This window comes from Artemia sp. Qi Xiang Cuo, chromosome 17 (assembly GCF_049724085.1).
Source record: "Artemia sp. Qi Xiang Cuo chromosome 17, ASM4972408v1, whole genome shotgun sequence".
NCBI classification, from domain to species: domain Eukaryota; kingdom Metazoa; phylum Arthropoda; class Branchiopoda; order Anostraca; family Artemiidae; genus Artemia; species Artemia sp. Qi Xiang Cuo.
Window position 1 is genome coordinate 45,121,968 of NC_142810.1, and position 72,089 is coordinate 45,194,056.

Genomic DNA, 72,089 nt, shown 5'->3' on the forward strand with positions numbered 1-72,089 from the left:
TAACTACGACATCATTTGCATGTTCATTTCCTGTGTACATTCAACGATTTTCCAGGTGAGACTTAAACGAATGTAGGACTTGGCTACGAACTCCAATATGATCCAGCTTTCCTAGTAATATTTTATGGTGCATGCTGTCAAACGCTTTCTTAAGATCTAGAAGCACAGGTGCAGGAAAAGCATCCGAATCTAGGATTCTGTTTACGAATAAACTAAGTGAAGTAAGGGCGTCTTTGGTTGAATGGCCATCCCTAAATCCAAATTGGTGACTGTTAAAAAAGCCTCTGGCCTCTAAATATTGGTAAAGCTGATTTTTCATTGGCGTTTCAAAGACTTTTGAGAAAACAGATAAGATTGAGATTGGTCTATAATTTTCTGTATCTTTATGATTTCTACCTTTGTGAAGAGGTATTATCTTTGCCTTTTTTAACATTTCAGGAAAGACCCCTTTATCTAATGAAATATTTACAAGGTAAGTTAGCGACTCAGCAATGGTCATCACTACCGCTTTCAGTGCCTTTGTGTGGACCAGGTCAAAACCTGAAGCAGAAGAGCCCTTCAAAGTTTTTGAAAGTAATTCGAGCTCACCTGGTGTTACAGGACTCACTGCCATTGATTTCATACACTTCGGGCCTAGGTATTCTTTATATTTGTGAAAAATGTACTCAGCGATGCGGCAACCTGTGTAGGTTCTGTAATTTCTTCATCATTCATGACCAATTTCGCTGGTAATGTGGAAGACTTAGTGGTTGGCCGTAGAACCGAGTTGATAATTTGCCAAACTTTTCGCCCATCCTTCCCACTTTCCGTCAGCTTTTGCTGCAGGTAGCCACACTTTGCTCTTCGTAATACAGTCCGAAGGACTTTCCTGTATTGCTCATACTCCTCTAGCCGCACTAAGCTCGGAGAGCGTCTATACTCTCCCCAAAGGTGGTTTTTCTTATTCACACAGGCAAGAAGACCATCCGTCATCCAGGGGCAATTCTTCCTGTTATATCCAAAGTGCTCGAGAGAATCATCTTCAGACGTCTGTCTCCCTTTCTGTTTGACAGTCAGCACTCCGTATCCTTGATTTCTCCTCACCAATATGGCTTTAGGCCGCAATTCTCAACTTCTCATGCTCTAATTGATGCCACACAGTTCATACGCTCAAAACTCGACCTTAAAAAAACTGTATTGGGCTTATTTTTGGATTTTTCTAAGGCCTTTGACATGGTCGATCATAGTATTTTAATAAGTAAATTAAATAGTTATGGTATTCGTGGTGTTCCCCTCTCTTGGTTTGATTCTTATCTACCGTGGAAGGGTACAGAGTGTGAGCCTGGGTGGAGTATACTCTCAACCTTTACCTGTTCGGAGGGGTGTCCCGCAAGGCTCCGTTCTAGGCCTTATTTTATTTCTCCTATATATCAATGATCTTGTTATAGACCTGGGCCCTTCAGTGTATCCTGTATTATTTGCTGATGACAGCAACTTCTTCATCACTGGCACCAATCTACCATTGGCAATAACGTCTGCTCAAGTAAATCTGAACAGAGTCCAGGCGTGGTGCCTTGTGAATAACATGACCATTAATAGCAAAAAAAGTCAAATAGTATTATTCAGAACCCCCTACAACAAAAATGTTATTCAACCTGCTCTTGGTCTCAGGTACTCCTCTGACATCCTCCCACAAGTGGAGGTTGCCAAGTTTCTTGGTGTATTTATTGACTCATGCTTGTCATTCTCTAAATATATTTCTTACATAACAGCAATAATTTTGAGACAAGTTGCTATGATTAGCCATGTGAATTTTTTTCTTCCTCCTGACATCCTAGTTACCCTCTATTATTCCTTTATTTTTCCTTGCCTTTCTTATTGCGGATCTGTTTGGGGAAATACAAAACGGTCCTTCACTAAAAAACTCAAATTTGCCCAAAACCGTGCCATTAAAGCAGTTTTTCGGCTTCCCCGTCTATATCCAACTCGTGATTTGTATTCAGATTTTGGAATAGCTCCACTTGGTCAAATCATACAAAAACTAAACTTATCGCTTGCTTACTCTGCTTTCCACAATAATCTTCCACCTCAACTACTAACCTATTATAATATTAATAATTCGGAAGCCCACTGTCAAAATGGTTATCTCAAAATTTTATTGGATACATTTAAAGAAAAAGGGGCATAGGGGAGGCAGGCTAATTTCCCTCCAATCACTTTTGACTCTTTAAAGGAAACTATAACTCCCAATTTCTAGTCAAATGAGCCTCCTATGTATATAAAACCATCCATTCCGTAAAAACCTTAAATATCACCGGAGTGTAACTTACAACTCTTCTCCCTGGGCTCTGGGGGATTGTGTCAATGTCAGAAGCCATGTTATATGATCTTGGAACTATGTGGAACAAAATGGCTATCTCCAAATTTTCGATCCGATGCACTTGGGGAAAACGGGGCATGGGAGGAGGGTGAGTTGCCCTCTGATCACTTTTGACTTAAAAGACAGCTAGAACTTATAATTTCAAATCAAATGAGCCCCTTCCAAATTTTATACTATCACCTCTTCCATAAGAACCTTGTATGCCCCCGGGCTTAACTTACAACCCTTGCCCCTAGGCTTCTTACAACTTCCTTTACAACTTCCTTGTAAATGATCTTAGAACTATTTTGAGCAAAATAGTTATTTCACAATTTCGATTAGAAGTTATGGGAAAATAGGGCGTGGGTTTTTACTCGCCGCACTTATTCATAATTTCTATTGGATGCATTTGGGGAAAAGAGGGCATGGGGGCCTAGTTACCCTCTGAACACTTTTGAATTAAATAAACTTTCAGTTTCCAATCAAGTGAGCTTCTTCCAAAGTTTATGCAACGACCCCTTCCATAAAAACCTGATATGTAAAAAACCGACGAGTGGTATAACCTATAGCCCTCGCCCTGAGGGCTCGATGCATGGGTATTGGCATCCCCAAAGACATACTTACTGGACTTTTCAACTGTGCTTAACCAAATAGCTATCTTAAAATTTTTATAGGATGTGTTTAGGGAAATGGTGGGGGGGGGGGGTGGTTGCCCTTCAATCACTTTTGACTCGTTAAACGGGAATTGGGGCTTTCAATTACCGATTGATTGGGCCCTAGTCGAAGTTTTTAAAACAACTTTATCCGCACAAAGTGGATAAAAAAGGTCATTAAAAAGAAATAGTAATCAATCATATATTGTACCGACTTTGTTCTTTACCTTTACTGCTTTATTGCGCTGCTTATGATTAGGCTCAATTTCTATGTGTGTGTGTCTTAGATTAGAGTCTGCTATTGCCTATCAGTACTCTCAAAATATTTAGCAATACTTATGGCTAATAAACTTAGATTAATTCTATGCTTATGGCTAAAACTTAGATTAATTCAATGCTTAAGAAATTCAATTTCTATGTAGCACATTAGAAATTTTACAGTAATTTAATTGTTTAGTTAGTTTTTAGCTGTCCAAGTAAACACTGTGTAAGGAGGCCTTATTTTGTTTAAATTTCGTAACTCAATTTTATTAAAGCTTGGAATTCCCTTTCGCTTCATAGATCAGAAATATAGCGACAATTTCAAATTAGCTTGAATTTGAAAATAACTTCTCTTTGCATAAATAGTCATAAATCTTGTAGTGACACTCTTTGTCCAAGAATCAAACGAACTTTGAACCCGTGATAGGTTAAGACCTAATTTAGACCAGTTTTGCAAGTCCTTGAAAGACTGGAAAGAAACTACTTTTGACAAAAGGTGGTTGATTGGCTAGGAGGGAGGGAAGGTCGCTAAACGGATCAAGTAGCAAAAAGAATATAACTTACGGATGAGAGACAAATCGGGGTAGTTTTGCCTCGGAACTAAGGAATATGAGTAAGTGCTTTCTTTATGAATTAGGATGAAGAGCTACTACTAGCCTGCATGAATTTCCTTTGAGAATAACACTCAAATAAAGTAACAAACTTCAGAAAAGTTTCTGTCGCTGGGATTAAATTAAGATCCTACTTTGAATTAATTTAATACTTTCATGTATGCCACTTAAATTTAAATTAGGGCTAAAAGTTCCCTTTGAGGGTTGCCAATATATTTATAAAGGATCTTGATTCTTACTAATAGTGAGGTAACCGTGAGGCCCTTTGTGATTAATTAAAGAATGTGTAATCTAATTAAAATTGATTAGAGGCAGAAACATCTTAAGACTCTAATTAGGTTTTATTCATTTGGTGGTTGGTATTTCAGTTAATATATTTCACTTAGCAAAGGCTTGAGCCATTTGGACAAAACAGCATTTTAAGGTTAGAATAAGCCAAATTAAATTTCTTCCCAGAAATGTAAGCTTTGAATAACTGAGGGTATAAAGAGGAAAGGAAACCTTAACCAACAAGAGAAGGCTAGGAGAGCCATTTGTGCTTCCCCTTGTCAGCCTAGAGTCTCTTGAGGTTTAGCTTGACTTTATAAAGACCTTATGTCCAAAAATTGGAATTATTGGACAATAACATTAATTAACACCCCCCCCGCTTTGTGCAATCTTCAGACGTTTATACGAAGAGGTAAACCGTTCCCTTTTTTAATCATTCTTTCATTTCGTTAGCCCCGTACTACATGTTTATACAAAGGTGACCTTAATGTTTATACAGGTAGGTTTAGGGGAAAAGGGAACAATATTATCAACGTAAGAATTTCCAAACCTTTATGTCCAGATATTTTCAATTAAGCTTTCCCTGCTAAAGTTAAAGCTTAGTAAAGGTCCAAACAATACACAGCCCTTTCAAGAAATAATAAGAGAATCTCTTTGTTTGGGTTAATGAAAATTTGAATTAAAAGCAAGTATGGTTATTCTTAGCTTAGCTCAAAAATAGCTTGAACTAAAGTATTTTAATAACCCAGAACTCAAGCCTTGACTAGCTGTTCAAGTGTAACATTTTTAAGTAGAAACATTCGTTAGCTTAAGATTAACTTAATCTTTTTCTTTTCTGTAAACATTGGTGGATTTGAACAAGTAGATCATTAGACCTTAGACCTAGAAGAGGTGTGGAAGTATTCAACATAAACAGAATTAGAATATTTTTCTTTTTATCTTCTTTTATACATAAAATCAGTTGTCACTGAATTCTGAGTACCGATTTCTTACCCAACGCCTCAGTTTGTATCACGCTACCAAATTTATTAGCCCTTTAAGTAGGGGCAACCTTACAACTGGTTTCAGCGGTACTCAGGTTCGGTACAACTGGTCGCAGCGGTACTCAAGTTCGGTACAACTTTCGTTTAGGTGGGGGAGGATTAATTAAATTTATAAAATTTGGTAAAATTTAGTCCTTTTCCTCACAATAAGGTGTTTGTTCGGTTTTACAAACCTATCCAAGACAGAAAAGTTTGAAAAAGTGTTCATTAAAGACATTTTTAACCTTAAAGTGAAGTTCAGACAGCCTTTTATCTTCCTAAGATTCTTTCTTTCTTCTCCTTTTCTTTCTCTTTGCTACAAGTTCTAGTGTCCGTATCATCTGTAGCTTCCTTAAATCCTTTTTAACACTAGTGTCATAGTCAAATCATCTTCAAAGGAGTAAGCATACTATTAGCCTTTAGGGTTAATTTAAATCGAGACATTGAGCTAATTCTTATGCAAATTATAAACTAACTCATTTTAGTAGTTAGAAACAATTTAAAAGTTCAAAACGTTTCCCACATTAAGGGTTTATAAGGATAGAACAATCATGAGTTTAAATGAAAACAAAATCAAAGATTTAGAAATTGCACTACAAGACGCGCAGTCTAGAATAAACGCTCTAGAGGAGCAATATAGAGATGCCACAGTCACAAGTAGGCTTCAAAGCCTATTTGTGGAGCAAGCGCCTCCCATCCCATTACTGACATACCCAAATGAAATCCATTCATGGATTTCCACCCTTAAACAAATACAAAGGAGTTTAGAAAAAATGGCATTGCTATGATAAATCAAGCTCTTTGTTATACTCGAGGAGAAATACAAAGATTCGCAACGAGCTTAGATATTCCTAAAATAAAAGATTTATACCATTTAGAAAAACTTTTAAAAGAAATCTTTTTACATGAAAAACCAGCCGCACAAAAACTACTAGAACTGCTTTCTAAAAAACAAAGACCATCTGAGTTGGTACATCAATTTCACTCCCAAATTAGTAGAAAGGCTCTAGAGTATGCAAAAACTTCTCCTGGTATAAGGGCAGATGACATAACTATTAGTATTTTCAAAAATGGTATGCTCCCTTCAATTGGAAGGAAAGTTCATGAACAAACTAAAACAACAGACGACAAAGATGAATTATTAGCGCTGGCAAAGAGATTTGAATCGATTGATTTAATGTATAGGGACTTCTCAGACATGTCTTTGGGAGCAACAGTGGTTGACTTAGGAGACAAAACCTCCCCTGGAGAACAAAGAGATAACTCCAGAGTAGAATTCAAAACATAGAAAATTATAAAAATAACCCAAAGAAATGTTTGAACTGTGGAAAGAAAGATATGTCAGGATCAAGTACGGATAATTATTTCAGGAATAAATTTACTGAAAGAAAAATTTCTCGCATAAAATGCTGGACTTGCGGGGGTCCACATAGACAATCAGAATGTAAAAAACCTCCAACCTGTATCCGCTGTGGTGAAACAGGACACAAAACAAAATATTGTTTAGCTCCAGCACCTATAAACCAACCCCAAGAAAATTTTTAGGGCAATTTTTGCCGGAAACATGGCGGCCACCAAGCAATGGTTAGGGAACCACTGGAAGGCACAGGCACAGATTTCGTAGTTTTGTAGATATATGTTAACCGTTAGGAGTAGACCTAGAGTGACTAGAAGTCACGGACATGTCATGACAGGGAGTCATGTACTTCAGAGGGAGGTTGAGAGGACACCTCTCAAGGATACAAAAATAGGTTGCTGCCACCTCTTAAGGATGCAAGAAAGGGTTGCGTCTACCTCTTAAGGAAGCAAAAAGGTTTGCATCCATAGGGATATGAAAAAGGGTTGTATCCCAACGCATAAAGGCTGCATGTGTATATACTCACAGAGCATTCATGATTATGAACCTGGATTAGAGTCTCCCAGGCTAAAAATTGAGACAAAGAAAGCTAGCAAAGTGCTGAAAAGGCTTCTAAAGTAAACAGGATACCGAAATATTTCTAAGATTTGACATTTCGGGTAGAGCTCAGAACCAAAAATTTCGAATTTAAGAAAGAAAGGAAATCCCATTTTTTAGGAAAAGGTTAGGAAATCTCCGTTTGGCTCCCGTGAATGGCTTATTGTATACACTGGATGATTCTGAAAAAAAAACATCAATTTAAGATCATTTTATCAAAAAAACTAGTTAATGGAGTCATCCGTTTCCTGCGTTCAAGTCCTTTTTTGGGGGGGGGCCAAGATGGGAGCTGTCAAAACTATAAATAAATTATGACAATATGGTGTCTTTGTATATATGTACTGCCAGGTTGAAGAGACAGTAAAGAATTAAGAACTCTGTTTGAGAAGAGTTAAAGTTAGCGTTAGTTACCCCACTCTTTAGGAATAATATTTTCCCTTATGACCTCTTTCACATTCGGTCATGTGATACCACAGGAAAATCGCGACTTAGCGCGAATGGTGACCAATGCACATTGGTAAAAATATAGTAGTAGGACCATCTAGGGAACAATGATAAAACTAAATCGCATTGCCCATAGGATTCAGAATACTGCTGAATATAAAAGGCACTGCCGATAGGATTAAAAAATCCGTCAAATAAAGGATAAGAATTATAGAAATTATATAAGAGACTTCTTATAATACACTCATACAATAACTTAAGATAGTAATAATTTGTGATTTCTGTCTCCAACAAAGGAAATGAATTCAGAATATTCGAAAGGTTCGAAATTTTCATAACTCGTAATTTTAAAAAAATTGAGAACGGGCACAGATTTTTTTTTCATTTCAGTGTAGAATTTTTTCCTCAGTGTTACTTTATTTTTTTTTTTCCTTTTTTGGTCCTTAACAAGTTATCTTCTAGAATCTTTATTGTTATTGATGTTTGTGTTATGTTTTTATTCAAATAAAATTGAATTGAAAATTGAATTGAATGTATTTGCCTTTGATTTCTCATGCTTTCCATTGTTACTAGACCTTTTGGCACCTTCAAATACTCCTTCGAGTATTCACTTATAATTTGGAAAAAAAAATTGTGAATAAAGTTTGAAAAGGCCCAAATAAGAAAATAGCATTCAGCTATTCGTAGAGGTCAATTAATATATCTTCTTTTAATTAAAGCTCTGCTCAATTTTAAACCTAAGTAATAAAATGGTCAATTTATCTGTGCTTAGCAACACAAGAGCAGAGGTTTGATTTCGGATGCCGCGAAACAACAAACAAAAACAACCCGTAGATTAAAAATATCTGCATGAGCTCATAAGGATTCTGGCTGAGAACTTTGCATAAGTTCTATTACATTAGGAAGACGAAACTGAGTATTTAACTTTTATTTGCTTTTAGAATAGGTTTAGTTCAACCATTGGCCTAGATGAAGTGAGGCAAATGCGAGTTTCCTTACAAGAAGAAAAGGAAAGATGTAACAACATATTGGACATCAACGTATAACATTTTTACACTCTTTATATATATAATAGGATTTCTTTCAGTAGGACTGATATTCAGAAAATTAAGAAATTTATACACAGTTTATAGAGACCAAAAGTCTCAGGGATTAAATTTAGAAGTAGTATAAGGAGAAATTGAGTTACAATAGATCTTAGTAAATTTGTGTTTCCTTTTCTTTATTCCTTTTAAAACAATAATTATAATAAGATTTTAAGTAGGGGGAATTGTAAGGAGGCCTTATTTTGTGTAAATTTCGTAACTCAACTTTATTAAAGCTTGGAATTCCCTTTCGATTCATAGATCAGAAATATAGTGACAATTTCAAATTAGCTTGAATTTGAAAATAACTTCTCTTTGCATAACTAGTCATAAATCTTTTAGTGACACTCTTTGTCCAAGAATCAAACAAACTTTGAACCCGTGATATGTTAAGACCTAATTTAGACTAGTTTCGCATGTCCTTGAAAGACTAGAAAGAAACTACTTTTGACAAAAAATGGGTGATTGGCAAAGAGGGAGGGAAGGTCGCTAAACGGATGAAGTAGCAAAGTGAATATAACTTACGGATGAGAGACAAATCGGGGTAGTTTTGCCTCGGAACCAAGGAATATGAGTAAGTGCTTTCTTTATGAATTAGGATAAAGAGCTACTACTAGCCTGCATGAATTTCCTTTGAGAATAACACTAAAATAAAGAAACAAACTTCAGAGAGATTTCTGTCACTGGGATTAAATCAAGATCCTACTTTGAATTAATTTAGTACTTTCATTTAAGCCACATAGACTGTAATTAGGGCGAAAATTCCACTTTGAGGGTTGCCAATAGATTTATAGAGGGTTTTGAATCTTACTAATAGTGATGTAATCCTGAGGTCCTTCGTGATTAATAAAAGGATGTGTGATCTAATTAAAATTGATTTGAGGCGGAAATATCTTAAGACTCTTATTAGGTTTTATTCATTTGGTGGTTGGTATTTCAGTTAATATATTTCACTTAGCAAAGGCTTGAGCCATTTGGACAAAACAGCATTTTAAGGTTAGAATAAGCCAAATTAAATTTCTTCTCAGAAATTTAACCTTTGAATAACTGAGGTTTTAAAGAGGAAAGGAAACCTTAGCCAAGAAGAGAAGACTAGGAGAGCCATTTGTGCTTCCCCTTGTCAGCCTAGAGTCTCTTGAGGCTTAGCTTGACTTTATAAAGACCTTATGTCCAACAATTGGAATTATCGGACAACAACATTAATTAACACCACCCCCCCCCCGCTTTGTGCAATCTTCAGACGTTTATACGAAGAGGAAAACCGTTCCCTTTTTAATCATTCTTTCATTTCGTTAACCCTGTACTGTATGTTTATACAAAGGTGGCCTTAATGTTCATACAGGTAGGTTTAGGGGAAAAGGGAACAATATTATCAACGTAAGAATTTCCAAACCCTTATGTCCAGATATTTTCAATTAAGCTCTCCCTGCTAAAGTTAAAGCTTAATAAAGGTCCAAACAATACGCAGCCCTTTCAAGAAATAATAAGAGAATCTCTTGGTTTGGCTTAATGAAAATTTGAATTAAAAGCAAGTACGGTTATTCTTAGCTTAGCTCAAAAATAGCTTGAACTAAAAGATTTTAATAACCTAGAACTCAAGCCTTGACTAGCTGTTCAAGTGTAACCTTTTTAAGTAGAAACATTCGTTAGCTTAGGATTAATTTAATCTTTTCTTTTCGGTAAACATTGGTGGACTTGAAGAAGTAGATCATTAGATCTTAGACCTAGAAGAGGTGTGGAAGTATTCAACATAAGCAGAATTAGAATATTTTTCTTTTTATCTTCTTTTATAAATAAAATCAGTTGTCACTGAATTCTGAGTACCGATTTCTTACCCAACGCCTCAGTTTGTATCACGCTACCAAATTTATTAGCCCTGTAAGTAAGGGAAAACCTTACAACTGTATACCTTTAGGGCTCTTCTAGATGCTTCATGGTTTTTTATTTTGCCATGTATGTTGTAAATTAATATTATCCCTTTCTTTTTCTATTCTTGTTAAGTTTTCATATCATAATATAATTCGATTTATTCCTTATAATTTATAGTCAAATTTTCACAATTTATGAGCAATACTGTACAGCTAAGGCTCTCATCTCATTTTAGTCTCTGATAGTGATTTTATTTTTAGGAGTTTGCATATTTTGGAACCTTATCAAAGACATAGACTCAAAAGAGAATAACCATGAAAATCTGACTAATAGAAGCATTCTACAGAGTATGCGGAAATTTTTACTTTTTCTTTAGTTGTTTCTTTTACACTAGCAGAATATCAACCTCGCTGTGGCTTTTTAATTCTTTTCAACATTTATTTTCCTACATTTTTGTCAAATCGACTTCAAGGACAGTAAAAACAGAATCCCATTATGGAAACTGGTTCAGTGGAAGCTTCATTACAACATTTATCTCTAAAAAATTGGAGAAAATAAAAAATTCAATTTTTAATAAGAGAGACTTCATGAATATTTACAGTTTTTGGTGATAGGTTTATCATATAAAAAATAAATAGAAAAACATGGGGCGCGGAAAACCTTAGAACCAAATATATTGTTATGAGCAGCATAGGAAAGAGAAGTTTTCTTTTGAAGCTTTAGTTGTCTTTAGGACTCTACAGATTCTTAATGCTCAAAGTTTTCTCGACAAATGGCACTTTCAAATTTAACTTGTTTGTTTTGCTTAATTTTTTGTACTCTCCAGCGTGGCGACATTGACAAAACTGTGGTACTAGCCTACAAACTTTATATTTTTTAAACAGTTAAAAAATGTCTTTGAAAATCCCTGTTTTCAGGTGAAACCTAGCCTAAGATGGATTCAAGGTATAATTTCTTTCATTTTCTTGCTCTGGGTACATTAAATAATAAAAGCTAAAAGCTAAATTAAACAATTTAAAATTAAATAGTAAAAAAAAAATTGGAAACTTGCTGTACTTAACTTCAAAACAATGTAAAAAATATTTTAACTTGAATACACTAAAAAATATAAATTTTTTTATTTCAATAACTTACGTCTACACAAAAATTAAACTACTATTAAAAAATAGGATTTATATTACATGAAAACATTTATATAAAGTATTATATTAGAGGCTACTGCAACTTTTATTGATTGCAGTGCTAGGATTCAGGATATTCTTTATAGTGCTGTGAACGTAGTCAGTTGAAAAACTCATGACTGGCAGTCTGATTTTGATTCCGCTTGACCTTCCCATCTGGATATTTTTTTACGTTTTGTTACCTCTTTTTACGTTTTGTTACCTCTAACATGGTAATTCTTGTTAAAACATAGTCATGGTCATTTTAATGAATTTTTGCTAGCCTTTTCCGTTTTCACCTGTCATTTTCTATATAACTCCATATCTCAGGTCTTCTGCACAAATTTCTTTCCAGATTAAAAAAAAGGGTGAGGGCCAACCTAATAGTTTGTAAACTTTGGTAATATGTTATTCCTTTTCCGTTAGATCTTATTCCTAATTCCTTCGTTAGATTAGATCTAATTCATTTTCCTTAGAGATCCAATTAGATAGAGAGTGGAATTTAGTCTAAAAAAGTTTCCTACCTAAAATTATATGTTAGAATAATATTAAATCAAACAATGAATAAAAATTTCGATTACATAAATAAATGTCATAGAAATTCGCATTTGAAATCCCTTAAGCTCGGGAAAAAGAAACATAACCTACTGGCCACTTTTGGCTATTCAAAATCAGCAACATGTCAAAGTTTATCCCTAAGAATTGAATCTACCTTTTAGTGATAAAAAAAAGATATAAAATAAAAGTTTTATCAACTGACAGTAAGGATCAGCATTAAAGCTAAAACGAACAGAATCTATTCCGTATGTGAGGGGGTTACCCCTCGTATACATTTATAAGTCTTTTAAAAAACTTGTTATTCTAATTAAATCACCCATATGTTTTAGGAGTTGTTCTTAAAGAATTGGGTTAAAAATTCAAACCTTGGTGCAAGAAGCGATGTAATGAGAATAGGGTAAATCCCCTCATATGAGACAAAATTCCTTTTCATTTTGAGTTTTAATATTGATCGCCTGTTTCAGCTGAAAAAACTAGTTTTCTTATCTAATTTACGATCTTTTTCAAATAATGCAGGGAAATCCACCTCTCTCCTCCGTGAAAAATTGCCCCAACGAGACTTACTCCATTGAAATTTCCTCCTGCGTAAAATCATCCTCCCCAAGGAAAAATCCATTGCTGCTTAAATTTCCTTCCAGAAATATTCTTGTGGATATTTTTGCCTAGAAAAATCTCTTTTGCCTACTTTCATTTGAAAAAACACTTTTCATTTAATTTCTAATCCTTTTTTAAATCATGCCGGAAAAACCCCTCCTTGAGAAATTTTTCTTGGAACTTCCGTCTTCCCAATGGAAAGTTTCTCCAGCGGACGATTCCCCTATGGAAAATTTTTCTTTTTCAGAAAATTGCTCCCAAAGAAAACTCATCCATGGAGAACATCTCCCCCGAGAGATACCCAACCCACCAAGAAAAAATCCTCAAGGCTATTTTAATACCTCTGAAAATTTCCAAAGGAAAAATCCCCTGGAAAATCTACAGGTAAAATTGAGTTGGAAAAGAGAAACTAAGTTAAATTTCTATAAGAGTTCTGGAAAATTTCTCCTTTTAAAAATTGTTGCTTGAAAGTTCATCTCCGGAAACTTCTCCTGCCCATGGAAAATTCTCACATTTGAACATTTCCCCTTCCCGAAAAATGTCTTTAGTTCCAAATGACAAATACTATATGTAAACAAAAGACAAAATTCATAACCTATTCCCCCCCCCAGGTACAGCGGGGGTCCTGATAACTTCCACCGAACATCTCTAAATGTAAAATGGTATCAGCAAAGATAAATTAGGACAAATTTTGAAGCATGTATGAGTGAATGGATCAAACGTACCATTGCTCTTCTTTTTGGCTATTTTTGAAACAATTTTCTATGTTGGATCTTTTCTGCTGGATGTTCACTGGTAGATAAAAAAAAATTAAATTTCCAACATTGGTAATGAGTACGAGAGATCAATACAGACCTAAAGTTTTGCTCCAAAGTGAAAATATTTACCTTTATAGTGTATTTCCTTTAGAATCATTAGCCTATATTGCCCTGAACTCAAAGATAATATTCATTCGCATTACTAATGTGCTTTACCCATTTTTCCCCCTCCTTTAATGACAAATATATAAGCTAACCTGAATTATATGTAGGCTAAGCAAGGAATTTTTAATTTCTATTATGAAGTGAGGCGGACTATGTACATGATGCAGTATGTTTGTCACTTTCTATTTCTGTAAGATATTGAGCAAAAAGATTAACTTCCTCTTTTTTGATTGAAGTTTCTAGACTCTAGGTCTATCCCCTTGGAATATATAGTGCACCAGTGACACCCCTAATGCATCATGTACATCATGAATGTTTTCAAGGATGTTGAAGTCCCTCATATCTTACTTCTTTGGATAGGATAGCACTCCTCAACAAAATTTAGTATTTTTCATGTAGCCTATGATCGACGTTTTGAACAAAGGGGGTTTTCCATCGACTACTGAATTGTAAATCGAATAGTACTCAATATTCACTAAAAATACCCTAGAGGCAAGAATTTGAGTAGTCCATGGAAAAGCAGTTTTCGACTACTCCTCTGTGTTGCCACAGTCACAGGTTTCCTGTAAAACCTCACAGGTTTTTTTGATGGCCACAGGTTCACAGGTTTTTGCCGCTGAATGGTAGAAAGTCACAGGTTTTTGTGCTAAAGGCTTCTAATATGACCTAATATTCTGCTAAATGTTGAATTTTGTAGAGCTCACATTTTCAAATTATTTTTAGTGATTTTGAGACGAAATCTATGTATCATAAATCTAAAGGTTCATCACATTAATCACAAATGACAGATATGGCCATTTTGAAACAACCATTTTTAATTGAATTGAAAAAGACGATAGGTGGGAGTGAAAAGGCTTTAATATTATTGAATTTTTTCCCTGTATAAACCAATTTGCAGAAATTATCTGTCTGTTATTAGATTGTAAAAAGTGTTTTTTAAGCTTATTTTATAAGTCTTTTAAGCTGCTGCTTCAGCAGCATCTAAAACCTTTCCAGACTGGTTAGAGTCTTTTGTGCATGATATAATACACTACATTACCCATAGTCCAAAGAGGATTGGAGAATTTCATGACCACCAGAAGTTCGCTAAAATTGAAGTGAAACAGTTGATATCGGTGGTTTCTACGAGATGGCTCAGTTTTGAGGCACCCATCAGACGGCTATTAGAAACCTGGAATGCCTTGTTATTGTTTTACGGTGGTCACGCGTTAGGTGAAGGCACTGCAGACAAGGCGAGCAAGGAGAAGGCACTCAAAATATACAAAGCTTTAAACAATCCTGTCACGAAGGCCTCTCTCTATTTTCTTGCCCACGTTCTTGTGATTTCCAACTCCCTAAACACTAACTTTCAGACCAGTGACACAAGAATCCGTAGGCTGGTGAGCAACTTCATTACGACGTACGCAATATTACTCCAAATGTTCATAATAAAAAGCCTGATACTGGTAGTGAAATCACCTTTCTCCATAGATCTGGTTCCCGCGAACTATTTTGAACTGGATTACATGAAATTAGGCACCAATACCGAATGTTATCTGGAGGAACGCGGATCAAGGTTTGCTGAGGACTCACTCAAATCCTTTATGGTCAACTGTCTGAGGTTCTGCAAGCAGATGAGACAAAGAATAAGCTGGGAAGATCCAATTTTGTCCGATCTTAAGATTTTGGATCCCTACGTTGCTCTCGGATCTGAAGAGGTGTTCATTATTCGCATTCTTGTGCACTTTTCTACGCTTCTGGGAAGCGATACAACAATTGTAGAACGCAAGAGAGAAACCATTGACCGTCAGCTGCAAGAGCTCAGGTTGAGCCAAGCTGATCTTAGTCAAGATCTGGTCGACCAACCATCTGGTTTCTCGAAGAGTATTTTGCATCTAAAGAACAGTATTGGCGAAAAAAGTTTGCTCATCTGTCGACCTTTATATTGCACCTATGTTGTATTCCCCATACAAGCACTGCTGCAAAGCGACTGTTCTCTTTCCTGTCGCCTATATGAAAACGAGACTGCGTAGCAAGCTGAACACCGGGACAGTTAGTGCATTGATGATGACCAAACAGTTAGTTGGTAAAGCCGCTTCCTGGACTATTCCAAGTGATCTACTGGATAAAGCTATCAAATGGAGAGAAGCAGTTTGTAATAAAGAAGATCCTTGTTGTGCTGAACCGGAGAGCTCACACTCCGACACTGAATAGACAACTGACTTTGATGGGGTGAGTATTTCGTTGCTTCTATGCATTCCAGCTCCAATGAAAAGGTTCAGCTCGTAATTTTTCCTCGTACCAACGATAATTCATCCTTTTTTTCCTTTCGAAGAGAACAATTGTCTTTTCTCATTAAATCTTAAGGATATGAGAAGGAATTGCTACTGATTGATAAAAATAAATCAATTACTTATCTTACGGTAGATATTAGGCCAAAACGTTGGAATGAGCTTCAAGAACAGATTAAATAAAGATAATTTTGATCAGAAGTGAGGTTTGAAGATGTACTTTAAGGAGTTAAAGGATTCCAAGAAGCTTTTCTTTAAAGCGCGAGAAGATTTTGAGTTGTTCTTTTTTTCAACTCGATCTTTTAAGGTTGATAGAATTTTCAATATTACGAAGGGAAAAACTTAATGTTTCTTCAAGAAGAATCAGATTGTAAAGAAATTATAAAAAAATTATTATATTATTAAGATTTCAGAAAGTTTTCCGTTTATTTTCTAAAATTGGTCTTTTTCTTAATGTTGAGAATTGTGAGTTTTTAGTTTTTAATGGTTCAACTTCCTCTAATGTTCCCTTAGTTCATCGTGGTTTTTCTTTACCGTCTGTACCTGTTTTTCGATGGTTGGGTATCACTGTTACAAAATCAATTTCTAGCCTGCACCAGTACACTGTTCGTGATGTTAAAAAGGAAATTCAAATTTGTTTTTCTAAGATTGCTGCCGATCGAGGGAAATATCACCGACGAGAACTGGGTAGGCTACATTCTACCTTTTGTAATAATACTGTCCTTTACCTTTCTTGTCTTTCCCCTTCTAAAGAAGAAAGACGTTAAAAATATCCGGTCTTTTTATTTCAGATTTTGCAAATTCTACTTTATCTTCCCCCCCCCCCCCTTGGTATAGTAATGGTAAAATAATTTGTAAGTTTGAAGTTCTCGATATAACAGCAAAGTTGGCTGTGCTGCAAGGAAGGCTTTCGGATTCATCTTTTTGTCGTTTTTCGCCTCATCATCCTTTGATCGGTCTGTTCGGTTAATTTCATTGTAGTGTATTTTACTTCATTTTTTTCTCTTTTTTTTTCTTGTCTTACTCACAACTTTGTGTATGACATGGGTTATAAGTACATTATTATTGTTATTAGGGAAATAACTGTGAAAAACCAGGCAACTAGAACAGACCTAAAAAATGCAGATAATAAGTGGATTTAATCGTTTTGGTCCAGAATCAGCATTGCCTGAGGACATGTTTTAGTTTTTCAAAATTCTTGCTTTAGGATTCGCAATAGGAATTAGAGACAAATATCTCTTTACATTCGAACAGATTTCCCTTCAGCCTCTAAAGCTTTCCTTTCAACCTTCAAGGAAAATTTTATACATCTGAACCTAGCATTAGGTAAATGTTGATAGTATCTGTCTATTTTGCAGGGTTTAAGCTACAGGTGGAATTCATAATACCATGACTCGGATCAGTTGTGACTTATCAACCAATATCATTATATCAACCAATCAAATCAACCAATTATGGCTCGGATCAGATGTGATTTATCAATCAATATCATTATATCAACCAATCAAAATGTTGTGTTTTTATGCCAATCTTGTTTTCCAAGACCTGAAGAACCTTAGTAGTGATAATGGTTTTTTTCTTCATTCGAAAACGTCGCAGCATTTACTTGAGAATCATATGCAAGCGGTACAGTTTAAACCTTGTGTGCAAGACGAACGTGGCTGGCTAATGTTCGGTACCTATTGCTTTAGAATAGAAGTTGCCAGAAATTGTACTCGGAACATCAAAATTTAGCGTGGTTTATAAGAAAACAGGTGGAGTGCTTTGAAAATATGATTTGTGAGAACTTGAAACTCATTCCCCTGTTGCCCTTTTGAAAACTGTAATATCATAACCTAAGTTGTATAGAGCTGTATGTGGGTGACCAAGTTTGATGTCTAGTGATTGCTTTAGACCTCGGCAAAATTAAAGTGCGAATACCCCTGTTCTTTTTGTATGATTTACCAACTTATTTTACTTCTGCAAGAAGTTTTGATTTGTGTTAGTTAAATACAATTCTTTAAAGCAGATTTCTGGTCCGTCAAGTTTGGAAATGCTCAAAATTTAGGAATACTGCATGATTTTAACTTAAATTAAACAAAAATGCAGGGAAAACTTTTTCGATAGATAATTCAGCCCTACAATTTACTTAAGTAGCTCAGGGCTACTTCTAAATGTTCAGAAAACGGCAAGATAGAGGAGTCGTTAAACAATTTTAACCACTTGACTAACCAGTTGGCTGAGTGGTTAATGTGATCGACGTCTTTTGTTCTAGATCCCAGAATCTGGTGGAGGAATCTGTTAATGAAGACTGAACTTAACTAAGCTGTTTTGCAACAAACTAAATCTTTTTTATTTTACCTTCCATTATCTTGCGAACTTCTATCTAAGCAACGTAATTTGCCATTCTATCTCCTTACATCATAAGTTGCGCTATGGGGCGAAACTTACAAAATTTGATAGAAAATGTACGAACCAAAAAATTTATAGTTCCTGCCTTGTATTGTGAATACATTTTTAGTCTGGGAATTGGGATTTCTGTCAGGTTTCCACATGGTCTTTAAGGAAAATCCTATTTGTCTGAACTTAAGATGCAATTACACGATGCGGAAAACCGTGCAGAGGTGATCATACGTTTTTCCATGCAGATTGAACAATTTTATTTTCAAGTTTAAAGACCATGTAGGTCATAGTAGGTTAAAATAGACATTTCGTTACTGCAGCCGTTCGGACCTAGTCACACCCAAAGATCCTTAATAGCTACCGAATATCAACGACTCGCATCTTTTTCGCATAACTAACGCAATTATCGAAGTGAAAATGAGTCTCGATGATTGGTCCTTTACTTTCCAACTAAAATAGGTAGCGGTATTTATATAAAATTTCGCTCTGTTGACATTCTCATGACAATATCTTTCTGTCATCTATTGAAATTGAAAAGCACTACATGCAATTTATATGTAGCGTTAATTTCAAAGCTGGAAATACCTGCAGAACTCATGCAGGGAACAGACCCCTAGGTAGCATGCCTCTCGATTTTCCATGACGTGTTTTCGGGCCAGAGGCAGATTTCCCCAGGTTTAAGTATCTTGGCTAGTAGCATTCTAGTGCTGCTACTTGAGAGTAACAAATTTAAACTGTAGTAAAAATGTAAGAATACCTGAACACGCTTTAAAAGTGGTCACAGGTTTTATGACGAATTTAACAGGTTTTTTGGCATTTTTTCATTTTGAAAATTTGTAATGGCAGCACTGCTAGGCCTTTGTCAAAACGGCAATATTTTCAAACTAAGCCCGCGTTTAATATTTAGTTGTTTCATGCCTACTCTAATGACAATTCTACCTTCATTTCAAAGTAAAAGTTTATGCATCTGTTGTCTAGTATTTTTCATATCAACTCTCTGCTTTCATCATAAACATGACATTCTGTAAATAAACCAGAAAGTTAAATCAACTTGAAGAAATCACAGGCATAGGTATGAGTGGTGCACCCCAATATAGATCTACTTTTGGGAGGTATTGCTGAAGAAAAATATTTTAGCCCTTCCTTATTTCGTTAAACTTAGTAATGTGATATTTTGAGAAACCATTGAATGAGGACCTAGGCTAAGTGACATCTACAGTCAAGAAAGGTCTGAAATCCTGCTGCTGCTTGCATGGGCATAGGGAAGGGGGGCAGCTGCCCCCCCTAGAACTTCAAATTTACAATATATATTAGTGAGAACTTTTCATATGTTGGAATTTTTTGTTGGATGTTACCTGGTAGATTGTTAAAAAAGCTGGAAATAAACCAAAATTTCCAAATATTGTTTGCAATTTAAACATTTACATTTTGATCTTCAATATTGATTTTTGGTCTGATATAGCCTATAGATAGGAGACTGGCCCACAATCGGCTGTTTTTGACTTGTTTAATTCTCCATGAATTGATTCAAGCAATAAGAAGTTGCTGAGCATGTCAAAGCAAAAGTAACTCATTAAATACCTTCCTTGAAAAAGACTATTAGAAATATTCTGCCATTTTTCAACCTGGATGCCTCTATCCAAGTGGTCAAGAGTGCCAAACCTGGGCCATCCCGGCACTGGTTCAGTTGTCTCTGCCTTATGTTTGGGCACCAGACAAAAGGAAAAGAAAAGTAACCAGGGGAACATTAAAGCTTGTTTTTTGGCTATAAAATTAAGAAAGAATATGGTCAGCAGAAAAAACTATAAAATGAATTTCATTAAGGTTTAAAAAAAAAATAAAGAGTATTAATTTCAAATTATATGTTGACCAAAAGTAAGCTGCTCTGCTAATCTTGGTGTTCTACCTTTCAGTGGTGGCAGTTTTATTTCAACTTCTGTCTTTAAGACACTATTTATCTCATCAGTTAGCACAAAGTCTCTTGCTCCAGTCTTCTTCCAAAAGAGGACCTTAAGTTCTTCAGTTGCTACTTTTGATAATGATAACATCTTGAACAGAATTCCCTTTCTTACTCTTCAGCTCAATCAGAATGTAATCACCAGCCTTGACTTTCTCAGTGTCAAATTAGAAGTTGCTGGTAGGGGGCTTGTCTTCAATGTCTATGCTGGGGTCTGAAGAGTTGTTGTATAAAGGATCATCTACATCAGAATTGTCACTCTAACTGTAACTCTTGTTGCCAGAGACACGCCTTTTGCTTTTTGGTCTTTTCACCTGTCTGACTTTCTTCTGTTCCAGGACTAGGGCTTTTTGGCAGATACAGCTTTTATCCTAGCAGTAATGCATTCTTTCATAGGGGTGTCAGTGATCACTTCTGAGTTTTTCATATTTTTTTCCTGATGATTTTTTGGGTTTCAGTTGATTGATAAAATGCTGCAAGTGCAGCAAAGAATGAGAGGCAATCATCTAGCCAGAAGTATTTTCTGAGCTGATCATGATAGTTCCTGGTAAAGATCCCCTGAGTAAAATTTCCAGACACTGTTTTTGTGGGGAAATAAGTAGAGGAGGGACTGTGTTCCCAACACATTAACACTAGCACAAATCATGGTCAACTGACCTCTTTCTGCTGACGTGACCTTCCCTACCTACTTCTGGCCTTGCTCTGCAATGATTTTACCAGGCTAGTGGATTTTTTCAGACCTGATTTGTCAAAACTTCCAATGTCTTGTGGAATGAAAGATCTTAAGCCAAACTGGCCAGCCATGAGATTTTTCTCTTTGTTGGTTTAATGTCTTGTGGTCTGAACATGTGTTTATATAGGCCTCAATCCAGGTTGTTAAAAAAAGCTCCTACACTGTGACAGTTGAAAGCAGTTGTCTGTCATAGGCTTGTACTTATTGGCATTCTTACTGATAGAGTTTTAAGTCAATCCATAAAACCATGGTACCAATCTTTACCTGTAATTCCTCCACTGTTTCCACTACCTTTGCAGTTCCATTATCTGGTACTTTTATTCTCTTAATAATGGCATAAGTGTATGCAAATTTACATGCTTCTAGGGGAATACAGTCGAAAGCATATCAGTTATCATTTTCAAGTAAGTTTTTTAGTCTTTTTGCTTGTTCCTCTGTAAATATTGATCATGGGGTGTAACAGGGTGTAAGGAAATTCAGGTCCAGACTTTTTAGAGGGATATTCAGCTTCTCAACTTTTTTTTATGTTGTATTGCAGCATTCCTCTAGGGACACCCATGGTACACCTCTAGGGACATTCCAGAGAATTCAACTGATTTCTTGTAGAATAAGACAGAAAAACCGGCTATTTTATTTTCTTCTGGATCACAGCCACCTTTCTTTCTTTTCTCTTCTGTTTTCTTTTATTCATTTTATCTTGAATGAAATTTAACAGAAAAAAAAGAACTTCAGTTCACCTACTGTTCTGACAGGATTAAACAATGCCAGAAATAACACAGTTGGGTATTAAGCTTGCCTTCAACCTTTAAATATGCTGTTTACACAGCTTTTCAAGCATAGCCCACTTTTGGACACCTTGGTATGGCATGCCAAATTTACCCTGGGTATTGTGGCCAAACATGGGTGTTCATTATCCCACAGGATGGAAAAATACTAACAGCAAACTGGTGAAGATGGCATGTCTTGGAAGCTGCCAAAAACAGGCAAATAATAGGAGAATACAATGTGAGTTTACAATGCAAGTTTTCTAGTATTTGTAATTAGGTGTAGGATTTCAGACAAAATTGAACAAAATTCCAGAGTTAATCACCATAAAAACTGATCCAATCTGAAATTTTTTGTAAAAGTATTAATTAAGGTCAGACTTTTTAAAAAAATACACTGCAATCTGTCAGAGCATTTATAATCCACCAGAAGCCCCATAGGATTTTGTATTGAAACTGTTTGCTTTGGCTAGACGTGGGCTGGTCTCCCCTATACCAATTTTAATATTTAATTTTGCCCAACTGTAAACTTTTGAGTTGAATTCTTAGAAGAAGCTGTTATCAAACCATAATGTGATTTGTGTCAAATTCCTTTTGTGGTGTTTATGTTTTCTGAAAATTGGAAGTAGGATAGTGAGTCTCTTATGTTATACTGTTGCAGGAAAAGTAGAACATGGAAAATGTTAAAGGCCGAGTTTTAGTGAAATATAGAATGACTAGTTTCTAAAGACCTATATTCAAAGGACCTTGGGAAGTATTAGTAAGATCCCTCCCCCCTCCATCACAGACGCGGCTGCCCCCCCCCTACACAAGATGCTGCCTACGCCCATGGCTGCTTGCCTTATATGAGTGGTTGATTTGTTCAATTGCCTGCCTTATATGAGTGGTTGATTTGTTCAATTGTCAACAACTTAATGAAAACTAGAAGTATTTCTGAAAATAATTTGTGACAGAAATGAATATCATATTTTGATTCAGGATGAGATTCTGATAGTAATGGTGAGTTTTTTTAGCTATTAAATTGTCTGTTAATATAATGGTAATCAGTTCTATGAAAAGAGTAAAGTATTAGGGTTGAAGTCATTGCTGGGCCATGGGGTTCAGGTGACTCAAAGCACTTTATTAGAGCATCTTCAAACTTCCCACATAAACAAATTTTTATTCCTGAATTCAATTAGAGACAAAACTGTAAAATTATTAATTTCAAAATGTGTTTTTGTTCTAGCAGGCTTTTGGTAAATTTTTACCAAATCATATTATTGACTTATGAATAAAGTGAATATACCACTTGATGCCTTTTTTATGCTCTTTATGAATATAATAATCAATTTTATTGGAAATGAATTTTAGCCCCCACCCCCATATATACCAATTCAGGGTATTTATTTGCATATTAGAGGGGTGGGAGGAAAGTTTAATCTTACCTCTCATTTACATCAGAAATAAAATTTACCCCCGCCCCCTAGTGTGCAAATATATAGCCTGAATTGCTGTAAATAGGGGTGGGGGTAAAAGTCATTTCCAATAAAAATCATTATTATATTTGGAAAGAGCATAAAAAAAGACATTGAGTGGTATGTTTACTTTATTCATAAGTCAATAATATTATTTGGTAAAAATTTACTAGGCTTTCTTCTGAAAAGATCCAGTTGTAACTTTACTTGGTATAAATTTAAGACCAGTCCTTGTCATAAGGAGGAGACATGTTAAGAAAAAAAATTCTTACTTCATAATATGCATATTAATCCTATCTAACATATTTTCCAGGGGGAGAACTTTTATCCTCAATTCTTTCCTTCTTTTTCCAACTTTGCAAAAAAAAATTATAAAAAAAGCCATAGGGTGAATCAGGGAAAGTCTGACAGTGGGGTAAGTCTGACACCAATCTTCAATTTGTCCATGGTCCATTTTATCTGTGGGAGGCTTTCATACTTTCTTCCATATTAGTAGCAGTAGGCAACAGTGCCATCAACTTCCAGCAGAGTTAGCATGCCTTCTGTTCAGAAAGTTTTGAAGTTTTTTGGATGGCGTTTTTTTAGGAACACAGGTAACTAACTTTACTTTAACTTATGCAGGTTATAAAGTAAGAGAGATAAAGAATTTTTTTCATTTCTTAGAAACTAGAAGACCAGGAGCATCTTCCTGATTTTTTAAAACAAGCTAATGTTATTAGTTGAATAGATAAGAAGGGTGTTGGTCTCACCCCTGAAAAAGCCCATATGGGAAAAGTCCAACATGTTGGACTTTCCCCAAAAGTTTGGCTGGGGTGTCAGACTAACCTCATGTTACCAAAGATTGCTATTTTAAACGGTATAATAGATTCTAAGCTTTAGGTAATAAGGGTTGACTGTAACTGTCCTTAGATGGCTCTACTAACTTAGTGGAATGTAGTGTTGTGTTGATCATTCATCTATTGCAGTTCTGTGCCTACTTTTGTTTATCTTTCTCCCTTGTCATAGTTTTTCCATCTTAACCTTTACTTGTGACCTGCCGTGGAAAAAGTGGGGTAGCAAAGTAGAACTACAATTTGACAGTTATCAAATTTGTTGGCAGATTTTGTCTGAAAAAACCCTTCTCACATATAAAAATAATTTTTACTCAAAGAAAAGCTGTCAAAACATAAGTTGTGTTCCGCCGTGCAAAAAGTGGGGTAGCATAGAAGCAATGCTACTTGACAGTTTTTATGGCCTAGTAAAATTTTTTGGCAGATTTTTTCAAAAAAATACCAGTGCTTCCACTACCTCTGAATTTTTGGAGATTTCCCCCAAAGTCTGTCTTCTCAAAACTGGTTCCCCAAAAATCCCATTTCATTCAAGGTTGATGTCCCTAGTGATTGATTTATCACTGATGACAATCCACCCCTTGTAACTATAACTTTCACTCGACATGGCATAACTTTTTCACTACTTTCAAAAGTTTATGTCTCAATTATTTACTACACATCAAAACCAGACATAGATCATTAAATTACTGATCTTTCTTCCTATTCTAGTAAAAGTATACTCACCTTTTTATAGTTGTAGTATTGTGATCAGTGAGTATTAAGCATGCAGTTGGGTATGCGTTATTTTTATAATACCAATATCATTGGAGTGTACAACTCAATCCATGAACTATCAGCAGTAAGCTATGTACAGAATACTTAAGACTTTGAATACTGTACACCACTAGCAGTATTAGAGTAAATATGATACATTAATTTAATATGATTAAATATGATTCAGAAAACTATTGATATTTCTAACTGCAAGCTATACTAAGTTACATTTGTTATATTTCTGCAAATTTTACCTATAGAAATACTTTTTCCTCAAAGAAAAACTGTAAACACAGATTGTGCTGCTAAAGTGTTGGCAGCTTTTGGAATTCTGCTACTGGCAGTTTTGGAACTTTTGCACACCTGCTTGTGAAAGGTTTTCAAATAAATTCATCAATTCATTCATAATTTCCCTTCAAATAAATTCATTCATAATTCCTTTGTCTTTTCTAGATGCCTAGAAATTATGTTTAGAAAACACAACGTGGGGTTAGAGGAACATAAGATGCAACTCAGCTACAAAACGTGCTAGCAGATATATCTTCAAAGAGAATGTCTATGCTACAGGCTTCCAAAGTGTTTCAGATACTGCACACTACCTTGCTTGATCATCTTATGAAGAAGACACAAGTCAAAAAACCAGTTTGTTGTGAAGGGATGAGCCAAGAAATTCCTGCTGAAATAGAAAAGGATATGGCTCAGGGTCTCTGAATACTTGAAAAATGGGACATAGGTCTCAGCAAGCAGGAATTTCTTGACCAAGTCCAAGACTATCTCATCAAGAACAAAGTTCAAACAAGACTTAAGGAAAACCAACCTGGTCATGACTGGTGGGTGGGGTTCAAGTGCCAAACAAAATTTCACTAAAGAAACCAGAAAGGTTAGAAAACAAAAGACTTTTGCAGCAATCTGACCCCTTCCTAATGTATGGTTTTTATGAGCTGTTGCATGAAACTGCCAGGGCGATGGATATTCTTGACTAGCCCCAGTGCTGGTTCAATTTGGACAAGACATCTTTCTGCAGGGATCTTGGCAACACAAAAGTTGCTGGAGCCAAAGGCTCATCAGCCACTTGTAGAACAGGTGGTAATGAACGTGAAAATACAACTGTCTTGGCTTGTATCAGTGCAAATGGAGAAAAACTCCCACCTCTAATAGTTTTCTCTGCAAAGAATACCTGGACCTCATGGATACCTGTAGACGGAGCATACCCTCGTACATCTTACTCATCTACTAAGAAAGGGTGGATGATGTCTGATCTCTTTACAAACTGGTTTGAATTCTAATTTCTTCCTCGTGTAAAGGGAAAGGCACTCCTCATCTTAGATGAACATGGCTCACATCTTTCTCTTGCTCTTGTCAAACTTGCAAACAAAAATAACCTGACAATTCTGAAGCTACCTCTACGTGCAACCCACATGCTTCAACCTCTCTGTAAAGTGGTTTTCAAGGGAATGAAAGTGTCTTATGATCAGAATCTTGTGAAATGGCAGAGGGAGCACCCTGGCAACATTTTGTCAAAGAAGGATTTTGTATGTCTCTTATCAAAGGTATTGGATACCTATCTCACTCCTAGTCTGATCGAAAAGTCATTCAAAGCAATTGGAATCTTTGATCTGAGTGTTCAAATGAGAGTAAACCCATCTGTAATTGACCAGATCAAGTTTGAACCTACCAAGTTGAGATGCTATGCACAAATGAAAAAGGAACAAGAGGAATAGGCAGGCATATCTAAAGTCACAACTACCATCAACACTGAACTAGAAAAAATTACCTTTTCTGTTACCTTTAGTCCAAGGAAGTTGTTTGGCAACCAATCAAAAACTTTTGAAGAGATTCTTCTTGACTCAATCAAGTGGCCTGACCCACAATCAGTTTCAGGAATAGAAAACCAGAAGAAAATTGCAAGAGAGGCAGAAGTGATAACATCAAAAGAACATCTAGAGGTGCTTCAGAGGGAAGAGAATCTGAAAGCAAAAGGCAAAGGGAAGAAGAAAAGTTCAGATGGGAAGGGTGTGAATGAAAAAAAACAACAAATTCTTCCTAAGAGGGATACAAATTGAGATTTGAGTGATATCAAATCAGACATCAGTCTTGAACTTGGCTCTGATGAGGATGATCAGAGTATTCAAGATACTACTCAAGAAAGTGACAGTTATGTCAAGGAGACACCCAATAAGCAAAAGATTGTTCCCAAGCTAAATGAGTACAATGCCAGGAATGACAAACAAGGTTGGTACATAGGAAGAGTTCTAGACTTTCCTGACAAGGGAAAAGTTAAGCCCAAGTTTCTTCACTGCTTGAGCCTTGCCACCTAATTTTTCAATAGGCCAAAGAAAGACAATATTGATACTGTGGATGACAAATACATTTTTGCAGGACCAGTAAACTTAGTGGGAACCGCCAGGTTATTGTACTGTACAAGGCAGTTACTGGCAAGAATCAGTAAATCTTTGTTTTATGCCCATACATGTGAGCTACAACATATACGAGTCCCTTTTTGTATCTGAAGTCAAACCATTATTTGTGTGATATGTTTTTCTTTTTTAAAATACAAGGAATCATTTACATCAGTGATTTGTGCACCTCAGCTAAGATACTTGTAATGTTTATCTGTTGGGTAAGTCCAACACTGTCAGAGTTACCCCACAGCAGCAGAAAAAAGTATGGTCTGGTGCAAGTCAGTTTGACATAAAAATTGTTTGCTTATGGACTTATAGTGATTCCTCAATGCCCTTAAAGATGGTGATGTCATATTATTTTTGACATATTGTTGAAAAAGGCTATTAGGGTATGTTGCACATCCCCCAAAGCTGGGGTAAGTCCAACATAGCAGACTGCACCAACTTTGAGACCTGGTGATGGGTTACAAGTACAGTATATGGGAAAATTAGAAAGTGAATTATGTGGGAAACTGATGTAAAAAAAAGGTTGATAGAAGATGATATGAGATACTCCTAAAAAAAAATCTTGAGAGTCAATTTAACAGGAAAAAACATGTTAAGGTGTCGGACTTTCCCTGATTCATCCTACTTCTGATAAATGTTTTCTCTGCTTTCAAATTTGTGCTCAATGATATGCCATGTTATAAATGTTATTTATAGATGGCGTTCATCTGGCCATTTTTAATTTTGTAGATTGCATTCCATTACTTATCAGATTACTTGTCCACTTATCCCAGGTGTAATAGAATCCAGTCTACAAAATTACAATCAGCCAGGAAGAGCAACATATATAAAAAACATTTATAGGATGGCATATTATGCATCACATATTTGAAAACAGAGAAAACATTTATCCAAAGCATCATTTTTTTCATAATTTTTTCTTTCAAAGTTGGAAAAAAAGGAAAGAAGTAAGGATAAATGTTCTCCCCCTGCAAAATATGTTAACTAGAATTGTGATTTATATTATGAAATAAGAATTATTTTCTTAACATGTCTCCTTAAGATCAGGACTGGTCCTAAATTTATACCTTTACTTTCACTTGCCCTGGCTTTGTTAGTTAACTCATTGTAAAATAAGGAATTTAGTGGTACTTTTTTACTTTCATTAGGTAAATTTAGAGATATTTCAATTACTGAGCTACAAATTAGGTAAACAAATCTCTTGATGTTTTTTTTTTGTTCTTTTAAATATATTAATGGCTTTTCTTAGAAATTCAGTTTGTAGCCCTGATTGGTCCTTTAAGATGAGACATGTTGGTACTCCTGTAATACATATGCTCTTTTATATACTGCAATGGAAACCAGTCACAAAAAACGCGTTTTTAATGGGATAATTCAAGACACCGCTATTGAGTAATACAATGTATAGCATGGTTTTCATTGCATATACAATATTTAAACTGTTGTTTTTTTGGGGTATAGGGGGAGGGGGAAGATACCTAGGTTAGGTTACATAATAATTTATGCTATGCTTTACCCCCCCCCCCCTCCCTCCCCCCTAATGTGCAAATATATAGCCCAAATTTGTTTCTCAACTATTATATTTTCATCCTTTTTTTATTTTATTCCATTAGCATTAACCAAACTAGCAGTATATAAAACAGTACGTTTGGTACAGGAGTACCAACATTTTTATCTATAGACATTATTTTTGGGTACAAGAAAGAATTAGAAATAAAATTCTTACTTTGTACCATGCAAAATAACTGTAGTTAACACATTTTGAATACACCACCACAATATTTTATCACTCCTTTCCCTAATAGGCAAATATATGGCCCAAATTAAATATTTGCCACGTGCTGTCTGGTTTTTGATTTTGTCACAGTCAATGGAATTTACTGGTAGATGGGTTATAAAAAAACTACACTTATGGCTTTGAGTAAACAGGAGATTTAAAAATTTTGGTACTAGCCTAGATAGCTACCTCCACATAAAGAAAACAATCGTACTTCATGAGAAGCAGAATAATCATAGTAAACACATTTGTTGCATGCAGCTAACCATTATCTTCACTTCCTTCTGTGTTTTACACTTTTTCTACCAAATTTTGGAAAAAAAAAGCATGGATTCAATGAGCATTTTTATGTTTTCAAACTTATTTGGAACAAATGGGATCTATAGAATTTGTTTATAGATACCACTGTATACAAAACCGAGTGTCATCAGTACAAATTGCACACCATCAATGTCATTTTAATTGTTTTACATAGCAAATATTAAAAGAAAACTTGTGAGAAGTTAGGTCAGATTATGAAGATGGTATTTGGGTGTTTGTTTGAGAACATTTTTCTAAACAGAACAAAAACTTAGTGAAATGACACAAAAAATTCAAATATTTGGTAGAAAAAGTGTAAAACAATTAAAGAAGGGAAGATAAAGGTTAGCTCAATACAAAGTGTGTTAAAAATGATCATTCTGCATATTATGAAGTAAGAACTGTTTTCTGAACATCCTTCCTTATGAGGAGCTAGTTATTTAGGCAATCACCTATATTTCAAATAACAAAATTTTATTTATTAACCCTTTAATATGTTAATATGTTTCTTTAGAAGAAATCCTGTCTCATTTTATTACCCAGTAAACTTTACCTTTGCCCCTTCACCTTGGCCCCCCCCCCCCCCTTATTAGACAAATGTATCTATGTTCAATAAATTTTTCATATGCTGTCTTCATTCTTCCCACTGGTTGTTGCTGTTGTTTTGTGTGTTTTTTTCTGTTAAATCAATATTAAAGAAATGAGAATAGGAACAGGTGAAAGTCTCAAAAACAAAACTATTAACACCATCTAATATTTGGCAACACTTGGCTTTCTTTCTGTGTAGTAATAAGAATAATTAATGTAATTAGCTTAATTGCTTAAATTAGGGTAGTAATAACTTCTGATCTCAGTTCCTTACAGAAAGACAATTACACTGCTTGAAAAAATACAAAGTTTCACCAAATACTAGATTGTGTTTGTAAAAGTTGCTTCCAATCTTTTATTATGACCCAAACACCTATAATGTAAAACACACAGTAAGCAAGCAAAGTAAAGCGCATGGGGTAGCATTAACACTTGAAAGGGGTAGAGCACATGCAGGCTAGTTGGGTAATACTATATCTTCCTTCTTCTCAATTAAACAGTCTATAGGGGGGGGGGCAAAACATGGTCTAAATCACTCATAAATTCATCTTTCTAACAGGTTTCACTGTTCTGCTGTAGCCTGTTTGATGAGCTCTTGTGGTAGGAGTTTCAGACTGGTATTTTGGGCTAGGCTGGAGAATGATGGTTGAGGAAATTGGCTTTGTCACTGTATTATAACATGGGGACGTTTGTTTTGGAGCGCATGGCTCAGATGGGTGGGAGGAGTGACGTGTTGGTGTTATGGCAGGAGACAAAGGACTTGATTTGGGGGTAGAGGTGACCCTATCCAGGGCAATTTGTACCTCCTTTTCCACTGTTCCTTTTTCCACTGATTCATTGGAACCTGGATTACTACTCCTTGGGCACTGTGCTGCTGATGTCACTAGGTATTGAGAGATAGGGCCAGGATATATGAATCTGGTTTCTTCTTAGCAAGGACCCAGTCACTGTTCTTATGAAGTATGACATTGGGTTTTCACTGCATAACACAACTTCTGCTTTGGTCCATTCACCACTTTCTTATAAAAACCTTATCCCCTGTGGAGAGTTTTGGCAGTTCTTTTTTTTCTTGTCATAATAGGACTTTTGTTGCACCTGGTGTTTTATTTGGTTTTCTGTGAATATCTTTTGGGGAACAGTTTTTTTTTCAGATGTTGGTAAGAGCAAGGCAGCACTGATCAAGGTTGACGGCTCATTAACAGCTTTGCAGGGGAAGCCTACCCATCTACCAGTATGTTCCAGTACTCAAGAATACCAATGTAAGGATTGATTCCACTCTCAAGGAATTTCGAAAGGATTCTCTTACATGTTTGGACTGTTTCCCTATAAGCCTTTTCGACCTTCGGTACATGGGACTTGGCGTCTTATGCTCTGTTCCCTATGATTCTGTGAAAACTTTCATTTCACATGATGATAGCCGGAGCCCATTGTCTGATGTCATCAACTGCATCAAATGCCATGATAGGCAAATTGGGCCTTTACCTTCTGAATGATTTTCCCTGAAGTTGTGCATGGTAGCTTATCTATTTTAAAATAGCAGCTGTGATAGTTGGCAGTTATCAGGTATTGTTGCTTGTTCCACTTAAACAAGTCAATTGCTATATGCTGCCATGGTAGGATAGAAATGCTGGCATTGGCCAGGGGTTCTTTTATGTGGTTTGGGGCAAACTTTGCACAGATTTTCCATATTTTGAATATAATTTCCAATATCAAGATTCATGCCAGGTCAATACACAAGCATGCAAGCTCTCTGTTTTGTTTTCTCCATACCTAAATGGGCTGTATGGGGCTGTGCCAAAATGTTCTTTTTGAGACATGATGGAATGATGATTCAGGGCCCCTTGAACACCAGTCCATCAACAGCTGCTAGTTTGTATTGAATATTCCAGAACAATTGATGTCAACAAGACAGAGATTTCAAGAACTTGCCCAGCCTTCTGTGAGTATAGCTCCTAGTTGGAAAAGCTGGGGGTCTGATTTTGTCTTTTCCTTGATTTCTCAGATTTTAGTGGTGCGGACAAACAGACAGTTTTTTATGATGTGTACAAAGACTTTAATTTCGGCATGCAACTCCTCATTGATGTTGGGCAGGTGGAGACAAGACAAAGCATCAGCTACAGGGAATTCAGGACTGGGTGAGTAGCAAACTTAGAGATTACATGGCTGAATTTGAATCATGAGTCTTTGTATCCTGGCAGGTACATTTTGGAGTGGCTTCAAGAGTATTGTTTCTATTTAATGATGGTCTGTTGTCACATTACCTTTTTTGCCATGGATAAAATGGTGAAAATGTTTACATCCATAAATGATTGCATATAGTTCTTTTTCAAGCTGTGAGTATTTTTGCCCTGTTTTGTTCAGTGCTCTGGATCCATAAATAAATATGTTGTCATTTGCTGATATCTTGATATCTCTGCTCCAATGCCATGTTTTGAGGCATCCACTTTTGATTTGATGGTCCTGCAGCTGTGATAAAAAAAAATGCTAATCTGGACACAATTGAATGCTTTACGTCCATGATGCATTCACATTGCAGTTCTTGTAGAGCAAAAGACTTTTGTTTTAGCAGGTCTCTGAGGGGTTGTTGTTTGATGATAGGTCAGGAATGTACCGGGAAAGAAAATTCAACATTCCAACCTGTGTTTGCAGCTGCTCCTTAGTTTCAATTTTGGGCATATCATTAATGGCTTGGAGCTTCTCAGGGTCTGGCTTGATGCCATCTTTGCTGATCACATGACCAAAATAGCAAACCTTTTCCAGACCAAACTGACACTTGCTTTTGTTGAATTTTATACCAGACTTCCTGGCTTGCTTCAGGACTTCTTCAAGCCTGTCATCGTGTTCTTTTTTAATTCTTCCATCGATTAGGAGATCATCAACTAGAATGCACAGCTCTTGAAGGCCCTCAAATGTATGTTCCATTCTTTACTGGAACTCATCTTGTGCTGATATCAACCCCAAAAGGAAACCTTTTCCAGGGATTATCTGCCATAGACTACGCTAAATGTTGTCAGGTATGAAGCCTTTTCAGACAGTTGAAGTATCCAGTAGCCTGAACGTGCGTCTAGCTTAGTGAAGTAAACAGCTCCATCCTGGTTACTAAGAGCATCATCAAAGGTTGGGATTGGATAATAGGGTTGTTTAATTGCTTCGTTTAGGTCAACTGGGTCAATGCACAACCATACACTTTCATTTTTCGAAAGGATTCTCTTGCATGTTTGGACTGTTTCTCTATAAGCCTGTTCGACCTTGGGTTCATGGGACTTGGCGTCTTATGCTCTGTTCCCTATGATTCTGTGAAAACTTTCATTTCACATGATGATAGCCGGAGCCCATTGTCTGATGTCATCAACTGCATATGCCATGATGGGCAAATCGGGCCTTGAGCTTCAGAATGATTTTCCCTGAAGTCCTGCATGGTAGCTTATCTATTTTAAATAACAGCTGTGATAGTTGTCAGTTATCAGGTATTGTTGCTCGTTCCACTTAAACAAGTCAATTGCTATATGCTGCCATGGTAGGATAGAAATGCTGGCGTTGGTTAGGGTTTTTTTATGTGGTTTGGGGCAAACTTTGCACAGATTTTCCATATTTTGAATATAATTTCCAATATCAAGATTCATGCCAGGTCAATACACAAGCATGCAAGCTCTCTGTTTTGTTTTCTCCATACCTAAATGGGCTGTATGGAGCTGTGCCAAATGTTCTTTCGGCGAAGTAATGGAATGATGATTCAGGGCCCCTTGAACACCAGTCCATCAACAGCTGCTAGTTTGTATTGAATATTCCAGAACAATTGATGTCAACAAGACAGAGATTTCAAGAGGTTGCCCAGCCTTCCTTGAGTATAGCTCCTAGTTGGACAAGCTGGGGGTCTGATTTTGTCTTTTCCTTGATTTCTCAGATTTTAGTGGTGCGGACGAACAGACAGTTTTTTATAGTGTGTACAAAGACTTCAATATTGGCTTGCAACTCCTCATTGATGTTGGGCAGGTGGAGACAAGACAAAGCATCAGCTACAGGGAATTCAGGACTGGGAGAGTAGCAAACTGAGAGATTACATGGCTGAATTTGAATCATGAGTCTTTGTATCCTGGCAGGTACATTTTGGAGTGGCTTCAAGAGTATTGTTTCTATTGAATGATGGTCTGTTGTCACATTACCTTTTCTGCCATAGATAAAATGGTGAAAATGTTTACATCCATAAATGATTGCATATAGTTCTTTTTCAAGTTGTGAATATTTTTGCCCTGTTTTGTTCAATGCTCTGGATGCATAAATAAATATGTTGTCATTTGCTGATATCTTGATATCTCTGCTCCAAGGCCATGTTTTGAGGCATCCACTTTTGATTTGATGGTCCTACAGCTGTGATAAAAAAAATGCTAATCTAGACACAATTGAATGCCTTATCTCCATGATGTATTCATATTGCAGCTCTTGTAGAGCAAAAGACTCTTGTTTTAGCAGGTCTCTGAGGGGTTGTTGTTTGATGATAGGTCAGAAATGTACATGGAAAGAAAATTCAACATTCCAACTTGTGTTTGCAGCTGCTCCTTAGTTTTAGGTTTGGGCATATCATTAATAGCTTGGAGCTTCTCAGGGTCTGGCTTGATGCCATCTTTGCTGATCACATGACCAAAATAGCAAACCTTTTCCCGACCAAACTGACACTTGCTTTTGTTGAATTTTATACCAGACTTCCTGGCTTGCTTCAGGACTTCTTAAAGTCTGTCATCGTGTTTTTTTAGTTCTTCTATAGATTAAGAGATCATCAACTAGAATGCACAGTTCTTGGAGGCCTTCAAATGCATGTTCCATTCTTTGCTGGAACTCATCTTGTGCTGATATCAACCCCAAAAGGAAACCTTTTCCAGGGAATATCTGCCATAGACTGTGCTAAATGTTGTCAGGTATGAAGCCTTTTCAGACAGTTGAAGTATACAGTAGCCTGAACGTGTGTTTAGCTTAGTGAAGTAAACAGCTCCATCCTGGTTACTAAGAGCATCATCAAAGGTTGGGATTGGATAATAGGGTTGTTTAATTGCTTTGTCTAGGTCAACTGGGTCAATGCACAACCATACACTTTCATTTTTCTTTTTGAACAAGACTATAGTATTAACCCAGTATTAACCTCAGTTGGTTGGCTGACTTTCTCAATTATTTCTAGCTCTTCAAGGCGGGCTAGCCTGTCCTTGAGCTTGTCTCTCATTGATATGGGTACCTTTCTTGCAAGATGTACTATAGGGGTGGCATGTTCTTTCAAATGTATTTCACACTCCTGTAATTTTTCCAAACCCTTCAAAAACGTCATTACAACTTTGTGGTGTGCTTGGATTATCTTGCTGCTTCTGCATCTCAACATTGAGGATGAATTTCACCAAATTTAAATCTTTGCCTGATTTCAGCCCAATAATGGGAGTGGTTCTGGATGCCACTACATAGAATGTCTGGAGTTAAATTTGTCCTTGTTGGTAGCTGCAGTGCAGTTCACAAGTTCCAAGTGAAGGTATCTGGAAATCACAGTAACTTTTGAGTCTATGTCTGGTTGTCTGTAATCCTGCCTTTGAGGATAGCATATCCAAGTAATGCTTAGGGTTTAAGTTTGCTGGGGCACCAGTATCAACCTTATAATCCACCTTTATCTGTCCATTAATGGTTATGGTTGCATAGGCTTCATCCTTGCTGTTATCTTGGTTGACTGCATAGAGATATAAGTCTGATTGTTCATTTGAATTAGAGTTAGATGGGTGCTCTTTACCTGCTTCATACGCACTATGGCAGTCTTCAACAGCATTCACTGTTTTGCTTTTGCAAACCCTGGCAAAATGGTTGACTTTATGTTTTGGGCAAAACTTCCCTTTTGCAGTGCAGACATGATGTTTATTTAATTACCCACCACAAAAATAGCATTCTGTATTTTTGGCAACCAGCTTTTTCCAGTTTTTGATACAGAGTCAATTTTTTGCTCTATTTCTTGTTTCTCTTCGAATGTTTTTAGTTGCGCTAAGGTTGTTTCATATGTTTGTCACATTGTTTTGGCCCTTTCAAGAGTTAGTTGACCACCTTCTGCTAACAATCTCTCACCGATTTTTGTATTATTTACACCACAGAAAATCTTGTCTTGAATCATTTCACTCTCCTCAGTGTGTCTGCTAGCTTTGACATGAATCTTATTTTTGGTAATGAATCTGTCCACACTTTCTGTTTCCAGTTGTTCTCTTCTCTTAAACACATATTGTGAGAAAACTTTGTTGAGTTTTGTTGCAGCATAATCTTGAAACTTCTAAATATCTACTGCTATTTTATCCACTTCAGCAACTGGCATATCAAACGTTTTGAATATTTCACTTCCTCTATCTCCATCCTAGATAATGAGATAAGCATGTTCACTTTTTCAGACTTCCTTGCTAAAGGACCATGGAACATAAGTGTAGCATGGTCTATGAATTTTCTCCACTCATTGTCCAAATTGTGTGCATCCCAATTGATTGAAGGCTGTCAGACATCCATTTTTAGATTTTTACTTCTGACACCATGTAAAAGTTGATTTCAATCTTTTATTATGACCCTAGCCCCTATAATATAAAACACAATAAGCAAGCAAAGGAAAGCACATGGGGTAGCATTAACGCTTACAAGGGGGAAAGCTCATGTGGGCTAGGCAGGTAATACTGCAGTGTTAATAGTTCTTTTCTTTTGTTGATACTAACACCAGTTCCCACCCTTATGATATATGCATACTCTTTGATTCAGGCTATAGAAACTTCATTGAATATCTTTATAGTTTGAGCTGTATGTTCGTTTCTTAGTTCATCTAAAAGGGTTGGGGTAAAGTTTATTAATACATTTGAAGGAAGTATATCAGTTTGTGTTTTATATTTATAAAACACAACTTACAACAATAATAAACATGTACAATTACATCAACTCAAAGCACACTTAGCATTCCCCGTTCTTCTTAAAATGTTCTACTTAATACCCGAAGCTGTTCTTGATATACACTCTTTTGTCAACCTGCTTGCACTTAATGTGTTTTGATTTAGTTAAATCCTCCGCTCATCCTTCCCTGAAAGCTTCACCTTAGTTAGTGCGTTTTGATTTAGTTCATTATTCCCCTCATCATTCGAAGAAAGAATGACCTTAGCATCCCTGACCTTTTTGGATACCAAGAGTAAAGTATGCCCCCCTTTTACAAAATCTTTTTTGAGACAATGGTTGAATTGCATAACTTACAATCCTTGTCCTACAGGCTTTTTTTGTTATTCTCAGAGGCATAGATATCTGATAATTAACTGTGCTGATGAAAATTTATGTCTCAATTGTTTATCAGATGTTTTTAGGGAAATAAGCGGCACGCAGTAGGGGGGGGGGTTGCTTTACCTCACTTTTGACACTTGAAATGAGCACTAGAGCTTTTAATTTCCAACCTAATTAGCCCCTTCAAAGTTTTTACTAAAAATGCTTCCTTATGAAGTGCCTTGGTGGAAAATAACATAAACAGCTCTACATTTATGCTAAAATCTACAAATTATAAATCACCACATATGAGTTTTAGACTGTAAGAGATTTATTGTATTTGTTCATGTTTTAGAAATTGGATTCACAGCCTTTTGGCCCTCTTGAATTTGTCTTAAGTTAACACTGGTTAGATATGAGTGCTTAAAAATACCTTTTCAAGATCCAATTGATTTTGCTCCATTTGCTTCCATTTTGGACAATGAGTGAAATTGTTTTTGTTGTGAAGATAGCAAATAAAATGACAACTTGTTAAGCAGGAGCATAAATACATTTCGACTAGATGAGGTACCCATTTATTTTTTAAACATTAAACTGTCAGGACTGTTATTGCAGTAATTTTGTAAGGCTTTTGAGAAAGATCATGATCAAGATGAGATACAAAACATCTTTCTATACCCTAGTTCATGCTACAATATATTCTTAAACTGTCACTCTGCTGTTGCAAACAATTTTCCAAGCTGAAAAAAGCTTGTGTACTGTAATTTTGATTTGATCGAAAATAAAAATTGTTTCAACCTTTTTTTTTTCTTTCTCAAGTAATAGAAAGATGGAAAAAGAATAATATTTTCTTGTCATTTCAAGTGTTGAAGCTTTTGAACCTCTTTGATCTAAAATGTTAGTACAAAATTTGCATAACTTTTCTCCACATCAATCATTATAAGTTTCATTTTTTCTAGGCAGCATTTGCATTTACTAACTGGTGTAAACGAGGAGGACCATATCCAAGTCTTGTTGTTGGTATTCTACATGTAATAAGAGGTTTTAACTCAATTGGAAGAATCTGTTATTCACTCACCTCAAATTTCAAATATGGCTGAACAAGTTACCTTATCTGAAGGATCTGATATTAAAAATGGTAATTTATCTAATTATTTGAAGAATTTTTTTTTCTGTTTGTCCTCTCCTGTGATTATAAGTTGAAAAAAAAGCTACTTTTTAGGCACACCTTGCTTCATCCTTCAGAATCAAATAGACATAACCAGTCAAAGCTTATACATACTGAATCGTTAGGCTTAAATTTGCAAATTTTGAAGACAAATGATCCATTGCGAGAAAAATATTTCCCCCACCCATTCCTGTAGGCAGGCATGATAAAAAAAATTCCTTCCAGAGTTGGTCATTATGAGTCATTCACAATTAGTGTCCATCCTAATAGTTTCAAACTGTATTAGCAATAAAAGAAGAAAAATAAGCAAAAATAATTTTGTGCCTGTAAATATAGAATACAAGCTGGTTATATTAGCAACAGTACAACAGGTATCACCTACCATTGGTCATCACTTTTGTTGACTTCACTGCTAGTTTTTACTCCCTTGTCAGAGAAGAACAATTGAGAACTATGGCTGAAGATGAAATGCTACAGCACCTTATTGACATACTTCCAAGGGGATGAATAGATACAGAGACCTATGTCCTCATCTCGGAAAGTGACCCTCCCAAGTCAACAGTTAAGTATGGTGTCAAGCAGGAATGTCCCTGGTTCCCCACATTGTTCAACTTTGTAATAGACAGGATAATGAATAATGCCTTGAGAAATCCCAATGGAGTTGTCTTTGGTCAAATTCATGGTTTTCTGAAAAGTGGCTATGGACCAGACAAGAGATCAAGAGCAAGAACCAAAGTCAGAGTCTATATAGCAAGCGTGCGAGCTGTAGGTCTTCGAGAAATGGCTGCTCAAGGCTGAAAAGGCTAGAACTCCAGGCCTTTTCGATCTCTGCTGCCTTTGCTTCTTACTCCCAATCAACAAATGGTCTAGAATTTCCAATAGCAAAGTGAGAAGCTGCAGCGGCCAGTCTGAAGGGCTATCCATTATCATCAAAAGGCATCACCTCAAGCTTCTCAGTCACACGTTGTGTTGGCCCAAAGGTAAAATATTGAGATGTCCTCTTTTGCAGGGTAGTACCCTCCTGTTGACAACATTTTGTTAGAAAGAAGAAAAATCTTCGGCAAAAATTCAAAGAGGACTGTGGAGAGGCTTCCAGAGACACGGTAGGAGATTGACAAGGAATAGCTGAAGATTGGTGTGGAAGCTGCAACCAACGGATCAATATGGTCGTCGGAAGCAATTCCAAAACCCATTGGTGCCAGGCAGGACAGTTTTTTGTCTGGTTTCCACTGAAAGAAGGTAAGCAAGTGAAAATATAGTCAGAAAATGCAGGGGAAAATGGGCTGATTGATACTTAAGCAGATGTAAAAAAGAAGTTTACAATACACCCTTATCACTATACCTATACAAAATGCGCAAATGTATTACCTTAAATTACCTTAAATTTCAGCTTGGAGCGAAATTAAGGATTTTCATCCTTGTAATGCTCCATTATGACTTCAATGGGTTTGAGGTTGAGGACTAAATTTTGGTTGAGGACTCAGCAGCTTCCCAGTCGTACAGGAACTCTTTCTGTAGCCATTCTTTGTCCAAATTTTTCTTGAAATTACCTGTTGAATCAGCAGCCACTGTATTTTCAGAGAGTAGATTCTACAAGTTTGTTATTTGTCGGCTGAAAAAATGGCTTCTTTCTCGGACTAAGGAGCGTTGCTTGAAGATCTTTTTGGAATAACCTCGAGTGACAGAATGTTCTGGGGGAGGGGTAAGGAGACAAGGGAGAACATTTTTGGAAATAATTTTGTGGGTCATTATCATGTCACCACGTTTCCTCCTGTATGCAAGAGTAGGAAGTTTCAAGTGACGTAAACGCTCTTTATATGGCATTTGTTTAAGGCCTTCAACCATTTTGGTTGCTCTTTGTTGAGCTCTATTTAGAATTTCTTTGTCCTTCTTGAAATAGGGTGATGCCAGGGATATTCCAACCTCTAGGCGCGGGCGAATTAGTGCCTTGTAGAGCTTCATAAACATGCTTGGGCATCTGCTAGAGATAGTTCTTTTGATCATTCTGAGAGATTGGAGGGCAGACGATGATACAGATTTTGCATGGGTGCTGAACTTCGGTTTCTTCAGAGACTGCAGAAAGGCGGTTACCTTGGAGATGGCATTGCTGATGTGTGTAATGATTACCAAAGTGGATTACATGGCATTTGTCAATATTGAACGAGAGGATCCATGTATCAGCCCAAGTCCCAAGAATTTCAAGGTCATTTTGAATAGATTGCTAGTCAGAGGTTGTGGCTGCTTTACCAACAAGTTTTGAATCATCAGCATAAAGAGTGAGGAGGTTTGAGAGGAGATTGGGTGCATCATTTATATATCAGTTGAAGAGACTTGGCCCAAGAATGGTCCCATTGGGAACGCTACTTAAAACAGTTGTAGACAAGGAGCAATGAGGGACACCTCGAGAGTCACGAACTCTTACAACTTGAGTTCGTTCTGAAAGAAAACTCTGTATCCACTGGACAATAACGTCATCAACAGCTGCTGCTTTTAGTTTGGTTATGAGGAAATAATGGCAAACCCTGTCAAATGCTTTTGAGAGGTCCAGGAGCACCATGTCGACAGGTACATCATTATCCAATAATGATGTAACAAACTCGTATGTGTGTATGAGATTAGTGTCAACAAATCTTAAAGATCTGAAGCCATGTTGATTGGAAGTGAGGATGTTGTTAGTTTCCAAGTGCTGAATTAGAGCTCTATTAAAAAATCTCTCAAGCACCTTTACAACTGCAGAAGTGATGCTAATAGGAGGGTAATTTTCTGCATTATCTTTGGGGCCTTTTTTGTGGATTGGTGTTGTATAGGACTTTTTCTAATCTGACGGTAGTTCTCCATGTTGTAGGGACAGCTGGAAGAGGTCACACAAGGGAGAACTGAGAACAATTCGGCATTCCTTAAGAAGCCTTGGGTGTATTCCATCTGATCCTTTGGATTTATTAACATCAAGTTTTTCCAGACTATTTAAGACCATATCTTTGGTAATTGATAGTTTTGGCATTGGATGACATATTAAGTTTGATGGTGCTCCAGGAATATTTGAACAAGGTTGAATGGTGAAGGCAGAGGCAAACTGGGTATTTAATATATTGGCCTTATCTATTGGCGATGAGTGGGTTATGCCATTATGTCTGAGGCCAGGAATGATGTGACGGTTTGGAATTTTGGCAGAAACATGTCTCCAAAAAGATTTGGGGTTTGTCTTGATATCTGTGGCACGCTTTTCCTCATTTTGAGACTTCAATTCCTTAACTACATTAGAGGCAAGATTCCGAGCCTTTGCATACCTTATCCAATTTTCCTAAGATTTCTCCTTGTTGTACCTTTTCCAGGCTCTGGCTTTCCTGTTGATTGTTCTTTTTGTATCCTTTGTGAGGAATGGATTCGTTTTTGGCTGTTTTCAGTAAATGATACGGGAGTGCTTTTTTTCAATTGATAGGAGGGCTTCTTTAAAATTTGTCCATGATATATTAATATCAGAAATAATTAGTTTTGACCAATTTATTGAGGTTAATCTCTTCTGTATTGCTTGGTAGTCAATTAAAGTTTGAGGACGAAGATTAGGTTGCAGACGTATGTTCAAGGATAGCACAGAGAGGATAACTGAGTGTCGTTGTTGCCGACTGGAGGAATAAATTCATTTCTGATAAGGGAATCTGGATTGCTCAAAATTACGAGATCCAACAAGGAAGGATTCTGGTTGCCACGATGCCTTGTTGGCTTGTCAACCGTTTGGTGAAAAAAGTTATCAGATAAGCAAGACACAAATGGTGAATCTCCATTATTAGATACTACCTGACCAAGACCATCAACCCACTCGATTAACGGGAAGTTGAAATCACCGATAATTATTAAATCAGATGATACTGTAGATGCCATTTCATCAATGATAGTTTTAAGATGTATTTCACAATCATTAAGACAGGGTACACTAGGGCTTTTGTATACACACCCAATACAGATTTTTTTTATTTTCTTGAAGAGTAATATCAAGCCATAAACTTTCTACCCAGGGTACATCGAAAATTAAACGGTTACTAAGACTAACCTGGAAACCTTCCCTGATATAAATACCAACTCCTCTTCTGCAATGTGGTGGCCCAAAATTAGTGAAGCACTGAAAACCAGATATCTGCAACATACTTTCGGTAACAGGTATTGTAGTAAATTTTTGCAGAATCTCCACTAACCCAGCAATATCTGCTTCTTCATCTTTTAAGAGCACTTGGATATTTAGAAGTTTATTTGTAAGAGAATCAACAGTGCTAGAGATGACACGCAGGGTATTATTATTTCGAGGCTTTCGTGATCGGTCGTCCAGAGGCAGAGGTCCCGTAGCTGCGAATGCGTAGCCCGTAGCTTTCATGAAAAGAAAAATTCACTAAATTTATTTTCAGTTGATACGCTAGTATTAACACTTGAAGTTCTACAAAGTGAACAGGATAACTGCAAGAAATCAGGGCTATTTACAGGAGGCAAGGGACAAACTGTTATATCTCCATCGCGGCCGGGTTCAGGGCTGGCTTTGGAACTTTCAAACCGCGATGAGCTGCAACGTTTTTTTGTCACAATTTGGCCTTTGAAACTGATGAGATCTTTTTCACCAGAGTTTATTCGCGTTTTTAGAGTATCTATGAGAGTCTTACGTTTATCACGCTCGGCCTTTGATGCGTCACCGCGAAACTGAATATCTGCACGGAGTTCACGAGAATGGTTAATGGTTTTCCTTTTGATGTCAACACTGGAAACAGAGAAGAGGATAGGTGGTGGGCTTGCATTTACGGACTGTGAGTTTGCAGGGACGGGAAGTCTTTTCACATTTGTAATTTGAATGCCTTCGAGTTTGTAATTTTGGCTGAGGTATGACTGGATATAGAGTTGCTCGTCTGATTGTGACGGGATACCATATGCAACTATGTTTAGAGCTCTACGTTGTCTATCCCGCTTTTCGGCAAAAAGGCGCTGAACCTCACAATTGAGATGTTAGGCAAAATCAGTATATGGCCCGGCAGTTTCTTGTTGCACAAGCGTTTTGACTTCAGCAAGCACATCATAAATCGAGCATTTCTCAGCGACCTGATGTTCAAGAGCTGACATTTGTGTTCTGATTTCATTAATCGATTTTGAAATCTCTTCTTTGAGAGTAATTTCAAGGTTATTTGCTGAAGACTGCACAATATCTTGGATAATGGTTTAGGATGGGATTTTATCAATAGTATCTCTCTTCATACTGTTTATCGTAGCTTCGACGATACTCTCAACACTTGGATACTGGTTAGAACTGCTTGGAGTCATAGGAGAGTGTTTGCAAAATGGACACTTTATGCAAACGTCAACCCGTCGAGAAATTTTTGTGAGCAACATATATTTGGATTCAGGCATGTCCATACAGTCTATGCATATCCACTTTCCGCATCCATCACAGAGAATTGCCAAGGAGTCATCATTTAGGTCTATTTCACATACCAAACATTTATCACACCCTTTTTTGGGGCTAGCGCGAGCTCTTTTCGATCCCCCAGTAGGCGTCGTATCGGTATTACGAGTCGACTGTTTAGGGGGCATTAAATTGGGTGAAATGGAGTCTCTATGGGTTAGTTTGTGTTGGATAGTTTCTGTGATTCAAATCAGCCTTAAATACACGAAAATTCAAAATACAATCACAGAAAATACGCGAAAAAAACGGCTGAGTTGCCACAATCTATAATGTTATGAAATATAGTTGGCAACCGTGCAATTCGCAAATACGTAATTTCAGAAGAAACATATGAAACCGCTGGTAAACAAATAAAGACAAAGGATAAAATTCCCAAGGGAGTTGAAAGAAAAATTAACTTACTTCAAAGTCCTGGTAAATCAAATAAAACTCTTAGAAGGACCACTTAAAATGCCACTCAAGGCTGATATAGTTATAAAATATCACAAAATATGTAGGTAAATGTCTTTATCATATAAATTGGGCATATAATCCCCTTTTTTAATTTCACAAAACCTGTTGTTGTTGAGTTGATTCTATGAACTTAATCTGCGTAGGTTTTTAGAGAGTTTTAGTTGTCTTAATTTCATTTTCACATATTTAAGCAAGTATTGCAAGTTGTATCAAGTTTGGAAGGGATTTTTTTATGGTTACAATACTGCTTCGACCTTATATTGCTTTGAATACAAGCGACAAAGTAAAAAAATTAATGTTCCTAGGTAATGTGATATCAATTTAGTTTTAATAATGATTATGATGAAAGTTTTACTGAACCTAGTCATTTAATATCTGGAAACCATCTCTAATTTTTGGGTCATATTGAAACCTGCTTTCAACAATCTATTTTCTTGATGAATAATGTTCTATCAACTGTTTTCTGGTCTGCCAAATGAAATTTCTTTGATCGTTGTTAAAATGAATGAATAAAATGTTTTTTTTGTTGTTTTTTGTATGTAACATTGGTTTTCTTCTTAAGAATTCATATATGGTTAACAATTCAGAAATGATTCCTCTTGTTGCATAGTTTGTGCTATCTCATGAGTCTCGAATAGCATGTGGAGCATCAATATATATTATCTAGAATTATGTCAGATATCAATTCAGTCAAACCGTGTAAAAGAGTTAAACTAACTCAATATAATATTCAATTCTAAGGAAAATGTTCTTTTATTAAAATATATACATTTTGGTCAAATGTCTTTTTTGTGCTTTTAAAATATAAACTTTTGTTAGATATTGAAGATGTTTTACCCGGTGACGTTTCGGATCAGCTGGACATTCCAGAATCGTTTTTGTTTCCCGTGGTTTCTCTTCTTGAAGATTTTCCGGTGGTTGCTCTTCCTGGCATTTTGGCACCATGTAAAGTCGAACGTGACTCTCAGGAATTTACCTCCCTCTCTGTTGATAATGAAGGTGAGTTATCAATATTTTATCGGTTCAGAATCAAGTGAATTGGTTAAAAAAAAAATAAGAATTTAGCTAGAAAATTGAATTTCTCATCTCGAATTTAAAATCTTTGTTTAAGATTACCAAAGTGAACCCATTTCAAACAAAGAAGAAACTTAGATAAGAAAGGACTGGCCTCCAAGATCAACAGTCAGTTCCAAAAATTGTCTATTATGGGTTGAGTTTTAGCAACATTATCACTATTTATGCTAATTTTTGTTCGTTTTGAGCATAAATTCATTTTTCAGTGCAATTTCTGCTCATCCTTTATGTCGTTTCGTGGGGGGTGGTGATTCCTGTACTTCTGTAGTAATACATTTTTTTTCTCCCATAGTGCTAATGGACAAGATAATTAGATACAATACAATATCTAGGGTCTATGCGTTTACTATTTCTCAATTAAAAATGTATAAAAGAAACACTATGTCCAACACCTAAGATAATGTAGGGAGATTTGTTAATAGGTGATAATTGTTGAGGAGATTAGGTTAGATTAGTTTTTACTGGAGAGAGAGACAATTCGTTCTGTCAAATGAAATTGAGCAACACTTGAACAAAATTTAGCATTCATTCCAGGTTCACTCTTATTTTTAATTTCCACTATCTCTCATTTTATTGGTTTGAATAAAGGCTTTATACTGAGATTGTGAAAATAAATGTTTTAATAAAAGTGATGAACTTTATTTTGTGGCAAGTTTTATGGCTATAATTTTGGTTGAAGAATATAAACATTCACATGTATCTTTACTTCTTGTGTTATGTTTATAAAAAAAATTTTGCATATTTGTTTTTTAGTTTATTCATAAATTTGATTTAGTTAAATTTGTATCAATCATCAAATATTATTAGATTTGGCAAGCCACACATGTTAAATGTTCATAATTTTGTCTTTATGGAACAGCTCCATGAGAGATTCTATGTTTTTATTTTATGTTTATAAAATTTATTTTATGTTTATAAAATTTATTTATTAGAGATGTTTTTATTTTATTTTATAAAAGTGCATTTCTGAAAACGAAGTTTTAGTAAAGGGAGACACATTCACACAAATATCTTTATTTCTCCACCTATATTTTGGAGAGAAGGATTTTTTTTTAACCTTTGCTAAGATCAGTAGGACCACTCTTGAGATATTTGAATTTCCATTAGTCATTTTTTAAAATGTGTCATTTCATACGCCTAAGTTCACATCTTGTTTAGTATAAGGATATATGTCAAATTTTTTTTATTATTATTTTTTTACTTGGAATGTAAAGAAACCGCCATGCAAAAAAAAAAAAAAAAAAAAAAAAAAAAAAAAAAAAAAAAACAGCTCTCGAAGGCACTTCAGATAGAAAATCCTTCCGATTTATGCTTAGTGGATATGTTCTCTGTTGCAAGAGTTGAACTAATATCATATACTTTAGGTTTTTTTTAGGGGTTTCAAGTTATGGGAGAGGTGACCCTTACACCTCCCCAGTGTTTTCAGGAAGCCAGCTAAAAAATTAAAGTAGGAAAAATGGGCTGATGGAAAAACATCATATAAAAGCAACAAAAATAGATTGGCCTTAATTGGTGAAATGAAAAATGAACCACTTTCAATAGCTATATCATTCTAATCAGTTGTTAAAACGACTAGCCAGACGGTAAAGTTTGTTACCTCCCCCTCCCCTAGACATTTTCTGTAGTGATTTTTATTGTTGGCGCCAGACCAAGTCTACAAAAAGAAATTACTCGTACTTCTTAGTCTCAGCCTGTTATCTCCGTGCACTTCCACCTTTGGATAAGCTTTTAGAGTTGCTACTGATTTTTAAATTATGTTTTTAAAATTTATATTTGCCCTGCGCTGACATTTCAACTGACAAAAACCTGAAAAAAATAATGAAAAAAAGTTAATGTACATGTTACTAGAAACTTTTAAATATAAATGCTCCATGATGTGCCTACATTGGATGACTGAAATATAGTAATAGTAATTTATTAACACACACAAGGACAATACATTTTACTCACTACCGACCCAAGAACCTGGGGTCAGGTTGTCCTAAGGGTAGGCATATATCAAAATTTCATATTCACAACAGAAATATACAACCTAGGCCTAAAAAAAATAAAATAAAATAAAAATCATTCCCCTTCGCACGCATTTCCTACCCCCAATCACAAAATCACCATACTTGTCCTCCAGGTACATAAAAAAAAAAAAACATTAAAAAAAAAAAAAAAAAATTTAAAAATCATATTTCTCATATAACATTCCTTTTATTTTATTTTTAAATTCCTTCAGATCCCCTATTTCTCTTAACTCTTTATTAACCCCATTCCACAACTTTAATCCCCTATAAATAGGCGAGAATGTCGACCTGGCAGACACCACGAGCGGGGCATGTAAATTTTCCCTTTGGCGAGTTTCATGATCATGAATCGAAGATCTAGCTTTTAGCATTCCTGAAAAGCAAGACGGTAATAATTCATTATTATATTTGAACATAAATTGAAGGCTATAAAAATCTCTAAGGCCTGCAGCAGGTAATACTTTTACATCAATATAGGTAGCTCTAACGCATACAAGATTTGATTTACCAGTCAACACACGGATTCCGTTATTTTGGATCACTCGAACTCGATTAGTAATTGATGGAAACGTACTCAGCCAAATAGATGAGCAATACAATATATGTGGATGTATAATAGAAAAATACAAAGTGCGAAGAACAGAAGGGGGTAATACATGTTTCAATTTACGCAGTATTCCCAGATTACGGCACAGGATTCCTGACACCTTTTCAACATGTTTCCTAAAAGATAGTGTTTCATCTAGCATAATACCCAAATATCTAACACACTGATCACGCTTAACTTTACCTTCCAGGTAACTCACTTCTTGGATCCATGGGTAGTAATTAGATGTACGCGAAAATATTACAAAACTGCTCTTTGATGGGTTTACTTTTATTTTATTAACTCTTAGCCAGCTAGACACTTGATCTAAACACTGTGTCATTAATTCAACTAAAAGGCGTTCTGTTTTTGCAATGCAAATCAATGAAGTATCATCGGCAAATAGAGGTACTGTAACGTCACTGTCACTGTGAAACATGTCGCTCATTTTAGTTTTCGCATCCTTCAGGGACAGTACAAGATCATTTACAAATATCAAAAATAGCAAGGGGCCAAGAACGGACCCTTGTGGCACACCACATTTCATATCTACAACGGAAGAAGTAGATCCATTTATTCGCACATACTGCTGCCTATTAGACAAAAAACTACGTAGGAAATCAAGAGCAGGCCCTCTAATCCCATAAAATTCACATTTTTCAAGCAATATACCATGGTCTACAGTGTCGAAAGCTTTTATAATGTCCAAAAAGATGGTAGACACTTTAAAACCAAGGTCCAGGGCAGTGTTCACAACACCACAGAGATAAGCCACAGCTTGTTCGGTCGTGCGTCCATTTCTGAATCCAAACTGGGTGGATGTTAGTATTGAATGGCACTCTAAATAATGGTACAACCTCCGGGAAAAGCACTTTTCCACAAGTCTTGACATGACCGGTAAAACGGAAATCGGGCGATAGTTACTTACCTCACTGTGATCACCCCCTTATGAACCGGTGTAATTCGTGCCAACTTGAAACAAGATGGAAATACTCCCTGTTTAAAACAAAGATTTATTAGGTTAACTAATACATGCGATATAGCTGGCCACAGATATTTAATTATCCGTAGAGACAAAATGTCACTACCAGCTGCACTATTTTTCATGTCGAAAATTATTTCTTTTACTTCACTCTCGGTCACCGGTTTCAGGTAAACTGAAAATTCTGTTTCGCTATTTCCAAGGTAATGTTGGAAAGGGCGGTCGCCATCCACTATTCTTACTCCCTCAGCCACATTATGTCCAACTGTAGCGAAGTGGTCAACAAATTCTTGGGCTATATCAGACGGGTCACTTAATTCTGCACCTACTCGACCAATAATCTGATCCGGGGCGACTGTGTGGGGAGGATTTATGAGCTGTTTAATTATCCGCCATGTTTTATTGGGGTTTCCAGCTGCATCACCAAACTTTTTCTTATAATGAGCTTCCTTTGCTTTTCGCAAAAGTCTATTTAATGCATTTCTGTTGTTTTTGTATATCCTTTCATTAACATCACTAGGTTGTAACATTTTCTTTTTAAACAGCAAATCCCTTCGATTTATTGATCTGAGCAATCCTTTTGTCACCCACGGCTTCTTAGGCATTTCTCTGCGAGCTCTTTTCCGTACCTCTTTAGTGCAACTAATCAGCAGATTATGCAGTTTATTATAGAATTTCACAAACTTCGCATCAGCATGATCAGGTAGAGCTAGCTCTTCATCCCAATTAACATCCATTATTTTGTTTTTACAATCACGGAGGGCACTAGGATCCAGTACTTGTGTAATCTTATTAAACCTGCCATTTACCGAAGGAGAAGTCTGCGTCGATGTTGAATATGAGCCAAAAACACCAAAGTGGTCCGAGGTATCACTAACCAGGACACACGGATTAGAAAACGGTACATTTGTAAAAATGTTATCAAGGCACTTCGCAGTTGACGCAGTTACTCGAGTACTTACATTAATTGACGGAATCAGGCCATAAGAAATCATCATATCTAATAGAAGATTAGTCTTTTGACCAGGATCAATTAGGTCAACGTTTAAATCACCCATCAAAAAACAAGGGGTCTCCACTGTAATCTTCTCTAGCTGCTGCTCAAGGAGGTAAACAATTTAATCAAACGCACTCTATGGTGGGCGTTATGAAAAAATAACAAAACATTGTATTTTATAAATATAAAACTTTAACAAACACGACTCAAATACCATTTCTTTATAAACCGACATATCACTTTTTACCGTTACCTTAATATCCGAGCGAACATACGCTGCCAATCCCCCATGTTGACGAAGCTCCCGATTTTTGGTGAATAAAGAGTATCCAGGAATCCGCAGCAATTCAGAATTATGCTTGTTAAGCCAGGTTTCCGTAAGGCCTATTACCTGAAATACAGAGAGACTAGATATATCATTAATAAAATCAAAGCTGGAATTCAACCCTTGGCAATTTATATGGAAAATACTGATCTGCTTCTCATCCCCCCGGCTCTCCGAAGGGAAATCACTCAAAAACACATACCTTGAATCCTCACATGCCAGCCGACAGCATCCACCAGGATCAACGTTCTCACTCAAAATTTCATTATATCTTTCAAAACTTACTTTTTTACTTTCCAACTCCTTAAAATCAGGTGTACCTGGAGGTGATTCATTCATTCTAACCAATTCTTACAAGAAACCTTGCGTGCGAAAGAGGGAACCAATAAAGCATATAAAATGTCCACGGCATTCGGTTACAAAAAACAACACATAAAAAAAACAAATTCCAATTTACTCCCAACCATCTGGTCATTCATAAATAATGTCAATATTCTTTTCCAAAATAGAACTATATTATCGAACCAAATTCCGGTCGCAGTTAACGGGCATTGGTAATATCCAAATTCTGTGGCTGCTTCTTCATGTCATTATTAGACTTTTCCCCAAGTTTTAGACAAATTAAGAGCATCCAGGCAAAGATAAGAGAAAGTCCATAATATTATGATAATCACCATTATTGTGTTTCATTTGCTCTAGATAAACTGCTTTAACGTTTGAAAGATCCAAAAATAGCAGGTGGTCCAAAACAAAGGGACAGGGTTTAGAGTGATGTGGCTCATTGGCAGGGTTACAAATGCATAAAGTAAGCTTTTTTTTTAATATGACTGTGTTGCGCCACACATTTTATCTGTTAAAACTGTAGCATTTTTTCTCAGTTTCTATTTAAAACACAAAAATAATATAATTAATTAAATGGTAAGTTACTTTATCTTACTGTTTGTAGAAGTATTTTTGTGTCACGTTTGTGTTCAATAAAAATCCTATACCTTTCGCTTGGATCCCTAAGATTTGACTGGGGATTTTATGAAAATATTGAAAACCTGAGACTTAACATGGGGAATACAACCAGAATTTTCTGAGAACTAGTAGCAATTTTTGTTGTGCCATAAAATGTCGAAATTTACCGTATTGAACCTTTAAATTCTATGACAAATCGTTCAATTGCATTGTTTTGGCATCACAAATGGTTCTTTTTCTTGGTTTCACCAACCTCAACCGAGTGATACGTGTTGTTTGTATTGTTAGTTAGTTTTGACGAATAAGGGGGGGGGGGGCAGTTGGAGTTGCAGGATATAGTTGGATTGAAGAGGAAGCGCAGTGCATTTATTCAGATATGCAAATAATGTTTACCTGTTTGCGTTTAATCTGCTGCCTTTGAATTACTGGCTACCTTTGCGTAGAATCTGCACTTTGTGTTTTTTAAGCTGAACCTGATATTTTCCTCTGTAATTTTTTACTTTTTACTTTTAGCAGGACTTAAACATCTCAGCTCTCTTTGGCATCCATTAGTTACGTGCTTACCTGTAATTACCTGGATTACCTTTTTCTGGGGTTAATTATCCTCGACTTAGACCTTTACTTGCACCAAGTAAGGAATTAGGTGATTTGCACCAACTGTGTCTTTGCTGAAATTTTCTCGTCTTTGTACTGAAATTGATCTAGTCATTGTTTACACTGTCTTGGCATCGCTTTTGCACTTTGGACTTTAGTCTGGTTTTGGTCAATGTTATCACTTCACTGGTTTTTCACCGAATTAAGCTATATGTATAACTGAATCAAAATACGACTTTGAATTAGCTGTTTTTTTTTCGCCCGACCGAAGCTGTGCAGGTTGGGCACTTTTGATTTTTATTATTATTATAATTTTTTTGCTTTTGTTCTTCGGGTCAAGATTTATCTTGCTTTTACTACTGAGACAGGACTTCGCTAAAGTTTTGTGTTGCGTCGATATTTTGTTTGTTTTTATTCAAATAAATATTTTTCACAAAAACAAAAACAGTTCAAGAACTTTTTCTTCAGGACTTTACTAGTTTTTCTGTTAGGACTTTGCTCGTGTTTGCATAGGTCTTATGTGGTTTTAATTTTGAGTTAGTTGACGTCATAGAATTGGCGCCTTTGCGTTGAATCTGCATTTTTTGTTGTTTTTAGGCTGAACCTGAATTTTTCATCAGTGGTTTCTTACTTTTTACTTGTAGCAGGACTCAAGCATCTCAGATCTCCCTGGCGTGCAGCAGCTTCGTCATTGTGGTAAGCCAAGAGTGTCGGTCGGTCGTGAATGGTTCAATCAATTCGAGATAGGACTTATCCCATTTTTGTCCATGGGCGAGTGTTTTAGTAAGATTGGGGGGTTTGAGATCATATAACAGGCACCATGACTTTAGTCTTCCAGGAGTTTATATTCAGGTGAAGAAGGGTGGATTCTTCAGCTACTTTCAACAGCATAGATTGAGTCTCTTGACGAGATTCAGCTAAAAAGTTAATATGGTTGGTGTAGTCCAGATTGGTGATCACAAAACTGGGACTTACTTCAACGCCTGAGAAGGCCGTCATTGCTCTGGTCATGATTCAGTCGATTACGAAATTAAATAAGAAGGGAGACAATATACACCCCCGTCGGACACCATAGTCAATTTGGAAGCTCGAGGAAAGCTCCCAAGTGATCTGAATTCGGGATCGCGTACGCTGGTAGTATGCTTGAATAAGTCTGACCGCCTTGTCTGGTACTTCATCATCCGTCTTGGCCTTCCAGATTCCATCCCTTTAGATCTAACACAAATGCTGTCATAAATTCTATGAAGAGAGACACTTTAGGCTTTTGGGGGTTTTCCCTCTGTTCAAGGATTTGTCTTAGACGAATAGCTGGTCGATTGATCCCATTTCTGGGCAGAATCCTGCCTAATAGATCCCTATCCTCACGTTGCGCTGTATACGAAAGCGACTCTAGCACCATGCCGAATATTTTAGCAGCAACGCAGATAAGGGAGATCCCAAGATAATTGCTTCATTTTGTCTTTAGCCCTTTTTTGAAGACTGGAAGTATGATAGAGTCCCCCCAATCCGGTGGAAGCATCTCTTTTTCCCATATACGACAGGTTAGCTTATGGAGCCCGCTGACAAGTTGTGTCTCATCATACTTGTAGAGTTTAGCCTGGATAGCATTGGGACCAGGGGCTTTATTACTTTTTAGGCAATTAATTGCTTGTTGGGCTGAATTTAACGTAGAAAAATCATTTTCACGTCTTTTCAGATACTGTTGGGTGGGTTTGGCTCCTGCAGAAAATCTGGTTTGCGGCTTGGGTTATGACTATGCTTATTATGATCTATTACTGTGGAGAGCTGGTGCTGGTTAAGTAGTTGGTCGAAGTGCTTTTTCCAGCGATGGATTATTTCAGATTTTTTCGAGAGTAACTTCCGTTATTATCTTTGACAGAGGTACTAGTAGGTTTAAATGATTTGCTCCTAATCGGTTTTCGGAGCTGATACATTTTCCTGGTGTTGGATCTAGAGGTAGTGGCTTCCTTGTCTTTGACGGTTTTCTCCCTGTACCGGTTCTTACCATTCATAACTGACTGGTGGCATTCTCTACTTAGGCACTTGAACAACTCCGATTTTCTTTCCACATTCTTTTGCTTGCGCTCAGCCAGCTTGACTCTGCGTGTCGGTATCCATTTTTGGTATAGTCTTTTGCGGTATCCTATCGTAGCTTTTGTGACTCCGTGGATTGTATTCCATATGGTCACCAACTCTACATTCAAGCTGGGCGTGTGCTCGTCAGTCGTTGCACTTGAAGAACTTCAAAGTGATTAAGCTGAATGCTTGTTGCATGTTAGGATCATCGAAGTGGTTTTTGTCAAATAATCGTAGAGGTTTTTTCTTGGGGTTTGCTGCTAGTCGCAACTTTAGATTTAGCTCAACTAGGAGGGGATTGAACCGATGTTTTGAAATTGTATCTACTCCGATGTTCGATCTACTATTCTTAGCCATTGATTGCCAACGGCGGGAGATGAGGATTGAGTCAATCTGGTTTTCCACTCTATTATCTCCTGAATGCCACGTGGCTATATGGCTCTGCTTGTATTTGAATAAGGTGTTGGTATTGAAAAAATCATTTGTCATGGCAAACTGAAGAAGTCTTGACTCCTGCTACATGTAGTTTCAATAGTGGAGTGGCTAAGCTTTGAAATTCAGTAGAATCGTGCATTTTTTTCAGGAAAGCATGAAAGTTAGAGGAAATATGTTTTCGGCTGCGCTGAACGTCGATCACTTGAACGTCTTCAAAACGTCGTATAGCGTCGTGAATTATCAAATGGGGTTTCAATAGCCTAAGAAAGTCTTGAAATGGGTAAAAAATAATGCTGAACCTACTGGTCGTCTCACTTTTATCCTCAGATCATGAGAACGTCGTCTAAACGTCCCAAAACTTGATTTTTTTTTTCAAAAAACAATTTGCTGATATATTAGAGTCAATTTAGTCACTAAAATGTCATATGGGGTTTTAATAGCGCAAGACAGTCTTGAAACAGGAAAAATGATGTTGATTGCACTGGTCGTCTCCCTTTTATCGTCAAATATTTAAAACGTACCACGAAACTTACTTATGGCGAAAATGAAAATATACAGAGGCAGTTTTTGTTTGATGTGAAGAAGCTTGCTTATGTCATCGAAAAATTTGGAAACCCATTCGAAGACGAGGGTCCAACGAATTGCTTGTGTTAGATAGTCGTCAAATTTTTATGATAAAAGGACTTATTTCATCCCTATATCAAAAAAAGAAAAAAATAGTACAAGGAATTCCTGATGAACCACTTTATCATGAGGCGAAAACCACTGTCAGACCTATTCCCTCAAAATAAAGTTTAAATACTTAAAAAACAGCGAGGACATGCTACAAATACACCGATGAAGAGCAAGCTAGATTCCTCGAGGAAAAATAGAGACTCTGTTCTAGTCTAATCATTGCTAACCAATTCAGATCTACTGACCTGATAAACTTCTTCTCCCATGAGAATCAAATGTTTCCTCCCGCGCTTTCAAGCGAAGGTGAACTCCAAAGCAGCCCACAATCAGATCTCATTCCACTGCTGCTTGAACATACAGAAACATGTTCAAAGTTACCAATATCTATTTTAGCTTCGTTTAGTCGCCGTGGATCTTGGATGGCACAGTCATCGCACATATTTTGACCCCCTGCTGAAGCCAAAACTTTTGGTGATTACGCAGTGGACGTATTAATTCCGTATATTCGACATCAGCTGATGCGATGCAAAAGAATTGATGGCGTGTGGGATGTGTACATGGAAGATAGCCGGAAATCTGGAACAAGAATAATGCGCGGAACAGAGATCAGAACTCGGGTTTTGTTCACAACATGTATACTCCAAAAGTTGAAATGCAAAGACTTCTTGCAGGCTAATGAGAATAAGCAACAGCTGTTTGACTTCCTTTCTGAAATTTTGTTGGAAAAGATCAGTCAACCTGAAGATCGAGAGGTATTTGCTACGAGGAAAGTGTTGTGAAGCGTTATCTGTGGTATTTTGGGGTTATAGTCGTAGATGCCTTTATTCTCCCTTTAGAGGGGAGATAAACTCTGGCCCTAAGGTAATTAAACTTTGGTAGCGTGCCTTAGGCTATGACCGAACTAATAAGGCGTACCGACTGAGTATGTTCGAGAGGCTAAAAATAGATCGTAGAGAGGTCGTCTAAAATACAATACTTTTATTCATTTACCATATAAGATAATCGGATATATTCTGTCTACTGGGACTGGCTGTCCCAAGTAGACCACAAGTCTCAATAAAACAACAATAAAATATAAATAAGATACTTATACACTTACAATGATAAGACAAAGTCCCAAAGTATTTCTAAAACAGCGGACCAGAGGTCAGTCCGGCATATAGTTAGTATAAGATTTTCCCTTCCGATAAAATGTATCTTTTATACATTTTTATCAACCACACCTTCCCACGTATTCGCTAGGAAGTGGTAATTTCTCAATTTCCCGTTAAACAGAATTTAGCAGGATATATTCCTTATCTTAATAAAAAGTGGTATTTCCAAACTTCATATTTGCGTCATATATATTTTTACTAAATTAATAATTAACTAGTTTAGAAAGCTTTAGCACAAAAGAACCTGTGTTGTGTTCTGACCGAATGATTGATACTGGGAATTTAAGTCCCTGTGCACATGAAGAGGCGGATATACGCATTGTCTCACACGCAAAGGTACAAAGTGATAAAGGGTAAAAGCTCCTGATGATTCAGTCGGTAGAAAGGGATGTTCTCGTTTGCTGGTTCATGATCTGAATGTCGAGGAACTGTGGATGTTCTTTGGAGTTTGTGAGAACCACAAGTGTATCCCGATGCACTGCATCGCTGTGAACTTTGGAACTTCCAAATGTAAAGCACTACCAATGTCCCATGTCTTCCTTGGCTGCGACACCACTTTTATATTTGCAAATGTTGGCCAAGCTTTTCTGGAATTTAGGGCATATCTACTGAGATATCATTATCGATGACTAGTGCAACCGAATGTGACAAAAACATTGACAAGGACATTGTTGCTGAGCTCGAAGGATTTGTAAACCTTCTGTATGACCGCACGAGTTGCAATGCTGATTATCAATGAGGTTCGCAAAAACCTCTTTAACCAAGGCGAATTGGTAGACCGAATTCCTCCAATGAGAGCAGCAACGCTTCAGCATATCTGACGCGCTTTTTTCCAAGCCAAAATCTGGAATTAGTCGCTTAGAGGTGATCCACTTAAACTTGACCCTTCAGACTGGGGATATAAACGAGGCAAAGGCGGGAAATGGGCTCCACATTGAAGTGATTCACCAGAGGCATCTTCTGCCTGCAAGGAGCTGACCAAGTGTAATTGTAAAAATATTGCGATCAAAACTGCAGATGTTTAATAGCAAATTTGGCATGCACTGCCAGATGTAAATGTAGCAGATGTGATGTGTTCGGGCTTAAACAAGTTTTTAATTTGTTGATATAATTACTCAAAATATATTGTTTTTGGCCAAATTTAAATCGAAGTGATGCTTTGTTTTTAATTGATTAATTAAAAAACTTTTTCCACAAAATTAGTTTTTCAAAAAAAAGTAAAGAAGTCCATTAAACCAAAAATGAACAAAAATAGAATCAAATAATCTACCAAGAATAACTACCACAAATGACTTGACTTACTTGACTTAAGTCCCATCCGTCCTTGAAGGTCGTGTTATTACTTCACAGCCTATTTAATACATATCAATAAAACTAGTACAAATAAACCAATAATTATGTTTCCCTATGCTTTTAGGATTATACAAAACTAGCGCTTTACTGAAAACACTAAATAATATAGGAATTTTGGTCCAGTAAAAGCAAACCAATTAAGTACACTTTTTGCAGAATGAAAATATTACCAGTTCCTTTTAGAATCAATCCCTTTTAAGATAAAACAACAATCCTTTTTAGGATTTTGCTTTATTTTTTTTTTTAAGTTTAATTTGGTATCACTTCTTCATAATGGCTCAGTTCAGTGACTGGCTCTCGTTTTGGTTCTGAAAAGAACATATCATGATTAGTTTCTATACAAGTTCGAAGTAAAGCCATCTTGATAGTATTAGGACTATAGACTAGCTTTAGAATTTTTATCTTAGCTTAAAGATCAGTGTTGTATAGAGAGAAATACTCAGATTTCCAGAGTTCGTATTATGTCTTATTTGATCTTCAGTTCAAGTAATACTAAAGCATATTTCTTACAATTTAAGACTGTATGTTACCCACTATTGGTATTATAGCTCGTGTGACCAAAATGCTGCTTGATAAATCAATCCAATATTTCTATATGCTGTTCAATTACTTCGCGGTTATTAGAAAATATTTAGATTTACGCTTATGTTTTTAAGATAATTTTAATTATATACTGAAAGTTACTGATGTCACAACTGGTGTAAGAATATGAAAAGCTTTATAGATTCGTTTACGGTTGTCAGGCTATATACTCACTTTTGACTCTTAAATCAATAATCCTGTTTTTTACACTTGAATTTTGTGCTTTCAGTAAAGCGCTAGTTTTGTATAATCCTAAAAGCATAGGGAAACATAATTAGTTGGTCTATTTGTACTAGTTTTATTGATATGTATTAGATAGGCTGTGAAGTAATAATTTTTGTCCGTTTTAAGTTTCAATTTCGCTCTTTACTTCCCTCGGAAAACATTGTTTTTTTTAAATTAATCTATGTCTAGGGCAAGTTTTACTTTCTCTTGTCCTAGAGGACGAGGGTTCGAATCTTAGTGTACCCAATTATTTGGTTTGGGACAGGGGTCAGTGGTGTGTTTCTGTAAGCTCAGCCAGAGTCGACCCAGCTCTAAATGGGTACCTGGAGAAATCTGGGGAAGGTAAACAGGAAGGGTATGCGAAAGCACAGGATAGTTGGCCCCCAACCCCCCATTGCACTTCCAGGCTGTTGGGCCAAGAAACGGAGATCAGCACCGCTGGTAGAGACTGTAAAGTCCAATGCCATATTCTTTACCTTTACCCTTAGAAATAATTAAAATGAGTTAGGTGACTGGTTTATTAAGGGTTAATTAGGACTGGTTAGGTGACTCGTTTAGAGGCTGGTTAGGTTAGAGGCCTTTCAAAAAGTCGTTGCTTGTCATGGCAAATTTTATCATTGTCGCTTGATAAAACTTCAACCTAATTTGGTTGCTATGTCTATTTTACATCAAAATAGCTTAGCTAAAGCATTATAGGATATATGAGAAAATGAATTAAAGAAATTACAAAAAATCAATGACCATTCTTCGTTTGAAATTAAGTTAACATGAGGAATTAAGTAACGTCATAACATTGATATTACATAATGGAAAATAAAATGAGGAAAACATTGGTTAACTATTCAAAAATCTTTCAATTCAAGTAAACTTATTTAAATAAACCCATAAATTTAAGAGAAAAACTTCTATAATGTATATGCAAGGTATTGCAGAGCATTCATTTGTCTCTCTGATGGATAAAAATTAAAATTTGATGAAAACAAATTATGATGTCAATTCATAACTTTGCTGCTCACTAATACTACTACCACTACTATTAACAACTTCCTGTTGCACCAAGCCACCTTAGGCCAATACAGCTATGCATAGTCCTCCTCTATGCCAATCTGTTTAAAGCCTCCCTCTTTACCCCCCTCCCTTTAAAGAAACTCCCATTACCCTTCCGTCTTTCCTTGTGACATCCTCCCACTCCTTTTGGTGACATCCTCCTCTCGTCTTGCCCTAGATGGTTAGGTGACAAGGGCGATCTTTGAAAGTCTATTTTGCTTCGTCTCCGTGAAATGTGTCTTAGTCATTTCCACTTTTCTCTTATCTTAGCCCTAGAAAGTGAAATAGAACCAAAATATTGCACAGCTTATGGTTTTAGATACCGTCAGTGATATTTTTACCCAAAACAATTTATAGGTAATTTCATAGGCAGCGCAATCGCGCTGCTTAAGCAAAGAACGATGTTGGCACAATGTATTATTATTTTTTTTGTTTTTGTCTTCCATACCAGGGCACTTCATATCGAAGAGGTTGTCGTAGAAAATTGGAAAAGGGCTCCTTCGGTTGGGAATTGGAAATTGCCCTTTTTAATAGTCGAAAGTGATTGGAAGGCAACTAACACCCCTTCCACGCCCACCATTTCCCCAAACACATCCAATCACAATGTTGAGACAGCCGTTTTATTAAGCGTAGTTGAATTCCAGAGATCGATTATGTTTTCGGAAAGGACACTCCCCCAAGGCCCTTAGGGCAAGATTTTTAATTTATTCTTCGTGGGTACATAAAAACGATCTTTGCAAAATGTATTATTTTTTTTTTCTTTAGACCAGGGCACTTTGTATCGAAGAAGTTGTCGTAGAAACTTCGAAAAGGGCTCATTCAATTAGAAATTGGAGTGGCTTGTGCCCTTTTTCATGGTCAGAAGTGATCGGAAGGCAACTAACACGCCTTCCACGCCCAACATTTTCCGAAACACATCCAATCAAAATTTTGAGATAGCCATTTTGTTCAGCGTAGTTGATTTCCCGTTAGAAATTATGTTTTTGAAGGGGACTCCCCCACAGCCCTCAGGGCAAGGGTTGTAAGTTATTGTCCTGGGGGCATATGAGGTTTTTAGGGAAAGTGTTGTCGTAGAAACTTCAAAAAAGGGTCATTCGATTGGAAATTCAAAGGGCTAGTGGCCTTTTTAATAGTCGAAAGTGATTGGAGGGTAACTAATGCCCCTCTCACGCCCACCTTTTCCACAAACACATTCTATCGAAATTTTGAGATAGTAATTTTGTTCAACGTAGTTTTAAATTCTGGAAATTAGGTCTTTGAGGATGACAACCCCACAGCCCTCAGTGCAAGGGTTGTAAGTTATGCCCTGGGGGCATTTCTGGTTTTTATAGAACGCGTTGTCGTAGAAACTTCAAAAAGGGCTCATCTTCAAAAAGGGAAACTTCAAAAACTTCAAAATATCTCTAAAAGAAACCATTCCATAGGTTTTTTAATTTTTAATTCTGTTGTAGGTTCAAATTCAAATGTGAAAAATACAAAGCAACATATAGAGAAGGTTGCAGCCCCGTCTCAATATATGCAAAAATTCCACTTGGTTTTAAGTTTTAATGTTTTTTCTCACTCTTGGTTAAAAAAAAACTTTGTTTATTCAATTTCTGATGGTTTCTAAAAATAATGCAGCTCCTCCCCTCCAGGAATATTCCTCCATGGGAAGTTCCTCCCGTGTAAAATTCCTTGGAAAATTGCATATTTGCTTTAAATTCTCCCCAAGATTTTTCTGCGAACAACTCCACCTAGAAAAGTTTCTTTAGCCTCCTTTCATGTAAAAAAAAAAAAAAATTCTTTTTTTACTTTATTTCTGATGATTTTTCAAATTATCCTCTAAAAATTGCCCGCCTGAAAGAATTGTTCCTTAAACACTTCCCACGGTAAGTGTCTTATTTAAAAATTCAATGCATATTTCCTATTAACAAATATCCTACCATACGTAGACAATAGGCTGTGATATATTGTATATATCACAGCCCTTTCCCCTCTGTGTAAAATTTCCTGTTGGTTATTCCCCCTGCAACTTTCATCCATATGAAAAGTTCACTCTAAAAATTATCTTTCCGTGGAAAATTATCCCCTGCATTGCCATTACCCTCCAAAAATTTCTATAATTGTCTTATTATGTAAATGTGAAAGCGACCCGGCACAATAGTAACCGAAACTCTAAAAAAAATTAAATTTTGATACTAATATATATATCAAAAGATTTTGTTTATTATTCTGATTCCATATATATAAGATTCATTAAGCTTAGTGTTACCCATAAAAAGCTATATGAGGGTATATGAGGTGTTTGGGGTATATGAGGTGTTTTGAGGTGTATGGGGTATATGAGGTGTTTATAGAAAGAGTAGTCGTAGAAACTCAAAAAGGGCTCATTCCATTGGAAATTGAAAGGGCTAGTGCCCTTTTTAATAGTCGAAAGTGATTGGAAGGCTTTACATTTTTATAGCAAAGATCGATGTGGGTACAAAGTATTTTTTTTTTTTTTTTTTTTTTTTTTTTAGAACAGGGCACTTTGTATCGTAGGAACTTTGGAAAGGGCTCACTCGATTAAAAATAGAAAGATGTAATTCCCTTTTTTATAGTCGAAAGTGATTGGAGGTCAACTAGTCCCCCTCCCACGCCCACCCTCCCATTTGTCCATTATGTTTAAAAACTAAATGTTGCCTTAAGATTAAATCAAAATGCACTGTATTAATGATATTTCCCAATAAGGCATCTCAGCAGTATCCCAAGAACGACTGAGGATATTATGTTCAAACTTTCGGGGCTACTTCTGCTCTTAAGATTTAACCAAATCAAAATAGTTTAAGTATATCCAATCTATCAAAGAAAGTAAACAGATTTTTTTATGAATGGTATTAAGTTTTCTATTTCAGGTCAACTAGACGAGGTATGAAACTAAATTAAACACTACCATTTGTGTCCAGATTTTTAAAAGGGTGTATGTTGTTAAAAATTGCTGAAAATTTTTCCACAGCATACAAATAGCTGGCCAAACTATGAAGTCTTAAAAAAAAGATTTAAAGCATTACTTTCTTTTTCCCTGAAAAGACTATGTCAGTATAAAACGAACAGAAATTAATTAAAAAAAACTTTTTCCACAAAATAAGTTTTTCAAAGAAAAGTAAAGAACTCCATTAAACCAAAAATGAGCAAAAATAAAATAATCTACCAAACGTGAAACTACCACAAATCAGCATCGATAAATAAATGAAACCCAAAACGAACAGAAATTACAATAAATAACCAAGTCAAACTCCAAACGAGTAGAAATTAACATGAATAGGGCTCAAAACCCCTATGTTATCTCAAGGCCAGAACATAATTTGCACTTTACTGAAAAAAATACAAATGAATGTGCATTGTCAGTTTAATATACATATACTTATATTTAGTAATCAAAATGTTAATATTATATGATTTATTAAAGTTATAAAAGTAAAAACATAATGGATTTTTTCCCAAGATTTTTTCTGCGAACAACTCCACCTAGAAAAGTTTCTTTAGCCTCCTTTCATGTAAAAAAAAATATCTTTTTTTACGTTATTTCTGAGGGTTTTTCAAATTATCCTCTAAAAATTGCCCGCCTGAAAGAATTGTTCCTTAAAGACTTCCTACGGAAAGTATCCTATTTAAAAATTCAATGCATATTTCTTATTAACAAATAGCCTACCTTACGTAGACAATAGGCAGATTGTATATATCACAGCCCTTTCCCTTCTGTGTAAAATTTCCTGTTGGTTATTTCCCCTGCAACTTTCATCCATATAAAAAATTCACTCTAAAAATTATCTCCGTGCATATTTACCCCCTGCATTGTCATAACCCCCCCCCCCCAACAATTTCTATAATTTTCTTTTTATGCAAATGCAAAAGCGACCCGGCTCAATAGTAACCGAAACTCTAAAAATCGGAATTTTGATACTAATATATATATCAAAAGATTTTGCTTATTATTCTGATTCCATATAAATAAGATTCATTAAGCTTAGTGTTACCCATAAAAGGCCAAATATCTGAGATAATCGGCCTGATTTTGGTAAAAGGGTAGAAATGCCTCCTAAAATTCAAAGAATTTTCATGAAATTCACGTGTCAGATTCAGCGTCTCAGAGAACCCAACTGTAGAGGTTTATTGCTCAAATGTACAAAAATACAGAATTTTGTATTTTTTGTCAGAAGAAAGAGGACAGATGCGTGTTTACTTGTTGTTGTTTTTTGTTTGTTTTTTTTTTCACTCCCACCATTTCTCCAAACACATCCAATCAAAATTTTGAGATAACAATTTTGTTCAACGAAGTTGAAAGATCCGGAAATTATGTCTTTTAGGATGACAACCCCTCACATCCTTCAGGTTCAGTGGGGTAAGTTATGTCATGATGTATATAAGGATTTTATACAAAGTATTGTAATAAAAAGTCCGAATAGGGATCGCTCACCTAAATGTTGAAACGGACACTGCTCTTTTTATTTTGTGAAAGAGATTGGATAGCAACTAACCAACCTCTGACACCAAGCATTTCCCCAAACACTCCCAATTGAAATTATGAGATAACCATTTTCTTCAACGTCGTTGAAAGTTCTGGAAATTTTGTCTTAGAGGATGACAACCCCCAGCCCTCAGGGCAAGGGTTGTAAGTTATTCCCTGGGGCATATAAGGTATTTATTGAAAGAGTTGTCGTATCAACTTCAATTGAGCTCATTCTATTGGAAATTGAAAAGTTTCGTGCCTTTTTAAATATTTAAAAGTGACTAGACAGCGACTAACGCCCCTTTCACGCCCACGATTTTATCAGACACAATCAATAGGAGTTTTTAGATAGCCATTTTGTTCAACTTAGTTGAAAGTTCTGGAAATTAGTTATTTGAGGGTACCAACCTCCTCGGAGCCCTCAGGGCAAGGGTTGTAATTTATGCCCTGGGGTATATAAGGTGTTTATAGAAAGAGTTGTCGTAGAAACTAAAAAAGGGCTCATTCGATTGGAAATTGAAAGGGCTAGTGCCCTTTTTAATAGTCGAAAGTGATTGGAAGGCTTTACATTTTTATAGCAAAGATCGATGTGGGTACAAAGTTTTTTTTTTTTTTTTTTTTTTTTTTTTTTTTTTTTTAGACCAGGGCACTTTGTATCGTAGGAACTTTGAAAAGGGCTCACTCGATTAAAAATAGAAAGATGTAATGTCCTTTTTTATAGACGAAAGTGATTGGAGGTCAACTAGTCCCCCTCCCACGCCCACCCTCCCATTTGTCCATTATGTTTAAAAACTAAATGTTGTCTTAAGATTAAATCAAAATGCACTGTATTAATGATATTTCCCAATAAGGCATCTCAGCAGTATCCCAAGAACGACTGAGGATATTATGTTCAAACTTTCGGGGCTACTTCTGCTCTTAAGATTTAACCAAATCAAAATAGTGTAAGTATATCCAATCTATCAAAGAAAGTAAACAGATTTTTTTTTTATGAATGGTATTAAGTTTTCTATTTCAGGTCAACTAGACGAGGTATGAAACTAAATTAAACACTACCATTTGTGTCCAGATTTTTAAAAGGGTGTATGTTGTTAAAAATTGCTGAAAATTTTTCCACAGCATACAAATAGCTGGCCAAACTATGAAGTCTTAAAAAAAAGATTTAAAGTATTATTTTCTTTTTCCCTGAAAATACTATGTCAATATAAAACGAACAGAAATTAATTAAAAAAAACTTTTTCAATAAAAAAAGTGTTTCAAAGAAAAGTAAAGAACTCCATTAAACCAAAAATGAGCAAAAATAAAATAATCTACAAAGCGTGAAATTACCACAAATCAGCATTGATAAATAAATGAAACCCAAAACGAACAGAAATTACAATAAATAACCAAGTCAAAATCCAAACGAGTAGAAATTAACATGAATAGGGCTCAAAACCCCTATGTTATCTCAAGGCCAGAACATAATTTGCACTTTACTGAAAAAAATACAAATGAATTTGCATTGTCAGTTTAATATACATATACTTATATTTAGTAATCAAAATGTTAATAGTATATGATTTATTAAAGTTATAAAAGTAAAAACATAATGGATTTTTTCCCAAGATTTTTTCTGCGAACAACTCCACCTAGAAAAGTTTCTTTAGCCTCCTTTCATGTAAAAAAAAATATCTTTTTTTACGTTATTTCTGATGATTTTTCAAATTATCCTCTAAAAATTGCCCGCCTGAAAGAATTGTTCCTTAAAGACTTCCTACGGAAAGTATCCTATTTAAAAATTCAATGCATATTTCTTATTAATAAATAGCCTACCTTACGTAGACAATAGGCAGATTGTATATATCACAGCCCTTTCCCCTCTGTGTAAAATTTCCTGTTGGTTATTTCCCCTGCAACTTTCATCCATATAAAAAATTCACTCTAAAAATTATCTTTCCGTGCATATTTACCTCCTGCATTGCCATTACCCCCCCCCCCCAACAATTTCTATAATTTTCTTATTATGCAAATGCGAAAGCGACCCTGCTCAATAGTAACCGAAACTCTAAAAATCGGAATTTTGATACTAATATATATATATATATATATATATATATATATATATATATATATATATATATATATATATATATATATATATATATATATATATATATATATATCAAAAGATTTTGCTTATTATTTTGATTCCATATAAATAAGATTCATTAAGCTTAGTGTTACCCATAAAAGGCCAAATATCTGAGAAAATCGGCCTGATTTTGGTAAAAGGGTAGAAATGCCCCCTAAGAGTTAAAGAATTTTCATGAAAATCACATATCAGATTCAGCGTATCAGATAACCCAACTGTAGAGGTTTATAGCTCAAATGTACAAAAATGCGGAATTTTGTATTTTTGTCAGAAGAAAGATGACAGATGCGTGTTTACTTGTTGTTTTTTTTTCGCATGGGTGATTTTATCGGACCAATGGTTCTGGAACATCGAGAGAGGCTCATTTGTACATCAATCAAAAGTTCTAGTTCCCTTTTTAAGTGACCAAAAAGACCGGAAGGCAGCTAGCCCGCATCCCACGTCCAGTTTTTCTCCAAAATAATTTGATGAAAATTGTCTATCTTAGAAATTAGTTTAATTAGGTGGATGAAACTCTTTCATGAATGATTCCATAGCCTAAACTATACCCCAGGAAGGTCTTTTAAAGTGTCCGCCTCCCCCTAACCTCTCTAAAAGGCATCAGACTTTGTTGAACTTACACAAAATTTGTATTATAAAAAGGAAAATTTCAGTATTAGATCTACAGCCCATACAAGTCCCAAGGAAATTGATTGAGCTTCATAACATGGCTAAATCCTGATTTGTAATATTTAAAATACGTTGAACAACCGGTAAATATGGAGTAGTTCATATAATAGATCTACGAATAAAGTGAATACACCAGTTGTTTTCATTTTTTATGCACTTTCTGAATATAATAATTTCTTTTCTTACAAATTTAATTTTAAGTCCTATTATAAGACCCTTGAAAATAATACTTTCTTTCTTATGTTTTTGAATATAAAAAAGAGGTAAAACATGGTTTCAAACTTACTAGTTTATCATAAATCTAAAAAATTCATAACAGTTCTGCCATGGTTTTTTCTTATTCTGTTAGGCCGCTTAAAACTGCCATTTCACCAAAATGTCAAAAAATATCACTGCCGACAGAAGAGACACTGTTTTGAATTTTTTTTATCCGACTTAATTGTGAGAAATCAGTGCTTGTGCATAACTTTATAAAAATGGATTTTATAAAGAAATATTAAGTTTAAAACCAGTCTTTTAACTTTTTTTATACCCCAAAAAACCAAAGAAAGAAACTATCATTATCAGGGATCCAAAAAAGAACTAAGATTGAAGTTGCAAGAAAAGCAATTATTATATTCAGAGAGTGTGTACAAAATGGCATTGAGTGGCAAAAACCATGGCAGAACTGTTATGAATTTTTTAGATTTATGATAAACTAGTAAGTTTGAAACCATGTTTTACCCCTTTTTTATATTCAAAAGCATAAGAAAGAAAGTATTATTTTCAAGGGTCTTATAATAGGACTTAAAATTAAAATGTACAAAAATGGCAAAATGACTTTATTTATTATATTTTATATATTATATTTCTAATTTAATAATAAATTGCTCCATACATACCAAAAAACCATGTCTTAAATTAGAAAAAAATCTTAATGTAGCTTATAATCCTACAAAAATCATCTGAATTGTGTTGTCTAAACCTATATTTAAAGAAAAGCTGACACAAAACAAAATGAAGGAACATAATAATGTTCCCATGTTTTAACTGTTATATAATTCTCTTGGTTAAATTTTAAATATTATTTTCTATTATTTCTATGAAATGAAACAGATTTTTAAAGCATAAATCCCAATGTGTTATCGTCGTTTATCTAATTTTATTTCCTTTTTAGAATTAAATAATTCAACCATCTGCAGAAATGGTGGTTAAACTCCAATCCAATGTGACATATGTAAGAAAACTTTTACTCGGTTGGGTTATTTGACTAGACATGAACGAGTACATACAGATGAAAAACCCTTCCATTGTGATATATGCAAGAAAAACTTTGCTAGGTTAGGAAATTTTACTAGACACAAACGAGTGCATACAGGTGAAAGACCCTTCCAGTGTGATGTTTGTATGAAAACCTTTGCTGAGTCAGGACATTTGGCTAGTCATAAACGAGTGCACACAGGTGAAAAACCCTTCCAGTGTGATATATGTAAGAAAACTTTTGCTGAGTCTGGAAATTTGATTATTCATAAACGAGTGCATACAGGTGAAAAACCCTTCCAGTGTGATATATGTAAGAAATACTTTGCTCAGTTGATACATTTGACTAGACATAAACGAGTGCATACAGGTGAAAAACTTCCCGTGTGATATTTGTAAGAATAACTTAGCTCAGTCGACAGATTTGACTAAACATAATCGAGTACATACAGGCGAAAGACCCTTCCAGTGTTATATATGTAAGAAAAATTTTTTGATTAGGCATAAACGAGTGCATACTGGTGGAAAACCCTTCCAGTGTGGCTAGAGGCCAAGGACACTCTTTTCACTGGTGTTGAACTTAAAATAAGAATGTGAACTCAAATTAATCACGAAATAAAATAAAAAGTAATTAAAATCATTTAAGATTACCCAGTAAAACCACAAATATGTCAATGATTTTTTTTAATTTTAAGCGTTCTGTCAGTAATTTTTTAGTGTCCATTATACTTCAGCGAAAAATAAAATTATAATAACCAGTTGGAGAATATTGTTCTCCATTACAGACGAAGCCTTGAGCCTAACTATTTCTGGATTAATTCTTATTTGCTACTCCGGGAAGAGAGTCTAGACCTGACATTTGTGTGTGTTTGTATGTACATTTTCAATATTGTAGACATACCTCAGAATTTTCTAGCTATATATTAATCTTTAAGCATAAATTTATAATTTCAAAATGCTCGTTTTGGAAAAATCTAGATTATTTCCATCAGAATATAGGCATTTACTTTGGTGAAGTGGAATAAAAACGTAGTCAGTTAGATCAATGGCACCATGAACAGAAAGGAAGTTCTCAATATGAAACTGTTTACTTTATAGATGTTCCATTTGGAAACAGTAAAAATTGTCGACAAGGACATTGTACACTTATCACCAAGCATAAGAAGTTTTAATAAATGTTTTAGTACCAATAACGAAAATAACACTGGCTGCATATCAGTCGCTGTAAAAAAAAATCCCTCTTAAGATTTTTTTTTTATTTTGGACAGAAAATTTACCCCCAAAGTACTGTTATGTTTGGCTCGCCTGTCAAAATACTAACCGAGTTGACAGTTCATTTGTTACTCAAAATTCTTATATAGTAAACTTCACATCATTTTACAGAGATTTGTTTTTTATCATTGATAAAATAGCAAGTTTCCTTCTTTCCAATAAAGTTGTTCCTAAATTACGACTCCATAGTTGGTTGTTGTTTTTTTTTTTTTTTTAAACCCGAACACTAGCCCTGATTTGCAAGAATTGTTATGACTATCACGGTATTTACCCTCCCTTCTCCTTAAAAAATGTGAAAAATACAAACAGTGACTATTAAAGACTTTTTTGAAGGTTATGAATAACAAGATATAAAATAAAAGGCTATAAGGCAAGTTTTTCCATCCCCCTTGCCCCCATTTAGCCCTTCAACAAATGGTTTGTTTTCTATAGCCTATATTTGTTTTTTGTAGTCAAATATTCTATAGCCTACAAAATATAAACAAGTTCAGCTAGTTTATTTGTGTGTTTTTATCAAGAAGGTACACGCTGCTGTAACTTTTAGAGGGGTACATAACAGAAAGAGTGTTCTAGATGAAAAGTTTAACGAAATAAATGAATTCTGTTGAGTTTGACAGCGCCAGAGTTTTAAGTTTATTTTTGGTAAGATTAATTGACTTAAACTCTGAAACAATGAGAATAAAAAAATACGATAGCCAAAATTTACTTGCCAGTCTGCTATTTTGGTGCATGGTCTGAAAACGTGAAAATTAGAATAGCAAAAGCACTTACTATCTTTTCGGAGTTGAAAAGACACCTATGAAATGTTGATTAAAACTCACGGCTATGAAGTGATACCTGTAAACTATAAAATGTTGATTTTTAGAAAGCTTTCGGCTAACATATTGTGAGTTTTCGAGAAGAATGGTCTTGGGATTGACGTGCTTTGTTTGACAGACTATATCTAATTTTCTTGTACGATCATCATAATTATATTCATTATCTGTGTAACGAATTTATATTTGTAAAACTTAATTTTGCAATAATTTGTTGACAGTAGGTTTTAAGTGGAAAACAGTCAAGCATTTTGTTTTTAAAATTTATAAGCTGTTGAGTGCTTGCTTTTCTTTATGATTATAATTCAGAAAACGTTCCTCAATAACACAACCCTTTTCTATAAATATACCAAAGAAATGGAACCTTTATATACTACAGCCTTTGCCTTATAAATGAAGATGCATGAACAAAGTTTCATAAACCTTTCTAGTAAAACGTATATTGACATACAAGTGAAGCAGAACTCGAGGAATAGACAGCATTTAAATGGGAAATTCTTGAATGTTTTCTTGCATAAACGGTTTACAAAAGCAGAGATGCTGGTAGAGGAACAAAAACTTTAAATTAACTTGAATATAACGATGACGAGCAAGAAAGATATTCTTATGTTCTTTAAATTATCACGGATAAATTATGTATAAACATTCTTTAATTTATGTGTACCCTAAATGTAGCCAACCACTCGGCATTTGAAAAATAGTTTAAATATTCAAAAAGAAAGCTCAGGCTACATCGACAGTTCACGAAAATTTCCAGGCTGTTATATGAAAAAAATGCTAAGAGACGCCAAAGCTTGAATATAACGATGAGGAGAAAAAAAGATTGATTTGTTCTTGAAATTTTTTTTCGTGTTTTGTTCCAACGAAAAAAAATGTTCTGTTCATGTAAATTATGTATAAACATTGTTTGAACTAGGTATAAACATCCTAAACATAGCAAACCGGTTGGTAGACATGGAAGTTGACAGTACTTTCTTTTAGGAAAACGGCGTGGATTGGCGCCTGAGATTGGACAAAACTTTAAAAATGCAATAAAATTTGATCTAATGTTCGGGAAATGTCATAAGTAACTAAAGGAAAAACAGTAATATTTCAAAACTATATTTTGATCCTCCTTTTTTCCCTCCGCAAATTCATTATGCGGAGAGCCCGCCAGGATCTAGAGAAAATTTATTCTTTTTTGGAACAATTTAAATTCTTCATTGGTTCGAAATACCAAAAAGTTTTTATTTTTAATTTCCTATTATTTTTCTTGATGAGGTGGGGAAATGGAATATATTGTTTTCTGCTGACAATCACAGGGTCGCATTTAGACCATGAGCATTGGCAGTATCTTGTCTAGGGGGCACGCAGCTGATTGTGTGACGGATGGGGGAGAGTTCAGGTTATATCGACAGTTCATGAAACTTGACGTTGCCGCCAAGTTCTTTCCTTTTAAATTCTTTATTGGTTAAATCATTAATTAACTATGCGGTAAAGTGAGCTTCTGGTTGTAGTAAAGTACCGTTATATTAGCCCACTCAGCTGTTATCAACTGGTATATCGTAGGTTTAGGTTAATACCTTATTACTCCCTTTATATAGGGTATAGTTACGGTCCTAAGGCAATTACACTTTGCTATTGTGGCTTTGGCTTTGACCCGACTAATTTGGCGTACCAGCTGGGAATATTCGAGGGACTAAAATACGATGGTAGAGAGGTTGGCAATAACATAATACTTTTATTCATCTAACACACAACGGTACAGAGTCTGGCTATAAATAGGCCACTGTAACTAATTGTCGCATAAAATAAACAAATACAATTATACTCTAATGCAAGTTACACAACATTTAAAACACTTACAATTTTTGAACATATAATCCAGGGGATTCCCAAGATAAACGGACCATAGGTCAGTCCGACATAAAATTAGTAACAGGCTCCCCGTTCCTATAAAATGTATCTTATACCGAGCATTAACCACATCTTATTGGGCCCACTGACGCACATAGCGAGGAAGTGGGGATTTCTCAATTTCCTATTCAAGTCCACACATACCAGGATGTGCTCTTTATCTTAATAAAAAGTGGTATATCATAACTTTGTATTTTGCTTCTTAATGTTTTGACTAAAATAAAATTTTGACTTAATTATTCAGCCTCACTACAATACTTCCCCCTT

The 72,089-nt window shown here is 35.7% G+C and overlaps 1 protein-coding gene and 1 long non-coding RNA gene across 2 annotated transcripts; one reads left to right on the plus strand and one right to left on the minus strand.

Annotated features, from left to right (window-relative positions):
- Positions 1–21,814: 21,814 nt before the first annotated feature.
- On the plus strand, positions 21,815–45,289 carry LOC148942247 (uncharacterized). Its single transcript, XR_016143158.1, has 3 exons — positions 21,815–22,086; positions 38,154–38,332; positions 45,072–45,289. It is a non-coding gene; the product is annotated as an uncharacterized LOC148942247 (long non-coding RNA).
- A 1,797-nt stretch (positions 45,290–47,086) lies between these two features.
- Positions 47,087–52,781, minus strand: LOC148942248 (uncharacterized). The gene is made up of 4 exons (XM_089103264.1): positions 52,602–52,781; positions 50,118–50,294; positions 48,853–50,003; positions 47,087–47,132 (listed from the first exon to the last, which is right to left on the minus strand). Exons 1-4 carry the CDS (start codon positions 52,779–52,781, stop codon positions 47,087–47,089), a joined length of 1,554 nt encoding a protein of 517 aa, XP_088959390.1.
- Between the last annotated feature and the right edge of the window lie 19,308 nt (positions 52,782–72,089).

Excerpts from the sequence above, each read along its gene's own strand:
- LOC148942248 (XM_089103264.1), bottom strand. The coding sequence starts at position 52,781 with ATGACGGCCTTCTCAGGCGTTGAAGTAAGTCCCAGTTTTGTGATCACC. Across the intron at positions 50,295-52,601 it reads CCTGGAAGACTAAAGTCATG|GTAATAGGCCTTACGGAAAC; the intron begins GTGCCTGTTATA and ends TCTGTATTTCAG. Across the intron at positions 47,133-48,852 it reads AAGGGGGTGATCACAGTGAG|GTTTTTGTCAGTTGAAATGT; the intron begins GTAAGTAACTAT and ends TATTTTTTTCAG.